This window comes from Ambystoma mexicanum, chromosome 3q (assembly GCF_040938575.1).
Source record: "Ambystoma mexicanum isolate Mex_15411 chromosome 3q, UKY_AmexF1_1, whole genome shotgun sequence".
In the NCBI taxonomy this organism is placed as follows: domain Eukaryota; kingdom Metazoa; phylum Chordata; class Amphibia; order Caudata; family Ambystomatidae; genus Ambystoma; species Ambystoma mexicanum.
In genome coordinates, this window is record NC_090926.1 from 1,026,467,124 (window position 1) to 1,026,539,212 (window position 72,089).

Here is a 72,089-nt window from a genome sequence, read left to right on the forward strand (position 1 = left end):
TTCAAGCACTCGGGTGTAAGGTTTTCTATACCCAGAAGCAAAAAGCCTTCTCCAAATACAAATACAAAGATTGATTCATCAACTCCAGCTCCGATGTTCCAGGAGAACTGTACGCCACTTTGGCCTTGAATGTGAGAATAGGCCTTGTTTTTGGCACATTATCCCTAGAGTTTCATCAGTCACCGTTTTAAGAGCTAATAGTAGGCTGCACACTAAAAGCTAAACTTAGATGTACTTCTTCCAGATGTGATATTGCTGTCTCCACCTTTAGCACTGCTACCACGCAACAAATGCATTCCTATAAATTCAATTGGAACTCTCTCAAGGCAGAAACTATTTTGTTCTAAAGAGCTGGTACTTATGCTTAGCAGGCCCAGCGTAAGAACAGTTGGCAATGCCTGTAGCTTCCTGTGGCCGCCATTGGTCCTTTATTTTGCTACATGTATAAAATGATGGCATTTATTTTTATCAGAAACCCATTTGGAGCCAAACCATTGTATTAAAGGTGCTAATTCAGCACCAGACAGGGGGTCGCACCTACAATTTGTGAGAGTAAAGAAGAGGAATGATGGGGGCAGCTACCTGGAAAATGTCACAGGTATTCTAAGCCACAGACACCCCGTGCAAAGGGCTTCATATGGAACGTTATGGGCTAATGATGCATTGGGTGTACACACAGTTCAAGATACTGTCCTAAAGGAGGGGAAGGATGCAGATAGTGCCATCATACACACTTGTAGTCAGAAATCCCTCATGCGGTCTGGACCTGGGAAACTTCGATCTGAACCACGTGACCAATACGACAGGGATATGCAAAGGGGGGTCGGGCTCAAGCTGCTCGCTGCGAGAAAGCCAACATTACTGAAACTGGGTGATGTAATTACAGGACGGACAGCCAACTAGCCGGCCTACATGGCAACGAGAAGGTTGCCATGTAGGCCGGCTTCTCCTCGGCTGGGGCCTCCTCTGGAACAGCTTCCCTGCCTCTCTCAGACTTGAGCATAACCACCTCCGGTTCTGGAAGCAACTCAAGACATTCCTTTTCACTTCCGCTTTCTCTCTTCCTCTCCGCTGCTGATGCACCTGACTGCTCTGCGCACTGGTCACCCTCTGAACTCGGGCCCAGGCTCCTGCATGCCCAGTTGCCCTTGCACTGCCTCTGGGCTACCCAGCTTTTAAGGGTCTGTATCTGCAACCTTAAAGTCTTTTCTCTGCACTTATGAGACACCCGATGGCTGCACTTGTGAGTTAACTGCACTTCCCCCTTCCTCCTCCCCCCTCGCACATCTCCCTTTCCCTCTTCCATGCACTTGTGCGATCTAATTGACACAAGGCCTAGTAAGATTGCTATTTTATCCTCTCTTGTTTCCTCCTCCTTGTCTTGTCGCATATAGTAACACTTGTGTACAGGCACGTTATAAATGCCACCTCATATCATATCATATATATCATATCAAATGACCTCCGATGCCCATCGTCAGGCGGGTGTGGGAACGGAACACTGGATGAAGTGGCGTTCTTGGGAGGACCAATCAGACAGTAAGTTCTTGAGCTTTGACGAGGTGGCTCGCCTCTAAAATTATCTACAGAGTTCGCAAAAAAATATTATCCTACAGGTATTGTGCTAATGTCCCCTTTCCCACCATCTGCAGGATGTCTCGTGTTCCGTTCTCATTGGTGCTGATCAATGGCAGTGTATTAAAGTTCCGGCTCTCAGCCAAATGTTACTTTAGTAATAACAAGTTGTTGCGGGGGTGGGAGGGGGTGTGAATAAATGTGGTACCACATGGGGAGGCATTGGACCTCATTACGAGGCTGGCGGTAGCTGCTGCCGGTATTTTATTTTTTCCGGCGCCCAGAAATGGGCAATTACCTGGTCATTACAGCCTTGCCGGACCCGGTATTTGCCCATTCCTGGGCGCTGGGAAAAATTCTTCCCCATTCCCATTTGAGCCCCATAGGGCTCCATGGAAATTGGGAAGCCGGATGCACCGGCAACGTTATGAACGGTGCTGCTGCATCCGACATGCTGTGCTCTCGGGTGCCGCTCTGCCCGCCAAGTCCGACCTGGTAGCCAGAAAGGCACCTGTGAGCACAACTAGTAGTTTGCCGGTCCGGAAACTACGGTACTGGCAACCTTACCGGTACCATAGTTCCCAGATCAGCAAACTTATAATGAAGCCCAGTGTAATGGGAAACTGTTAAACTGTTGGCTTCAATTACGCTTCACTTATCAATGTAAAATTCGAAGGGATGATGTCTACGAACCAATAGAATCCCTGGGAAACATAGAAAAAGTGAACTCTCTAACTTGCAATGTCCTACCATTGTATTTCTTGGTATAAAACTGCTGTTCGTTTTCCATTCAGATGTCAGCCTTTCGATCAGAGCCTATCCACTGTTCTTTTTGATTCGTGCTCATCCAGCTGTAATAAACAGCATTTCTTCTTGCCCGGTGTTTGCTCTACTTTTTGATTACGTGGTTCTTTCATTGTGCTCTAATTGGCAGACCCCTGATTACATTTTTGGAGGCTCCAGCGAGGTCTCTGTCTTCCGTGGACCTCTATCAGGTATCCAGGCCACACTCCCCGAGTGTGCGGGTGTGGCGACTGCTGACTTGTTCACTGCGCATCACCAAGGAGGCCCTGCAAACACTGAGTTCGCAAAAGTCGGCCAGGTCCCATACTCTATCCCGCACTCAGAAGGGTGAGCCTGTGGTGGAGGCTCAGTACGAAGCACCCTCGAGAGCATCCAGGATGCGAGATAACAGTGCAAGAAGACGCTGCACAATAGTGCATGCCTACGGAGATAAGGGGGCGGTGTGTGCTTTTTGTGGTGTATAGGACGCATCCTCGGAGAAGGGAATACAATCGCCCATAGTAATGTAGATATTAGAGCGTACCACCCGATAGGGAGTGGGCGCTGGTGTGGGCATGCCAGCGGTAGAGCAAGAGAGGTGCGTAGTGTGTGACGAACTCCGTTAGGCAGGACTGGTGTGTAGTGCAGATGATTGTATGGTTGTGTCATTGGGAGTATGAATTGTGTTAGCGTATTTTTGTTGTTTTAGAGAGGGATACGTGTGTGGTAGTAATTTTGTCTTGAGGGCTCATGGTGGACGAGTCAGCACCAAGAGTTATCTCGTGTAACAGCAGGAGTGTGCCAGTGATGCATGGTTAGACACTGGACACTCTTGCAATAAAATAGGGAACAGTGAGCCCATGTAGAGGGCTGTCAAGTACTAACATTGAGTGAGTGGTCAGGCCTCTGGAGAGGGACCATTGCAAACAAGTGGAGTGTCTGGTTGGGCCTGTGGAGAAGGCTAGAGTGAAGGTTGAGAGGTGTGCGGGGGCAAGGGGGAACAGGGCAGTAGGATGAAAAGAAAGTAAATAATGGCTTATGTGGACAGCCCCATAGACCACATGTGACGCAAATTGCCCCATTATCGCAATAAAATATTAAAATACAGTTTTCAGTGGGGTGTAAGACTGCAGGGCAAGGACATTTGACAGTAAGATAATAGATCATATGTTCTTGTACCTACTAACGAAATGTAAAGGTTCTAAGCTAAAAAGCAGACACAACATATTGAGTCTCTGGAAACTATACGAGGAGACTAAAGGGGAAAATTGAAGAAAAAAGGAGACAGTGGGAGGGGGCAGGCCGAGCTCACCACCCCCGCCCTTTTGGTTATATCCCACCTAGCGACCAGCCGTAGGATATACTAACTGTGAGAAACCTGAAGGTGTATCCCAATCTAGTCCCTGTGCATCTGTTGTCCAGGTGATCAGGACACAACCATCGCCATTGGATCCAGTTGCTGGGGTGGACCCGTGCGGAAGGATCACCTGGATGGGGGGGTCCCTCAGGTCGTGGAACGGGAACACTGACGGGTGAGACACGGTATTCCCCTTCTGTTAACCCTTTTTCTCTTTCCTACTAAATAGGACACTCAAACTCTCTACCCCCCCTGCTCCCTTTTCTTACATGAACACTTTCACACACCACGAAAGAAAACAGACTAACAACAGGCCCCGTTACCTGACATATCCCAATGCAACGGTCATGTAAAGTCAGGCAATAGACCAGAATCACTCAAACCTGACGGCCCTTTCCCTTCCCCACAAGCATAAAAGGTGGAGCACGAGAGCACAGAATGAGCAAGGCAGACCGTACAACGAGCGAGCTAACTCAGCATGGCAGTTCAAGAGGAGGAGAAAGATGGCTCGAATCGAGAGTAACCAAGGAGAGAAGTGACCTTGCTCTTTTCGACACAGGCCCGTGAAACCTTCTGAGAAGGAATTGTAAGACCACGAACAATAGCCAGCATGTTTTGCAGCAGATGTGAGTGGTATACTGGTGCCTCCTCTACTGACAACCAAGCTGTGGAGAGACGTGTAGCCCAATGGTACCGGCTTTGACTTCACAGACAAGAAAGCCAAGCAGTTCATCACAGCCGGTAAGTCAAGGGGAGAGCCTGAAACTGAACTGTGTTTAACGAAAGTAGCAAGCAGCTGATTAAAGCTAGTACAAAGAACTATTGATATGCAAGTGGAAAGCCAGCATAGCAGAGTCAAGCACCACGTGGGTGTTACCTCGAGAAACTCTAGGTGATTACCCTGCTGTTGAACTGCGGTAACCAGAAGGTCTTGGGAAAAAGACGAGAAGGGCGTCAAAATGGACATACAGGGGTCTCGTACAATCCTCTGTACAGTCGAAAGCCTAAGACCGACAGATTGTGAAGCAAAGGGAAGTGAATCGCGCATCGTAAAGTTGGTAAGGGTGAACCCGACCGAGGGATGCCCACTAGGGCTGAAGTCTGAAGTCCCGATTAAGTGTGTTGACAAGTGTGAACCCAGCAGAGGGATGTCCACAGTGAACCTTTTAATAAGACATTAAGATTTGTGAGTGTGTTACAGATGAAGATTGTGTTAAAATCCATAGTGAACCCAACGGAGGGAGGCTAACAATCGAGAAGGATCTGAGCCCGAAAGAAGGGGAACCATGGGGTGCAGAACTTTGACCCAAACGCAAATAGAGATAATTAGAGAAGAACTTTGGTAACGGTATTGACATTTTGTTGAATATTTTGGGAGCTACACAAACCCTTGGAAGCAGGAAGCTTGATTACCGAATGGCCTGGTTCTGTTTGAAAACTTCTGGTGGATCTGAGCCCGAACGAGGTCGATCCAAGGGTGAAAAGGCATCACCCGACAGGCAAGCTGAAAGGAACGTTTATTGTTATTTTGTTGAAGACATGAGGCCCTTGGAGGCAAGAGACTTAACCACCGAAGATCCTGATAAACTGAGAGAGGAACTGTTAGCTCGTGCTGGGAAAGCTCGAGCGTGGGTTGTGCTCCAAAGTCCTACCTTGTCCCATGCTCAAAACGTGGGGACGGGAGACCCGACTACCGCATCCTGACACATTATTTGTGAACACTTCTTTCTTTCTTTCCTGTAAACCATATCCCACACTCTTTGTTTGTATTTAGCATAAGTATTGGCAATAGGTTTTTCTTAGTATGGGCCCTTTTATTTGACAAGACGCCACTAGGACTGCCTTATTATTATTTGATGGTCGCAGCTTGCTCCCATCTTGAATCTAGGCTTAGATTAGGCATTTTTCCAACTGCATATACAGTTTAATAAACACCTTTGAACTGTGATCACTTGTGTCTGTCTTTACTGTTGCCACTATGAGTTCCTTTAATAACCGCGGCGGGAAACCTCAACAAAACAGGGGAAAGCAATGGGGGAAAAGGAGAAAGAAGCACAAAGAGGAGGTGCACACACAAAAAGATCTAGCAGACATAAAAAAGAATGCCCGCCAACAGGTAGACGTGTAATTTTGTCTAGCAGAATGGGTGATAAAGGAGGAGGTGTGGAGGAAGAGCAAGGGAGATGAGGGAGAGTGGCTATCGGGAAGAATAGAATTCAAATTGGATGCGGAGGACAAAGAGAAAGAAAAGAAAAAAATTATGAGGGGGATGAGGGAGACGCAGCCTCAGGCGAAGTATAATTAGGAAACAAATGGAGCGAGAAGGTATGAAAAGAGAGGAAACGACAAGACGGTGACAGGGTCCACCTCCTTGCGTAGGAGGATAGGGAAGGTAAAAATTGGGTTACACAAGCTGTCTGGGAGGGAGGGACGGGACCCAAGACACAGGTAATGCCATTAATACAGAAGGGACGAGGAGGAGCCCATTATGTCCCATGGCAAACAATGCATCAGGACAACCTAATATGTAGCTTGCCCTTCCTCGTAGCTGTGGCAGTAAATGGTTACAGGCCCTCGAGAAAAAGATAGCAGGGGTGACACTGGCCATAGGGGATAGGAAAAGTCTGCTTGCCGCAATTATAGGAGAACAGGCAGACACAATTTGGAATCAGGCTGGCTATAAAGGAGTGAAATTTAGCACCATTGCTCATGACAGAGCTCCATTTAACAATTTTCAAGTGCATGTCTGGTAGGTCCTAAGAAGCATGAATCCAGACAGCTATGACGAGGGGACATTAATGGCTTATAAAATGAAAGGTGATGATGACTCAGCTGAATGATAAAGCAAGTTCAGGATATATGGACGCGAAGGTCCTCGGACGAATGCACTCCATTGTTCTATCACATACTAGTAAAAGGACTGCCAACAGATGTACAGGCTTCCTTGGATATGATAGTGGGTATAGAAGCTAAGGGCTGGCCTGAAATGCAAGCAACAATAGTACATTACTGTAAGAGGAAGCGGAAAAGCGAGAGGCGGGCAGCCAAGCATGCTGCGAAGGCAGAAAACAAATGAGTGCAAACTAAAGTGGCCAAATACACCATGGAAGGAGAACAATTAGTGCCAGACGCCAGACAGCACCACAGGAAAGGTTTCCCGCAGGAAAAACCCCACAACAAGGAGGGTACATGCAGCCGCAGTATGGACCACAATGAAGAACACCACCACAGGAGAATTGCATGCATTGGGGATACTTTCTTATAGGTAGAGGGTTTCACACCTGCCTCCCTTCCTCCCAATGAATCTCTCTTGCCCAGTTCCAATGACCCTTCCGTATATGACAAATCCACCAGGAACCCAAACGCTGTTGCACTCGAAAACCACATTTCCCAGAATCCATGGCTCCTACCTGGATACTCCAAGCCATTCTTCTCCACATTCCCTCTGATTATGCTTTCCCGAAACCCTAGTATACTTGGACAAAACACTACTGGTCCCACAATTCCCCCTGTTCATTTGACGATCAGAATCTCGGTCATTCCCGTTCATTTCACAACCCCTACAAAGCTCGCCTTTCTAAGATAACCAATCACCCTTTCCTTATGACATCTTTTCCCCATCCTACACCGTAGGATACATAGAAAATCTACCTCCCCCTTTTCCGACACATTCACTTTCTTACCTCATGGCAGTCAAGGGACTAATAACAAAGTTGTTTACCTGACATGTCCCAACACAAGGATCAGGCAGTGTCAAGCATTTGACAATGACCACACATACCTGACAGCCCTTTACCTTCCACACAGGGATAAAAGGCGGAGCGCAAGAGCACACTACGAGCAAGGACAAACGCAAGAGGAAGCAGCTAATCCAGGACGGCAGATCAAACGGAGACGAAAGGCGGCAAGACCTGAAAGGACAAGGAGAGAGACGCCCTTGCCCTTTTCAACCCAGACCCACAAAGCCTCTGAAAGAGTAAACATAAGACTGGGATTTACAGCTGACGTGTGGAGTAGCAGATGTCAACGGTGCACGGGGGCCTCCCGCAGTGATAACCCAAGCAGGGAGGGCACGCTGGCTATCGTGACACCGTCCTTGACTCTAGCGGCAAGACATGCCCACGGGTTCCACACAGCCGGTGAGTCAGAAAAAACTGATAGCAAACCGAACTGTGTTGAGCCCAAGGTTAAAATCGGCAACATAATATGAACGCAAGGAACTGATGAACAAAGAACTTGTGTGTTTATGAACTTTAAAGAAAGCCCAGTTACGGTCCACGTACAGAGGGGTCCGGTGCTCATTCGAAAGACTCTGACCGGGACCTATTTTGAAATTGCAAGTACTGGAAGGCCGTCAGAGTGGGGGCCGAGAGGCGTCAGAGTGGTCCTTGACAAGGGTCACGTCAAATCCCTTGTACAATCGAAAGTCTCTAACCCATTGCTGAAAGAAAGCTAGGGGAAGGGAATCCCCGCTGTCTGAGAAGAGTGTGAGTAAAAGCATGAACTGTGTAAAAGATGGCTATATGAACCCGATAAATGGATGCCAAGGGGAAACCTAAGAAGTGTGAATCCTGCATTGTGTTAAAACTAAAGTGAACTGTGAAATTGGCAATTGTGAACCCAGCAGAGGGATGCCTGCGAATTGGGGGTGAAGCCTGACACACCGAGAACGTTGTGTTAATATTAAGTGTGAAAGGCTGAGTGAACCTGATGGAGGGAGGCCCAAGTTGCAGGAAGGATCCAAGCCTGGCGGAGGGAGATCCAAGGGGCGAAGAACAATCACCCAAGGTGCAAGATTACCTAAGAAACTTTTGTTTGTTGTTTTGGTGCAACAGTCATTCTAAGGCAAGAAACTTTGTAGAAAAGAGATTTGACCACTGAAGCTCCTGGTATCGTTGAATGGAACTGTAACGTCATGCTAGCGAGGCCCAGGAGTGTGCTGTGCTTAGAAGGACCGCCTTGTCCCGTGTCTAAAATGTGGGGAAGGGAGACCCAGCCATACCATCCTGACTTATCATTTTGTGAACACTTCTTTTGTTTCCGGTGAATATTATCCCACACTCTTTTTGTAAACGTAGTGGTAAGGATTGGCAATATTTTATTTTTAGTATAGGCCCTTTATATTTGACAAGACGCCACTAGGACTGCCTTAGTTTTTGATGGTCGTAGATTGCTCCCATCTTAGATTTAGGTTTAGATTAGGCGTTATCTCACCCATTATAAAGTTCAATAAACACCCTTGAACTGTGATCACTTGTCTGTTTCTACTGTTGCCACCATGAGTTCCTTATACCACTCAGTTCCATAGAGAGCTGGAAGTCATCTGCATAGTTAGCAAAGAAGACTCCCAGTTTCTCTATTTCATCACACCGTGGTTTGATGTTAATGTTGAGAGATGGTGATAGACATGGCCCCTGCAGAACTCCACAAAAGATATGCTCTAGGTCAGATGAGGCATCTCCCCAACAGATTCTGGAGTTACATCCACAGTTGAAAGCTTCCATCCAGGCTTTCTCTGAAAAAAGAACCAAAATCGGTCAACAGCCTTTTATGATGGAGGAAGTTGAAAGCTGCCGATAAGTATAAGAGATTCGGCAGTCCCGACCCACTCCTTTCTATGGCAGAGAGAATATGGGTTTGAAGATCGAGAAGGGCGCTCTGTCCCGTGAGTGCACCGAATGCCAGATTATGAAGGCCAGTGACCTCCACATGATGTTGTATCTGATTGGTGGCCATTTTGTCAATTATTTTAAGAAGGAAAGGGGTAAATGATATGATATGATAGGTTATTTATAATGCGCTTAATGCCCAGAGGTTTCTAAGCGTGGACCCGGGGATCGAACCTGTGTTGCTCCGAGACGTCTTGCTTTCAAGGCGAGCATGTTGCCACTGAGCTATCCTCCCGAGACATATTGGTTATTGGCCTAAGGTTATACTAGTCCTTGGGGTCCAACCTTTGTTTTTTCAGGAGTGGGTTAAATACCACGTCCTTGATGACCGCGGGGGAACAAGCCCTGCGCAAAAGAGACATTGATGAATCTTCTGAAGAAAGGCACAAATAATTCCCTGTTCTCAAGAATACGTTTAGAAGGAAGATGGTCTCCTGGACAACTTGGTGGGTGCATGACAATCAATAAGTCTGCTACCTCCTAGTCAGCTACAGCAACGAAGTTGAACATCGTTTAAGAGTCCTGACCTTGTTTCACCCTGACAATGCCAGAAGATTTGGTGCATTTTTTGGTCCAAGTCCTTGCAAATTCTGCCACGTGCTAATGTAATATATTCCGCAAAAACTTTCCGTAACCTGTTACAATCATCTCTGTCCTGGGGATGCACTGTATAGGAACTTCGATCATATGTATGAGGTAAAACAAGAGTTAAAACTGAATGGCTCTCCCCTGTTGTCCTGGTCACAAAAAGCAATGGTGGTACTTGTAGATTATCACACCAAGTGGATTGAGTGGAAGACTCTAAGAGAGGCTACCACAAATGAAATGGTCTCGTTTTTTGAAGAAGTGTTCCATAGAGAAGGCTTTCCCACAGAGATTATAACAGACAACGGGGTGCAGTTCTGTTCTCAGAAAATGAAAGAATTCTTGGTCCGTTATGGGATCAAACACTTGAGAACTGCCCTGCACCATCCCAGGGCGAATGGTTTGGTGGAGAGGGCTAATAAATTTATTAAAGGGGGTATTCAGCAGGCACTCAACTCGAGGTCTTGAATGTTCAGAGGTACTGAAAGAAATGGTTTGGAATTATTGAATCACTCCACATTCTGTTACTAAGGTGTCACCATTTGGCTCTTTAAAAGGTAGGCAGCCAGCTACCAGATTGTGTCCAGGATGGCTAGCGGCATCTGGGTGTGTGGATGTAGATAGACAGACAGTAATGTACCTGATTCATGATGCCCAGAATGTGTACAAACAAAGATTTGATTCTAATTTCAATGTTAATGATATGATGTTGTCTGTAGGGGACTCAGTACTAATTAAGAATCCACGTTTTGGTGCAAAGTGTACAGAAAGCAGATTTATAGGTCCCAAGAGAGTAAAAACTATAAGAGGTAGTGTGGTATTTCTCGAAGGGGGGGTGGTGTTGGTCGAAGTCTAGTCTAGTCTAGTCAAGTGTGCACCAAATGTGAATAGGGAAATCATAATGAGAGAAAATGCCAATGACGAAAATCAAGAGGAACAGGAGAGAGAAGGAGAAGCATCTCAATCACTTACAGGCAGTGGTGATCAAGAGGAGGGTGAATCCAATGGTGGAGAAAATTGTAAAAGAGCAAAGAGACTGCCTATTCGTTTTAAGGACTATTACCTTGAATAGCTTAGTCAACATTGGCGATGAGGACGAGCCGCACGTCTGCCCAGCTGTTCGGCTCCTGCTCTCTTCACCGCCCGCTGCAGGAACTGAAAGGAAGCCTCATCAGCTGATCCCGGCCAGAGCCTGCAGCACCCCACCACGCGTTACGAGCACCGCTCCTCCCTGCGTGGGAGTTCAGAGCGGCGTGCTGTCAGCTGTTCAAACCGGCCAGCCCTGCCGGCGCACCAGGCAGCAGACACTGCTCCCCACCTCCCAAGTCAGAGCCGGATGCCGTAGAGGGGGGAGGAGACCACGTCAGTGTGTATATGCACTGCATATACATTTTACAAGCAGGACACACTTGTTTTTTGAGAATTACAAAGGAAGCTTTTCAACGCGGCCAAAGGCAAGCCCCACCCGTTGCTATTGGAATATTGTAGCCAGTTTCAAAAGCTGCTATTGGTGGGCTAGCAACGCACAGCCTGCTCAACCAAGACGGAGCCATGACTTTCCTCACAGCAATTGTGATGTAACAGAGGAACTCTCACTAAACACTCTGTTCAGAATCTTCAGGGAGGGGTCCCCCTAGCTGATGCCTCATTTTGAGGTCATACTACCTTCTCATTGTTGTGTCAAGAGAATTTCAGGACTTTGTTATTTGAACATTATTAGGCTCTCCAGCACATCCTATTCTGCCATTGTACGGTGGAACACTGCAGTACCAAAGGCACTTTTCTGACATTGACATTATGGCAGCGACAATCCCTCCACCTGTACCATTCCTTTCTGAACCAGGCAGGCCCCCAGTCAGATGGGACAGATGGGCCAAAATGTTTGAAAACTACATTGTTGCCATTGGGGGCGATAGGTATAGTTCTGCCAGGAAAAAGGCACTTCTTTTACACAATTTGGGACCGGAAGGGCGCATTGTTTTCGACGGTCTCACACATGGGGTGGAGGAAGGATCTGGAGACACCGATGAGTACATGATAGCTTTAAAAAAGATTGAAGATAATTTTGAACCCAGGAAGAACGTGACATTTGAAAGACACACGTTCTTTCAACGGGCACAGGACAGTGCAGAGTCTGTGGAATCAATTGTGGCACCCTGAGGACATGCCTTATCAGGGACCAGCTAGTGCGTTGCACCAACAGTCCCAGGGTGCAGGAAAGGTTGCTTGCCAAGGACGTGTCAATGGAACAAGCGGTGGAGTTGACACGCAGTATTGAACAAACTTCTCAATACATGAAGACAATGAAGATCGACAAACAGTCATCGCACAGTGTTGCACAGGGTGTGTGTGCAGTCATGCCGAAGAGGAGGACGAATACCAGGAAGGAGTGGTGGAGTCAGAGGTGCTCTAGATGTGGAAATTCCAGGCACTCAGCAAATTTTCCCTCCTGCCCTGCAAGAGTCGCTGAGTGTTACAGATGTAAACGCAAAGGTCATTTTGCGAATATGTGTAAAGACTCCTCTGTGAACTCTGTTGAACAAAGAGACACAGAATACCAAGCCACCAGACAGCCTCTGCAAAGGATGCCAGATGAGCCACCTGTCCAGGAGAAGAATGTAAGGCATGTATTTCAAATTGATGCTGTGTCCGGTGATACCAAAGGACCAGTTGATCATTTCATGATGGGTGTCACATCAAGATGAAGGTAGATTCGTGTTCACCTTGGACTATAATATCAGAAGACACCTTAAGAAACATTCTAGGCAAGACTCCTGACCTTCTTGTTCCCGCTGGAGTACAACCCTGTGGTTATGGAGGTTCAGACATTGCTCTTACTGGTGAATTCCACGGACGGCACAGTAATTTACAAAGGAAGAGAGTGTTCTGCAAAAATATTGGTTGCGAAAAAGGGTGCATTGCTACTGGGTTGGGAGGAACAGAGAGTATTAGGTATCCGCATTCAAGCCAGTGCGTCAGAACCTGTGACTATTGCAGATATTGAAGACAGGTGGTCTAGGGACTGAGGTTTTCACTTCCAACCTAGGAAGGTTAAATAATTTTGAGCACAACATAAAGCTCAAGCCGAATACACAGCCGGTCGTGCACAAAGTGAGACCTGTTCCACTTAAACTTCGCCAACAGCTCCGTGAAGAACTTCAAAGTCTAATTCAAAAGGGAGTTATTGAGCACATTAAATGAACTGAAAGGCTCTCGCCTGTTGTCCTGGTCCCAAAAAGCTATTGTAGTTTGTGACTATTTATCGACCTCAGGGACCTCAACAAGAACATTTTCATTGAAAGGCACCATCTACCCATAATTTCTGAGACTCTTACTACACTCGGGCAACCTAGTTGGTTCTCAGTAATAGACCTCTCTCCAGCTTATCACCAAGTGCTGCTATCGGACAAGTGTCAACATGTAACTGCATTTGTCACACCGGAAGGCACCTTTATGTATTTGCGCATGCCTTTTGGATTGGCATCAGCTGCTTCGTTGTTTCAACGCGTCATGGAGGAAGTACTCAAAGATCTTAAAAATGTTACTGTATTTCAAGACAATATTTTGGTCTATGCAAGCTCAGAGTGTGAACACGATGTAGCATTGAGGAGTGTTTTGCAAAGGTTGAAATCATCAGGGCTTACTGTACAAAGAGAGAAGTGTCGCATTGGTCTTAGAGAAGTCGAATACCTGGGACACAGTGTGTCAGGTCATAGAATATCACCTAAAACTAATCTAGTGAAGAATATTTGTGGGGTACCTCCGCCTACCGATAAAGATCATCAGATCATTTATGGGTATGGCAGAGTTCTACCACAAGTTTGTAGAAAAATTTGCCACTATCTCAGCACCCCTAAGGAACTTATTGAAAAAGGGGGTATGTTTTAAATGGTCTCCTGAGTGTCAGGAAGCATTCTCTGCTATAAAGGAAGGGATCTCATAAGCACAGTCACTCGGTGGTTTTGCGGGCGGTAGGAAAACAGTGCTCACCGTAGATGCCAGTTTAATTGGGTTAGGAGTCTCACTGTATCAAGTGGACTCCGGGAAAGAATCTCATGTGATTGCTTTTGCTTCGAGGCCCCTAAGGGGAGCTGAACGTAATTACTCTGTAATAGAGAGGGAAGCATTAGCGGTATACTGGGCCATTGCACACTTTAAATGTTTTCTTTGGGCGTAAGAATTTCTGATAAAGTCAGATCATAAACCGCTGGTTCAACTTTTGAGTAGCTGTGACTGGGCGAAAGGCTCGCCCAGGATTGCTAGATGGATGGTGGGATTGCAAGGTTATCATTTTAGAATTATTCACATCCCAGGTAAAGAAAATGTGGTGGCAGATTGCCTGTCTAGAATGCCGATTGAACATACGAGGGCACATCAGAAGTAGTCATGGAAGAAGATATGACTATTTCAGATATGTCAGCAGTTGCAGTGGAAAAGGAGGAATGGCTCGAAGCAGATGCATGTGACATCTCTCTCACCAGGGTGAAGGAGTGGACAATTAATGGCTGGCCTAGTAGGGATGCACTGGATAGGAACTTCGATCATATGTATGAGGTAAAACAAGAGTTAAAACTGAATGGCTCTCCCCTGTTGTCCTGGTCACAAAAAGCAATGGTGGTACTTGTAGATTATCACACCAAGTGGGTTGAGTGGAAGGCTCTAAGAGAGGCTACCACAAATGAAATGGTCTCGTTTTTTGAAGAAGTGTTTAATAGAGAAGGCTTTCCCACAGAGATTATAACAGACAATGGGGTGCAGTTCTGTTCTCAGAAAATGAAAGAATTCTTGGTCCGTTATGGGATCAAACACTTGAGAACTGCCCTGCACCATCCCAGGGCGAATGGTTTGGTGGAGAGGGCTAATAGATTTATTAAAGGGGGTATTCAGCTGGCACTCAACTCCAGGTCTTGAATGGTCAGAGGGACTGAAAGAAATGGTTTGGAATTATCGAATCACTCCACATTCTGTTACTAAGGTGTCACCATTTGGCTCTTTAAAAGGTAGGCATCCAGCTACCAGATTGTGTCCAGGATGGCTAGAGGCATCTGGATGTGTGGATGTAGATAGACAGACAGTAATGTACCTGATTCATGATGCCCAGAATGTGTACAAACAAAGATTTGATTCTAATTTCAATGTTAAAGATATGATGTTGTCTGTAGGGGACTCAGTACTAATTAAGAATCCACGTTTTGGTGCAAAGTGTACAGAAAGCAGATTTATAGGTCCCAAGAGAGTAGAAACTATATGAAGTAGTGTGGTCATTCTCGAAGGGGGAGGGGGTGTTGGTCGAAGTCTAGTCTAGTCAAGTGTGCACCAAATGTGAATAGGGAAATCATAATGAGAGACAATGCCAATGGCGAAAATCAAGAGGAACAGGAGAGAGAAGGAGAAGCATCTCAATCACTTAAAGGCAGTGGTGATCAAGAGGAGGGCGAATACAATGGTGGAGAAAATTGTAAAAGAGCAAAGAGACTGCCTGATCGTTTTAAGGACTATTACCTTGAATAGCTTAGTTAAACTCTTGCCCATGTGAAAGGATGGAGGTGTGTTAGGTTTGTTTGTTTTTTTATTAAGTTTACTTGTTTTCAATGCCTTCATCTTAAAGTAGTGCCAGGTTCCATTGATGCATACACATTCTGAGAATTCCTGGTTTGCAGGATTCTCTCGGAATGTGTACATACTGCGATGTTTGAATATTCGGACAATTTACTTCAGCATCCAAAGCTGGAGGTGCATCTGCTGCCTGCGGTGTATTTCTATTAAATATATACTTGTTAAATCATTTATGGCGTCGGTCATCACTGTGTTAGGTTTGTTTGTTTTGTTACTAAGTTTACTTGTTTTCAATGCCTTCAGCTTAAAGTAGTGCCAGGTTCCATTGATGCATACACATTCTGAGAATTCCTGGTTTGCAGGATTCTCTCAGAATGTGTACGTACTGCGATGTTTGAATATTCGGGCAGTTTACTTCAGCATCCAAAGCTGGAGGTACGTCTGTTGCCTGTGGTGTATTTCTATTAAATAAATACTTCTGTTAAATCATTTACGGCACGGTTGTCACTCAACATTGGCGACGAGGATGAGCCGCGTGTCTGCCCAGCTGTTCGGCGCCCGCTCTCTTCACCGCCTGCTGCAGGGACTGAGGGGAAGCCTCATCAGCTGATCCCGGCCAGAGCCTGCAGCACCCCACCGCGCGATACGAGCACCGCTCCTCCCTGCGTGGGAGTTCAGAGCGGCGCGCTGTCAGCTGTTCAAGCCGGCCAGCCCGGCCGGCGCACCAGGCAGCAGACGCTGCTCCCCACCTCCCAGGTCAGAGCCGGGTGCCGTGGAGGAGGATGGAGGCCACGGCAGGCGTGTGTGCACTGCATGTACATTTTACAAGCGGGACACACGTGTTTTGTGAGAATTGCAAAGGAAGCTTTTCAACGTTGCCAAGGGCAAGCCCCACCCGTTGCTATTGGAACATTGTAGCCAGTTTCAAAAGCTGATATTGGTGGCCTAGCAACGCACACAGCCTGCTCAGCCAAGACGGAGCCATGACTTTCCTCACAGCCGTTGTGATGTAACAGAGAAACTCTCACTAAACCCTCCATTCAGAATCTTCAGGGAGGGGTGCCCCTAGCTGATGCCTCATTGTGAGATCATAATACCTTCTCATTGTTGTGTCAAGAGAATTTCAGGACTTTGTTATTTGAACATTATTAGGCTCTCCAGCTCATCCTATTCTGCCATTGTTTGGTGGAACACTGCAGGACCAAAGCACTTTTCTGACATTGACATCATGGCAGCGGCAATCCCTCCACCTGCACCATTCCTTTCTGAACCAGGCAGGCCCCCAGTCAGATGGGACAGATGGGTCAAAATGTTCAAAAACTACATTGTTGCCATTGGGGGCGACAGGTATAGTTCTGCCAGGAAAAAGGCACTTCTTTTACACAAATTGGGACCGGAAGGGCGCATTGTTTTCGACGGTCTCACACATGGGGTGGAGGAAGGATCGGAGACGCCGATGAGTACATGATGAGTACATGATAGCTTTAAAAAAGATTGAAGATCATTTTGAACCCAGGAAGAACGTGACATTTGAAAGACACAAGTTCTTTCAACGGGCACAGGACAGCGCAGTCTCTTTGGAATTATATGTGGCATCCCTGAGGACATTGAGCCACACGTGTGACTTTGAAGACCTCACTGACTCCTTTATCAGGGACCAGTTAGTGCGTTTCACCAACAGTCCCAGGGTGCAGGAAAAGTTGCTCGCTAAGGACGTGTCATTGGAGCAAGCGGTGGTGTTGACACGCAGTATTGAACAAACTTCTCAATACATGAAGGCAATGAAGATCGACAAACAGTCATCGCACAGTGTTGCACAGGGTGTGTATGCAGTCATGCCGAAGAGGAGGGCGCATACCAGGAAGGAGGTGCTCTAGATGTGGGAATTCCAGGCACTCAGAACATTTTCCCTCCTGCCCTGCAAGAGTCGCGGAGTGTTACAGATGTAAACGCAAAGGTCATTTTGCGAATATGTGTAAAGACTCCTCAGTGAACTCTGTTGAACAAAGAGACACACAATACCAAGCTTCCACACAGCCTCTGCAAAGGATGCCAGATGAGCCACCTGTCCAGGAGAAGAATGTAAGGCATGTATTTCAAATTTTTGCTGTGTCCGGTGATACCAAAGGACCAGTTGATCATTTCATGATTGATGGGTGTCACATCAAGATGAAGGTAGATTCATGTTCACCTTGGACTATAATATCAGAAGACACCTTCAGAAACGTTCTAGGCAAGACTCCTGATCTTCTTGTTCCCGCTGGAGTACAACCCTGTGGTTATGGAGATTCGGACATTGCTCTTACTGGCGAATTCCACGGCACAGTAACTTACAAAGGAAGAGAGTGTTCTGCAAAAATATTGGTTGCGATAAAGGGTGCATCGCTACTGGGTTGGGAGGAACAGAGAGTATTAGGTGTCCGCATTCAAGCCAGTGTGTCAGAACCTGTGACTATTGCAGATATTGAAGACAGGTGGTCTAGGGAATTTCCTGAGGTTTTCACTTCCAACCTAAGAAGGTTAAATGATTTTGAGCACAACATAAAGCTCAAGCTGAATGCACAGCCAGTCGTGCACAAAGTGAGACCTGTTCCACTTAAACTTCGCCAACAGCTCCGTGAAGAACTTCAAAGTCTAATTCAAAAGGGAGTTATTGAGTGCATTGAAGGAACTGAATGGCTCTCCCCTGTTGTCCTGGTCACAAAAAGCAATGGTAGTTTGAGACTAAATGTCAACCTCAGGGACCTCAACAAGAACATTTTCATTGAAAGGCACCCTCTACATATAATTTCTGAGACTCTTGCTACACTCGGGGAACCTAGTTGGTTCTCAGTAATAGACCTGTCTGCAGCTTATCACTTAATAACAAAACAAACAAACCTAACACACCTTCCTCCTTTCACATGGGCAAGAGTTTAACTAAGCTATTCAAGGTAATAGTCCTTAAAACGATCAGGCAGTCTCTTTGCTCTTTTACAATTTTCTCCACCATTGGATTCACCATCTTCTTGATCACCACTGCCTGTAAGTGATTGAGATGCTTCTCCTTCTCTCTCCTGTTCCTCTTGATTTTCGTCATTGACATTGTCTCTCATTATGATTTCCCTATTCACATTTGGTGCACACTTGACTAGATTAGACATCGACCAACACTCCCCCCATCCCCCTTCGAGAATGACCACACTACCTCTTATAGCTTCTACTCTCTTGGGACCTATAAATCTGCTTTCTGTACACTTTGCACCAAAAAGTGGTGATCAAGAGGAGGGTGAATCCAATGGTGGAGAAGATTTTAAAAGAGCAAAGAGACTGCCTGGTCGTTTTAAGAACTATTGCCTTGAATAGCTTAGTTAAACTCTTGTCCATGTGAAAGGAGGGAGGTGTGTTAGGTTTCTTTGTTTTGTTATTAAGTTTACTTGTTTTCAATGCCTTCATGTATTGAGAAGTTTGTTCAATACTGCGTGTCAACGCCACCGCTTGCTCCAATGATATGTCCTTGGCGAGCAACTTTTCCTGCACCCTGGAACTGTTGGTGCAACGCACTAGCTGGTCCCTGATAAGGGAGTCTGTGTTATGTTTTAACCTATCCTGGGTCTGTGGCCATTCCCTATGTATGTGTGAGGTTGAGTCTAGAATGTTTTGTGTGGTGCATTCCATGTAGAATGTTATGGTATGAGTGCCAAGGTTCTCCCTCTGTCAGTTGGAAAATGAACTGGGCAGAGGGGGACCGGTGGATGCTTCCCTCCCTCATGTACTTATCCTGCCTGTAACTCATTACCTGTGACTTATATACTATGAACCCACTAAAGCCTCCTAACTAAACCTGGTCTCCTGGCTCATCATCTCAACTCCTCAACATGCGTTATAACAGTCACTGCCGGCGCAGTGTTTCCGTGCTAGTGACTTCTGACGTTTAAGGGTCAGCCAGCCGGAGATGAAGGTGGCCAATGCAACAGTAATGCGGACTGAGACCGCCGCCCAGAGTGGGTGGGCCACTGAAGCGGTGGATGAGCATAATAACTTCCTGGAAGTTGGTACCTGCACAAGGCAAGGTTCCCCACCCTTGCCCCATGGTGTGTTCCGGTTGAGCTGGGAGGGGTGTTTAGGATCGCCCAAACAAAACAAGGCATGCAGAGTGAATTCCCTGTTAAGGGCGGCTCAGCAGGGACAAAGAAGACCGGACCTGGGCCAGAAGGGAAGCAAGCAGAGAAAGGACGCACCAGGCTTCCTATTCAGAACGCAATCACAAGCAAAATGGTGACATTGCGTTTATAAAGAAGACTGCTTCCTACGTATGCATCAGGACATTTGGGGTGCGTGCGGCCATTGCCCCGCTCGTCACGGTACCAGTAACAATGGTTATTTTCTTTGCAGACGGGATAGATGATGCCTGCGAGTTTATTCCTTCAGGGTGGCGTTGGGAGTCCAGTAACGAGCCCAGCAGTGTCAGGGAGTGAGTAGCAGAGGAGATCGCTGTATCAGAAATCCTCGGACGTGGAAACAGTTTGATTTTCAACTATCGAGGAGTTTTATGGACCCGGTCAGGTTGGCTGGGGTTAGCTGATAGTTAGTGGGTAAATGTTGTTGGGCCTGTTTCTTTTTGGTTTGTGTAGCTTGTTTTTTGTGTTGTGGCCCGGGTGTAGTGGGTTAGGTTGTTTCCCAGGGTGATACGTGTTAAGTGTGTTGAGGCTGTTGTTTGTTCTCCCGTTTCACATATTTTTGTCATGGAACACCATTATTTCCCCATGGTACATTCATTGGTTTAGGAAGAAAGTGCTCAGTTTTTGGATTTCCTAATGTAACATCCTTCCAAGTGAAATTACCAAGTTATAGTGCATATTGGTGTTACCAGGTGGTTTAGAGGAACGATTTGGGACAATTTCGTTTTTCACAGGTCCAAGAGAAACCTTTCGATGGAATTTGGAACAATTTCGTTTTCCACAGGTGCAAGAAAGGCTATTTCGTTTTACAAGGGTTTAGGAGGACCAATTTGGGACAATTTTGCGTTTCAGAGTTGCAAGCAAGTAAACCTTTGTTGCAGAAGTGCAACCGAAGTACGTTTTGTATGTCTTTGCAGACATCTAGTTTGAGTTTTAGTTCAACGGGTTGGACAGCGCAACGTGCAGTGCCGAATTTGAAATTGAAATCTTTTGTTTTGTTGGACTTGAGGGTGGAGTTAGAGTTTTCGGTTTGGGTTGACTATGTACAAACGGTCAGTTTCTCAATTTTGCACAAGAGCAATTGTGGAGTATGCATTTCATGATGGCGTGTTTAGAACATGCGTGTGAATGTTAATGTGTTCTGATGTGTGGTATGTGGTTATGGGTGTACTGAATAGTATTTTATGACTAATGTATCGTTTGTGCAGAGTTTGGTGAGTTTAGGCGCAACTCTTTTTCACAACCAATTGTGGCTTTCGTGTGGTTGAGTTGCGTATGCGTTTCTAGATGCAAGGAGAGCTATATTTGGTGCGGATTGGTGCAGTGTTAAGGAGCTGCTGCATTCTGCAGATCAAGGAGGGGTTGTTCTGATAAGATTAGTGAAGGGGGTATAGAATATGATCCCATTTTTTTTTTCTCCTGATTAAGGGGGGTTTATGGTAGGTTAGTGAACAGGATTTAGAATATGACTCCATTTGGTTCTCCTGATTAAGGAGGGTTTATGGGATTTTTCATATTGTTTTTGACATGGGTGTTGGGATATGACCCCATTTTGTATTTCCTGATAAAAGACGGTGTATGGTTGGGGATGGTCAGCCATTTTTTATTTGCCTAACTTTACATCATTGGGGTTTTCCTATGTGCTTCTTTCTGGGAGTGCGAATTTCGTGGTTGTGTGTTGCAAGGGAATTTTGCGTATTGGAGTGTGTAAGGTGTTAGGTATAGGGAGTTTGGGTTCATTTTAGAACATTAAAGGTGTTGGATGGGTTGAGGTGATCTCTCGCAGGTGTGTGTGTGCTGTGTAGTTCGCTGTTAGAATTCCCCTACTGTAATTAGCTGGCAGGTTTCCTGAATTGTAATTATCCTGTTTCATATGTTAATTATTTTTCTAGTTGTTTTCCTTAACTACTATTCTACTAGAGGGAGAATATCCAATTCCAGCATCGTGCTGAAGAAGCACGGCATTGATTGGTTATGAAGATTATGTTAGATGATTGGAGGATAAGGGTGCTTTGGAACTGTAAACAGGTTCTAAACTGCCTTTCATTGTCATACCTTAAACAGGAAGGTCCTGTATTTAAAGTCTCCTTAGTTTAAGGCCCTATTGAAATTCCTTTGGATTTTTGGTCAGGCAATTCAAGGTGCAGGTTTGGTGTAAGAACTTCGTGGGACAAGACAAGCTGACAATTTGGTGGGAGCGCTGCGCTCTAGTTACCTTTTTAGAAGAGACATTTTTTGGTAGTTTTCTTATTTGCAAGACAAGAGAAGGAATTGTTCAGTGAAGTAACGCTTTTTCATATTTAGGTAGTTTAGGTAGTCAGATAGTGATTCTAATCTGGAAGAGACTTTCACTTCAGTTATTGTGTGGCTCCAAGAAACAGAGACATTTTGTTCTGTTAATTCCATCATCTGTAAAGAAGCAGTAAATTAATCTGTGAGCACTTTCGTTTTCCTGGGCAAGTGCATCGGATTTCTTCTAGTAAAGACTAGAATGCAAGCAGATGAGGTGTAATTGAAAGGCTCATGCGCAGCAGCAAGCGAGATTAATCAATTGTGCTCGCGTGCGCATGGCAAGTGATCAGAATTCATTTTGAGCATGCGCGCGGCTGTAGCGTTAATTTCATAATCCACCTGTGCGCATGCTATTCAATGAAGAGTCTCCACAAAACTCATGCACGGTGGTAAGCGTAGTTTGTTTAACGCTGCCCGCATGCACATTAAAAGAGTACGTTTGCTATGAGTCTTGCGCGACGGCAAGAAGTTTATCTAGGTTGGCTTTTCCCGCCCACATTACTTGGAGCTAGTGTTTCTTATCTGAAGGAGAGGAAGCAAGCAACTGACGAATTAAACTTGGGAAGGAATCAACTATTTAAATAAGCTCTTGGTAATAAAACTTACCGTTCTCCTAAACAAACTAACTATTTTTAAAAGTAAGTAGTTAAAATGTTGTTGGCACTAGTTCCATTTCAATTTAAAGAATAAATAGTCTGAGAGAGTAACTAGAGTCATTTTTATTCTGCCATTGAGAGAGAGCTGGAAATTCTTTTTTGAACAAACAAGACTTGCTTTTAGAAGTGTAAAAAGCCACAGGTGTTAGCAGTGAATTTATTTCTTTGAGAAGTGGACATTTTGGTGAAAGTCAGTTGGACAGTAAAGATTGTTTCCTAACTTCCTGGATTAAAGACACTCATTCTATTAGTGGATAAAGCTTGCATGTCGAGGGTTCAAATTCCAGAAATCTACTCTTGAATTTCATGAACTCCATTCTTTCCGATGACAAATTGCAGTATCCTACAGTGTTCTCAGTTACCAAGAAGTTTCTTTGAGTAAGAAGTAGAAACTTCAAAACCAGGCCTTCCAGCTCTCCAGGGAGGCAAAACAGGTATTAAACTTTTTAAGGAGAGATGAATAGGGCTGATTCATGTAGAAAGGAAATAATATTTCTCATTGTTTATCCTCTGCAGGTACTCGGGTACTTGAGGAATGTGACCTGTGTCATTTTTTATTTTCTCCACTTCCCCTTTCCCTTGGGGGTGTTCAGACTTCTGATTTTACCTTCAGTAATTGACTACACATCCCGGGGGTACTGTGGGGCTCAGCAGCTCCCGCGGACAAGGATTCAGGACTGCACATTCGCTTGCATTTAAGCCGTCTGTGCTCAGGTGTGGCAGGTCTGAGGTCTTAAGGGGCAGCTCAGGGTGCAACGAGTTTGCGCATTGGTGGTAAGGTTGGTTAATCGGTTTATTTGTTCTTTTACAAGTATGTTGTGCTTGAGTGTGGCAGGTCTGAGGTTATGAGGGGCAGCTCAGGACAGATGGACGTGGTGTTTGTCATTTTTGTCTTCAAGGGTTTTCCTGATGGTTGTGGGTCAATGTGGGGAGCATTGGTGTCCTTGTTCCACGTCAGTGGGCTCTTTCTTTCCTCATTAGTGCTGTAGGAGTGGAGTGAGGTTGAAAGTTGATGCTATTTTAGGATTTATGTGAGTACATGTGGTGTGTGTTGCAGTATAATTTTTTAAAGGGAGGGAGAAATGTAGTAATGTGTCTGAGTCTACCTCTCATCCGAAGTCAGAACCCTGTTGTCATTTCCAGGTACCAGGTGATTATCCTCACAGGCCTAAAGCTGTGAGCAAGGGGAAGGAAAATACATCTGCTCATACACCAAGTGCCCCACAGTCCCGCCTACGACATGCTGTGTTCCAGTGTCATTTTGAAGGTGGCTATGGACTCAGCCTCAGCCATATCCTTGCCTCAAGAGGTTGAATATCCTCGAATGTTCTCTGGGATGCTTGTCCTCCATTATGCTGCTGCCAACAATCAACACAGAGTGTTGGCACTATGTGCATTGCCTTCATTTTGTGGGGTGGAGACTTTAATTGTGTTAGGGATGCAGAACTTGATAGATCCTCTCCCCCCAAGTGGCGGCCCTTCCCGGCTACTGTTGCTCTGAATACAACACTGACAGACCTCGACCTGGTGGACGTCTGGTGGGCATTATACCTGGTAGCTAGAGGTTATTCCCTTTACTTGTCACCTCGTTAACTACAAAACCACATCGATTACTTTTTTGTTGGGTTGAGTCACTAGATAGAATACCTGAGCCGCACAATGTCGGACCACTCCCCACTGATGTTAGAGTGGAGTCTTGCAGCCCCTAGAACACCTATCCCAATGTGGCACATGCCTTTGGGGGCTTTGACGGACATGGCTTTTAAGAAGTCATTATTAGACTCCCTGACCAATGTCTTCTAACACAATGTTGGGAGTGTGGATAGCTGGGGCACCATCTGGGAATCGATGAAAGGTTGTAATCGGGGGCGAGGTCATAACAAGCATACGCTGAGAGCTGCAACAGGTCTTAGATTCCACAGCAGAGGAAATTAGAGCTTTGGAAGCTCAACACCCAGGTCAGTGATGATCAGTTGAGGGGAAACTGGCTGAGGCTCTCTCCAGGTGTCAGGCAGCATGGGGGAGACTGTCTAAATGTCATTATGCCGTTCGGGTGGCATGTGTCCACGCAGACTGGGATAAACCTGGGAGGCTATTAGCATGGCTCTGCAAACAGGAACACCCTAGGCCCTTGACTACACTAGCATGTGTCCAACAGTCGATCAATGACATATTCACGTCCTACTACACTCAACTGTACAGTCAAAATACCTTCTGGAAAGGCCATCTGCATTATCGTGACTCTCCCCTGGTCTATGCTCTATGGTGAAGTCTAGTCCTTGCAGGCTAATGGACCACCTGAGCAGTTTCGGGTTCTCACCCTTCGTCTACATAAGCCACTTCAGGGGCTTATGATCTGTTTGGACCTTGAAGGTAGACCCCGTAAGGTAGGGCCTAAAACGCCTAAGGCTCCAAACTATACTGAAACATTCCTTTTCAACAGTAGCCCACCTTGAGTTGTCTACTGATGAATATGATCGGATGTTCCCTCCCTTTGTCATCTAACTGGAACAAGACAGCTCCAATTCTGGTGTCGCAGGCATCCGTCTGGACGATAAAGGGTTTGATGTAGTCAGTCGCAAACAACACAGGTGCCCTACACAGACTTTCTTTCAAGCCATCAAAGGTCCTCTGACAGTCTTCAGTCCAATTAACCTTCCTAGGGCTGTTTGGGTGAAGTCAGAGCTGTCAGTGGTCCCGCTATGGTTCCACAGTCCGCCATGAAATTGCGATAATACCCAGTGAGGCCCAAAAAGGCTCTCACCTGGGTTTGAGTAGTGGGAGTCTTCCAGTCATGTACATCCTGTACTTTACTGGGGAGAGGTTGGATTTGACCCACTCCTACCTCATGACCAAGATATGTCACTTTCCCCATAGATATCTGGCACTTGATGGCCTTGATAGTGAAGTTAGCCCTTTTTAAGGCCTGCAACACCTTATCCAGATGTGTCAAATGCTCTTCCCAGGTGGAACTGTAGATGGCAATGTCGTTTAAGTAGGCCACACAAAAGGCCTCCAGCCCACTGAACGCATGATTGACCAATCTCTGGTAGGTGTCAGGGGCATTCTTCAACCCAAAAGGCATGACAATAAACTGGTAGAGTCCCTCAGGTGTTGAGAACGCCGTCTTTTCCTTGGCATGGTCCGTCAGAGCTATTTGCCAATAGCCTGGGGTAAGGTCAAAGGTGCTCACAAATTTGGCAGCACCTATGGTGTCCACGAGCTCATCAGCCCTGGGCAATGGATGCGCGACAGTTTTTGTGTTGGCATTGACCCCTCAGTCGTCCACACATAACCTCCAATCCTTGATATATGCCTGGGAACTTGCCTTGAGGACAAGGACCACGGGACTGGACCAGGGACTGGACCAGGGACTGGTTGAGGGTTCAATGATACCCAGATCCAACATCTTGGTGACCTCAGCCTGGATGTGGTTCTTGACTGTATCTGACATACCGTAGCACTTTATTTTGACAGGCACACTGTGACCAGTGTCAATTTCGTGCCTACACCACGGTGTAAGGCCTGGTGTCAGTGAAAACAGAGAGGCATACTGCCGGAGCAAAGCCCTGAAGGCCTGGCACACTGACCAGTGTCAATTTCGTGCCTACACCACGGTGTAAGGCCTGGTGTCAGTGAAAACAGAGAGGCATACTGCCGGAGCAAAGCCCTGAAGGCCTTCTGCTGCTCTGTCGTAAGATCGAGAGAGAGAGAGAGAGAGAGAGAGATGTTCTCCCTCCACTGAGCCATCCTGGGGGTTGCTATGCAGCAAATCAGGAAGGGGCTCACTCTCCTCTTCTTGCTCTAAAGCTAGCAAGAGACATGAGACTTCTGCTCGCCTTTGGAAAGGCTTGATCCTGTTAACATGGAATACCTAAGGGGCTACCCCAGGGACTACCATGTCAAACAGATAAATGACTTTGCCTATCTTGGAGATGATGCTGAAGGGTCCAGTCCACTTGTCTGCCAAAGCTCGAGGCTTGGTAGGCTCCATCACAAGGATTTCCTGTCCCGGAGTCCAATCCACTAGCAAGGCTTTATGGTCATGCCAGTACTTCTTCAATTCCTGGCTGGCCTTGAGATTCGCTGTTGCCTGACCCCTCATCTGTGTCATCCTCCGTCTGAGGCCAACACATTGTCCCCAAATTGCTTGGCGGGACCTGGAGGCATGGCTTCCCAACCTTCACTGATCAAGGGGCCCCCTCACGGGATGTCCAAAGAGAATCTCAAAGGGACTGAAACTAACACCCTCTTGAGGTACCTTTCTTTGTTATTGTTATTGTTATTTTGCACTTATATAGCGCCTTATATACCATTGGTATGGTCTGAAGGCGCTGGTAGGTTGAACGCCCTTGGGAACCGAAGTTCAGATCAGTAGAGAGAGTAGGGAGAGTCAAAAGGTGCGTGTGTGCACCGGATATGTGTGTAGCTCGTGCGGTACACATGTAATAGCTGATTCTTATTGGTAGGTGTGGTGGTTGAGAGATCAGGAGAATGTGTTCGTTCTGGCAGGATTTATCCGGAACGGATGTGGCTGCGTTAGGCCTGAGGAAAACGCCTGGGTGGGGGTGTGAGACCAGCAGTGTTTACATAGAATGATGTGGAGTAAGCGGTGGATGTTCGTATGGGAACAGTTATACCGAATGGTGTCATAGTATCTCTGTGTTCTAGTTGAGTGGTGATGTAAAGGAGAGAGTAAGCGTGGGGTGTGGTAAGAATGGTTATATGCTCTTTCAATGTGCAAACTTCTAAAATCACTTTCCCAGAGAGGCTACCGGGAGAACTTCTAAGTACAATTTTCCATACAGAGGCTATTGGGAACGTTTCTAAATTCAGTTTATCAGCGAGGCTATTAGGCACACTTCTAAGTGTAACATTCGCGGAGGCTATTGGGTACACTTCTAAATGCCGCTTTCACAGAGGATATTGGGCCCATATCTAAATTCATTTTTCCACAGAGAGGCTACTGGGCGCACTATTAACTTCATTTTCCTGCGAGGCCATTGGGGATACTTCTGAATTCGGTTTTCCAGCGAGGCTATTAGGAACATTTCTAAATTCAGTTTACCCGGGAGGCTATTGGGCACACCTCTAAATGTAACGCTCATTGCGGCTAATGGGTACACCTCTAAATTTCACAGAGGGGTTGTTGGGAACACTACTAAATTCACAGCGAGGTTATTGGGCACACTTCTAATGGAACTTTCCAGAGTGTCTACTGGGTACATTTCTAAATGCGGCTTTCCAGAGTGTCTGTTGGGCACACTACTGAATGCAAATTTTCACAGAGTGGCTATTGGGCTCACTTCTAAATGCATCTTTCACAGAGGATCTTGGGCACACATCTAAATTCAATTTACCAGAAAGGCTATAGGGCACATTTCTAAGCTTGACGGAGAGGCTGTAAGGCACACTTTCTAAATGCAACTTTCACATGCTAACTTTCACAATTCCATCTAAGAGTGGACATGCTAACTTTCGCAATTCCGTCTAGGAGTGGACATGCTAACTTTCACAGTTCTAGAGTGGACATGCTAACTTTCACAAATTCCGTCTAGGAGTGGACATGCTAACTTTCACAGTTCTAGGGTGGACATGCTAACTTTCACAGTTCTAGAGTGGACATGCTAACTTTCGCAAATTCCGTCTAGGAGTGGACATACTAATTTTCACAGTTCTAGAGTGGACATGCTAACTTTCACAATTCCGTCTAGGAGTGGCCATGCTAACTTTCGCAAATTCCGTCTAGGAGTGGACATGCTAACTTTCATCGTTCTAGGGTGGACATGCTAACTTTCACAGTTCTAGAGTGGACATGCTAACTTTCGCAATTCCGTCTAGGAGTGGACATGCTAACTTTCGCAATTCCGTCTAGGAGTGGGCATGCTAACTTTCCCAATTCCGTCTAGGAGTGGGCATGCTAACTTTCACAGTTCTAGGAGTGGACATGCTAACTTTCACAATTCCGTCTAGGAGTGGACATGCTAACTTTCACAGTTCTAGAGTGGACATGCTAACTTTCACAAATTCCGTCTAGGAGTGGACATGCTAACTTTCACAGTTCTAGAGTGGATATGCTAACTTTCACAGTTCCGTCTAGGAGTGGACATGCTAACTTTCGCAATTCCGTCTAGGAGTGGACATGCTAACTTTCACAGTTCTAGAGTGGACATGCTAACTTTCACAATTCCGTCTAGGAGTGGACATGCTAATTTTCACAATTCCGTCTAGGAGTGGACATGCTAACTTTCACAGTTCTAGGGTGGACATGCTAACTTTCACAGTTCTAGAGTGGACATGCTAACTTTCGCAAATTCCATCTAGGAGTGGACATGCTAACTTTCACAGTTCTATAGTGGACATGCTAACTTTCGCAAATTCCGTCTAGGAGTGGACATGCTAACTTTCGCAAATTCCGTCTAGGAGTGGACATGCTAACTTTCACAGTTCTAGGGTGGACATGCTAACTTTCACAGTTCTAGAGTGGACATGCTAACTTTCGCAAATTCCGTCTAGGAGTGGACATGCTAATTTTCACAGTTCTAGAGTGGACATGCTAACTTTCACAATTCCGTCTAGGAGTGGACATGCTAACTTTCGCAAATTCCGTCTAGGAGTGGACATGCTAACTTTCACAGTTCTAGGGTGGACATGCTAACTTTCACAGTTCTAGAGTGGACATGCTAACTTTCGCAAATTCCATCTAGGAGTGGACATGCTAACTTTCACAATTCCGTCTAGGAGTGGACATGCTAACTTTCACTGTTCTAGGGTGGACATGCTAACTTTCGCAAATTCCGTCTAGGAGTGGACATGCTAACTTTCACAGTTCAAGAGTGGACATGCTAACTTTCACAATTCCGTCTAGGAGTGGACATGCTAACTTTCACAATTCCGTCTAGGAGTGGACATGCTAACTTTCACAGTTCTAGGGTGGACATGCTAACTTTCACAGTTCTAGAGTGGACATGCTAACTTTCGCAAATTCCGTCTAGGAGTGGACATGCTAACTTTCACAGTTCTAGAGTGGACATGCTAACTTTCACAATTCCGTCTAGGAGTGGACATGCTAACTTTCACAATTCCGTCTAGGAGTGGACATGCTAACTTTCACAGTTCTAGGGTGGACATGCTAACTTTCACAGTTCTAGAGTGGACATGCTAACTTTCGCAAATTCCGTCTAGCAGTGGACATGCTAACTTTCACAATTCCGTCTAGGAGTGGACATGCTAACTTCCACAGTTCTAGGGTGGACATGCTAACTTTCACAGTTCAAGAGTGGACATGCTAACTTTCGCAAATTCCGTCTAGGAGTGGACATGCTAACTTTCACAGTTCTAGAGTGGACATGCTAACTTTCACAATTCCGTCTAGGAGTGGACATGCTAACTTTCACAATTCCGTCTAGGAGTGGGCATGCTAACTTTCACAAATCCGTCTAGGAGTGGACATGCTAACTTTCACAATTCCGTCTAGGAGTGGACATGCTAACTTTCACAGTTCTAGAGTGGACATGCTAACTTTCACAATTCCGTCTAGTAAGATAGAGTGGCATGGGCTTTCTGGAGTGGAGTGATTGCTCTACTCCCCTACCCGTACCACACTCACGGCTTTGGTGGTGTCTGTTGGCTTCCTTGGCGTCCCCTGCGGACACCTGCTGACACTTCTTGGAGCCGCCTCTGTTGGAGCCGCCCTTGGCCATGGGGCCCTTAGCCGCTGGGGCTGCCGGGCGGAGGGCTGCCTTGGGAGGACCAGTGATGGAGGGCTCACGGCCCAATCAGAGCGGGGATGGGCGGGATGGGAGCGGGACCCAGGAAGAGGGTGCGGGGTGGGAGAGGGATGCGGCCGGGGTCTGGGGGCCTAGTTGCCACCCATAGAGGTGTGCAGGGCCCGGATGGCCTTTCTCACCTCGCGTCGGCTGCCTGCAGTGAATGCAGGGGCCGGCGCGAGGAGGGTTGCTAGACCCTTTCAGCCAGGGCTCACGGCCCAATCAGAGCGGGGATGGGCGGGACGGGAAGCGGGAGTGGAGCGGGACCCAGGAAGAGGGTGCGGGGTGGGAGAGGGATGCGCCGGGGGTCTGGGGGCCTAGTTGCCACCCATAGAGGTGTGCAGGGCCCGGATGGCCTTTCTCACCTCGCGTCGGCTGCCTGCAGTGAATGCAGGGGCCGGCGCGAGGAGGGTCGCTAGACCCTTTCAGCCAGGGCTCACGGCCCAATCAGAGCGGGGATGGGGGGGATGGGAGGCGGGAGGGGAGCGGGACCCAGGAAGAGGGTGCGGGGTGGGAGAGGGATGCGCCGGGGGTCTGGGGGCCTAGTTGCCACCCATAGAGGTCTGTAAGCGAACAGCAGGCATGGTAGGAGGAGATCCCATTTCCTCCTTAGGGGCTCTTCCAAAGCGCCTAGCATGCCCTTGAGAGTTTTATTAAACCTCTCAACAAGACCATTGGTCTGGGGATGGTAAGATGTGGAGAACTTGTAGGTTACCCCACACTCTTTCCACATGGTTTTCATGTAACTAGACATGAAGTTGGATCCTCTGTCAGAGACAACCTCCTTAGGGAATCCAACACGGGTGAAAATGCCCAGGAGAGCCCTGGCAACCACCTTGGCAGTAACAGTCCGAAGGGCTATAGCCTCAGGGTACCTGGTGGCATGATCAACCAAGACCAGGATGAACCGATGTCCACCTGAAGTGGGAGGGTCAAGGGTACTGTCAATGCCCACCCTCTCAAACGGTGTGCCAACCACTGGCAACGGCTGCAGTGGGGCAATGGCACTGCCTCCAGTCTTGCCAGAAAACTGACAAGTTGGGCAGGTCCTGCAGTGGGACTCCACTTCTACTCTCATCTGAGGCCAGTAGAAATGGGCAGAGAGCCTCTGCTTAGTCTTCTTGGTACCAAGATGACCTGCTAAGGGCACCTCATGCGCCAACTGCAGCAGGAAGAGCCTGTAAACCAGGGGTACCACCAACCTCTTGAGGGCACCAGGTTCAGGCTTAATGGGCTCACTAACAAGGAGCTCACCCTCCCAATAGATACGGAATGTCCTAGGCACTTCTCCTTGTGTCTGGGACAGGGCCTGTTTCCTCAGACCCCCGAGAGAGTGGCACTCTCTCTGTCCCTTACAGAAGTCTGCCCAGGAGGGTCCCCCTTCAGCCAACAGGCATTGAAGGCCGGGGCGGTCCTCCCGGTTGAGAACCTCTCCTGCAGGAGGGTCTTCTGCCTCCTCTCCCTCAGGAGTTGAGTTTGGATTTTCCACTGGACCCAACCCGCCCGGAGCATGGATCCCAATGGGTGCTGTAGGAACAGCAGGAAGAGAACGAGCCCCCTTCACAGAGGTGGCCTTCTTGTTCTTTCGTCTTCTTGCCTTAGGCCTCGCCTTTGGCGCAGGTACCCGGCTCACAGCCAGACCCTGTGTCACCTGTGACCTAGTGACTGCAGCAGCAGTCACGGGTAGACCATCCGAGATCAACCCCAACTCAACTAGATCATTTCCTAACAGCATGTTAGCAGGGACATTGTCCTGAACCAGGACAGGAAGCAGCGTACTGACACAGCACTGGTGAACAGGCTTCAGAAAGAATGCTCAAAAAACAGGTGGGACAATTCCACAAAAGTTTTCACCTTGTATCCATCAATCCACCCCATCATGTTCATGTAAGCAGCACTCACCCAGTCAACCCAAGACACATTCTCTCTTTTCTTAAAATCCCTGAACCTTTTAGGGTATTGGGTAGGTGTCTTGCCAAACTTGGAAATCAAAGCAGACTTCATGCACTCATACTGACCCCTTTCTTCCACACTCAGTTTCAGAATACAGTCATATCCAGTTTGAGGCACTCTACTTAACAAACCCTTAGCCCAATCTCTCTTATCAACATCATGAATTGCACAAGCCATTTCAAACGCTTCAATCCATTGGAGGATATCTGAATCCTCCACAAACACACCAACCAAATATTTCATAAACCTGGTGGCTGGGGACCTGACACACTCAATGGGTTTAGCTGAAGTCTCTACTCTAGCTTACTCTAGCTGGATTCTTTGACATTCAGTGTCCTTGTCTTTGAGTTCAAGATCCCTATTCTTCAGTTCCACTTGCTGTGCCAGCTCCTCTTTCTTAAGCTCAGCTTCTATTTCCAACTTGCAGTATTCAAAGGCCAATTTCATCCTTAATAACTCAAGTTGCATGGAATTTCTGGGGTTCGCAATAGAGGCAGCAGGAATGGTGGTATTCCCAGAAATAGATTCAGCAACAACCCCCAGGGCAGAGTCCTTATTGGTTGCGTCCCCCCTTCAAGAGTTTCACCATCAGTCTGGTAGTCCACCAGGGCAGCTATCAGCTCAGCCCTAGACTTATCCACAAAATCTAACTCCCTGGCTTCACAAGCAGTCTGGAAAGCATCTAAGCTGATCCTAGTCAATTTACCATTTGCAATAGACTCTATTGCTTGTAATGCAGTTATCTTGTACTGAACTAAACCTCAATTTAACAAAGTGCAGATATTTTGTAAGTGGCATGGTTATACCCTGATTCTTAAAACCATAAGCATCCCACCGCTGCCACCATTGTAAAGACTTGAGGGGGATGTCTGTACTCCTGCTCTCTATATGGCAGAGGAGAGGCACAGAGGACCCCAGCCAAGATTCTCTATAGGTTAGCGCCGGTCGAGCAATCAAGGCCTAGCTTCTCAGCAGGTGATGCAGGCTGGTTCTTAAGTACAGTGTAGTCCCCAGACCCCCACAAAGGAATGTCCACCCACTGTATTAGTTAAAACACAGTCTTTATATCATTAAGTTTCAAGGTCATTCACAATAACTCACTTTGTGCTTAGTTGATCTACAATAGCAAAAATATTCAGTTCTAAGTGGGACCACAATTATTATTAGATTTCATTAAAGTGCATCAACTGTACTCTGATTAAATGTATCACAAATCACTTAATAAAGGTAACCAACAATAGATATAGGAGGAAAGCGGTTGGTTAGAACAATTGGCAGAATACTGGCCCCTACCACTAGACGCAGTTCTGTGTGGAGATCCCCCCACCTGGGCAACCTGTAAAATAAAGATATATCACAAGCCCAGTCCATTTATTGTTCCATAAATCTTATTTTCTTCTATAATGTTTCTGCCACCCCAATGTACCTGGAATAGCAGAGTTTGCCGACGAGTCGTCAACGGATCCTTCTTGAGCAGCTCCCTTTAAAGCAGTAGCCACGGATCATCGAGATCCCTCGAAGAAAGTGAACTCTGCGTCTAGGCGGCAGCTAGTCTACGGCGATTCGAAGACATCCTGCAAGGAAGAGGCGTGCGGGGCACCTCGATGTCGATAGTTCAGGACCGCAAAGAGATTGTGAAAAACTGTGGCCCAGCAAGGGCGTCGAGTCGTCTGGCGTCTCTATGGTCTTTGGGTGGTGCGAAACCCACCGGTGGATGCTCCTTGGCGAGTCAACAGCCTGGCCTCTCCGGTGGGATAAGGCGGGCGGCGGTGCAGACGAGTGCGTCCGTGAATCAAAAGTCTTAGGCAAAGGAGCGTGCGGCTCCGGTCGTCGATGGCATGGCGTTAGGTGGTCCCCTCTCCTGGGCAACTCAGCTTCGACGGGCCTCCAGTGGTTATGCAACCTGTGAACCCTGGTTGACGATGGTGGACGGAGTGTCGGTGCTGATCTTCGTTCTCCTCGGCGGTCCCAGTCTCCAGTTGGCAGCCTGTCGATGGTCTGACTTCAAGAGTGCTTCGGCGAAGGTTAGCGATGCTCGATGGTCCCTCGTAGCACAGGAAGAGGGCGCCTAACCAGGTCCTCTCTTGGATCAGTCTCGACGGCTTTCGGATTTTGGCGAAGAGAGACAGCAGTCAACCTTCTTCTTCAGGCTCGGCTTCGAGATTAAGTGTCAGTTTCAACTTCAGCTTTCAAACAATTTCTAGCAGTGAGATGCCCCCAGATATACTAGTTGATCTCTCATTCACTCTGCTGGGTCACACTCAGGCAACCAATCACTCAGAAGGGCATTCAGCAGTCAGTCAGCCAATCAGGCATACAGTGCATTCAGGCCATTCTCCTCCCTTTCAGACACTCACAACAAGGAATGTGTATTGGGACAAGTACCCAGCCATTCAACACTACACACTGCATTCATAACAGTTTCAGGCAGGGCTGTCTGTCGTTGTGTCAAACACCAGAAACTAGACATCCACAACAAGAAGTGCATATTGGTCACACACTCCATTCACCCAGGTCCCACCCACAGGGTGTACCCACAACATACAGTTGCTGGGAAGGCTCCAGCCAGTCTGGCCTGGACTTCACAACAACTCCATATATGGAACTTCCACCCAACAGCCAGTCAGGGGGAAGGGACAGAGTCAGGGCTTCCCAGGACTTTGGGAAAACAAGGTAACGGGCAATAGAAAGCAAGAGACTGTCTTGTTTCCTATCAGGAATCAACTAATTCCAATGGCAGGGCTTGGGTATCCCAAAATGGAGGATACTCAGAACACCTGTCAAATTCAGCATGGAGCTGCCACCAGCCATACCCTGCTCTGTGGGCCACACACAGGTACCCAAAAACAATCACCAAGGGCACAGGGTTGTACCCCCACCCATGGGTGCCATAAGGGTATCTCATGGGTCTGTACACCAAACCAAAAACAGGAAGAGCTGCACTGCCAGGAGTCACACATGGACTTCTGGGCAGAAAACAATACAGAACACAAATGAAAAAAGACTACAGGACAAGGACAGGGAGGCCCTGTCCCTCCAATGCATTTCCAGCATCACAGTGCTGAACAGATTTGGTGAGCTATCCGGGATCTCCTTTAGTAAACGTAAGTCCTGCCTGTTCCCTTTGGCTGGTCTCCATGGGGTAGATGTGGCCGCCTTACCCGATCTGGGACCCTCATGGGAGCCTTACTCCTTTAAATATCTGTGGATTCACATTACGCATACGCCAAAGGACACACACAACCATAACATGCTTCGGGTGGTGGATGGCGTCAAGAAATCCATGTTTCTCTGGTCCTGGCCACCGCTGTCACTAATGGGAAGAATTGCCATAGTCAAAATGATTGTCCTCCCCAGGTTTTTATACAGTTTCACAAATGTGCACTATTACATTGGGGTTGCTTTCTTACGCTTCCTTGATTCACTAATCAGAAACTTCCTCTGGGGCGCAGGGCGCTACAGGTTGCCCCTTAATGTGTTATGCTTCCTTATAAGGATGGTGGGGGCGCAACTGCCAAAGCTTGAGCTTTATTATCTAGCTGCCCAGCTAAGTTTTGTTTCGAAATGGTGAGCAGATGTCCCCACACCCGAATCAATGCTGCTCCAGCCTGGCTTAAAGAAGCTTTATGGATCCTGGAGTGCTGCATGAACACCCTCCCAATGCTGGTTAGACCGGGTAGGAAGATTTGGGCTAGAGCGATGAAGGTACTCAAGGTGTGTCTACCCTACTCGCCCAATGTACCAATAGTGGCTGATGTGTGCACCAACAGGGACGACCTGGGTGTTCTAAGGCGCTGGAAGGAATGGGTTGTATATATGTGGGTGGACATGTATGAAAATGGGCAGTTTAAAGACATGGACAGCCTAGCACAACAGTCAGGTCTACCCAACGGACAGTGTTTGAGACACATGAAAGTGATGGGGGTGGTGAGATATAGATGGAGTGAGTGGCCCGCTGAGCCTGAGGAGACGGTGCTTCTGGCATTGATGCAGACACTAGAGGACGGCTGGAGACCTGTGTCCAGGTTATAAAGCTGCCTACTGGGTGGCACTAGTCCTAGGAACCAGGGCCTGAAACTGAGATAGGAGGAAGACATGGGCTCTGTAATCACTGGTATAGAGTGTGAAAGGGTGCTTGGGTTCCCTAGAAATGTGTCCAGAATGCATGGCCCAGATTGTTACAAATCAACGTGCTTCAACGCACACACATGACCTCTAGTAATGTAGCTAAATTCAGTAAAGATACGTAGTCGACTTGTCCCTGCTGCCATCAGGACAACACAGACCTAATTCATGTGTTTTGGAATTGGGTTAAAGTTCACCCTTCCTGGTCCCAAATTGAACAGCCTGCAAGGTGGCTGGTCTTAGTAGATACTCTTGGAGTGCTTAATTGGTGCATACTCCAGACAAGGTAAAGACAAACATGTTATCAGATTCATGGACGTAGCATGGATAATTGCGAAACGACAAATTACCATGTCCTGGAAGTTTCCAAAGGGCCCCCAATATAAACTATGGCTGCTGGATTTCGAAACTTTGAGTGAGGCGGAAACAAGAGCATGGGCTATGTCACTACAGTCTCATGATGAGGTGCTTGCTGAAACCTTTGTGGCCTGGGAGGCACTGGTCATCACCATGTTCCACCTGTCTGATGATAAACCCCCATGATAGACTTGCCCTAACCACCTTTTGTAGTGAATGTAGCCCCCCTCTCTGGGACATTGTGCACACCAACAGTTCACCCTCTCGGCGAGTGGTCCTATGTCACCCGCAGTGTTGTACCATCCTCTACCTAGGAGAGCTGCCTCATTTGTTACCAGATGTAAGAGCCTGGTTCACGTATGGAATGTTTGTTGGAAGTTTGGTTTATACGAATAATGTTTTGTTCTATATCCTTCCATAGGGCTGGACAATGCTGTAACTGTTGATGTACACTACTGTAATGTATGCCTGTGCTCCTACATTGTGACCCGTGGCTGGCTCTATAATTTAATAAACACATTTAAAAATAAAATTAGTGTCTATGAGCTAACCATGCTCCAATGTAAATTCATGAAACAAACGAAAATAGTATTTATCAAAATATTTGACAGTTTATAGCGGCATTGCCACTTTGATTTTTACATTCTGGTTAAAACTGGGATAGATCATTTCCCCTATTTTATATTGATTTCGATGGAATGAGCCACAACATAAATAGATTTTGTCTATCCGCAGCTGTCACTAGATATTCAAGACTTGTCAAAACAATCTTTGTTTCTGTTCAGAGCGGATAGAAATTGCAGCACAGCCCTTTAGGCAGCAAATGCTGTTTATTTTGCTTTTCTGCCCGTTTTTGATCGTGTTTTGGAAGCAGACAGCTGCGCCTTCCCCCGCCTGTCGCTCATGACAGAACGGTGAGGCCATCTGATATGAGTATTATTGATATTAACCATTTAAGTAGAGCAAACTACACAAATGAATGACTCCTGGTGTGTCAATTATACGTGGTGATATGCCCCTCAACCTAATTCAAACACAGAACACGTGTTCAGCTGTAGATTCATTCACCACTAGGATTGAATCGAGTATCCACCATAGACGCAGGCATAGCACAGCGCAAGAAGTGCTGTGGCTATGCGAAAACACAGCTGACCTGCAGTGACACGGTCTGCATGCAGAAAACAACATGCACATACAACACACCCCATCACCCTCACTCGGAACACCTGGCATACACAGAAAAGACACTACCGAAGATGAACACCACTTTAAACAGAGCAGAGATCATCTGCCTCACTGGTGTAAAAAGTCGGAATTGCCCCCAAAAGATTCTTTGCTGCCCCGTGGATGCAGCAGGAGTCCACTCCATTGCCCTAGTACTGGTAGCTGCAGGACTGCCAACGGCGAAGGCGGCTCAGCCAATTCAGGGACAGTCCAGTAGAGGAGGATGGCACCAGGTGTCATCATATCCAGGCGCTCAGCCACGGACATGTAAGAACAACTACCACCCACAGGCTTGACATGATGACAATACATACTGAAGTGGTTGGCATCCAGGATGACCCAAGGCCCAATAGTGCCATGCATACTGCCATTACTCCTCTGCTTAAATGGATGGCTATGCTGCATTATGTGCTGGACCGTCTCATTCCAGAGCAATGGTTCCTTGGCGCATGATATAGCACAGGCAACCTTCTCAGAAACACTGAAGGGTGGTGGAATGCATGCTTCTCAATGGACCAGCACACTATTAATTTTCTGTTTCATCATGGTCTTCCCCAGTTTTTTTTAAATGAACCCTTGTAACCCTCCTCCCGCTAAAGGCCAAGGAACGGGTCTACTGTACTGGATGGATCCACACAACTGGAACATCGCGATTTTGTTTGATGCCCGGAGAACCTGTGCATCACACGTGGCTGTGCCCGGTTCCCTAGCCTCAACCACAACGTTGTTGCCTTAAGGAGGAGCTGTCTCCCTTGATTAATCAAGATCAGAGTAGCACGCAGTGCCCAAGTTCTGAGAATGTAAGCTGCACACCACGTGCCCTCAAACACATGCCTTGTCCATACCTGAGCATTTCAGTCATCCCAGAACAATGCATAGCTCTCAGATAAACATGAGCACCAGAGTGTTTACTGAGGTGCCGCATTCTTGAAAGGCGAATCTTGGCATGGCTTAGAAACCTGCTGTCATATTGGCAACCCCTACTATCCAGTGAAGCAGAAGGTGGCTGAATTCCTACCAAGCGAACACAGAGGACATGACACTGGGGAGCACAGGTGTGACTAGAATACAAAGCAAATGTTGCTTGTATGCACATAGAGTGCATGCCCACATTAATTCATTCATTTTGTCATTTGTATAGCACCTTTTACAATAAGTATGGTCCCACCACGCTTGTTGGTTGAACGCCATCGAAGGGTCCGGCCTCCAAATTTAGGAGAATTGGAAGGTGCCATTATGTGTGTGTGCATTTCAGCCATTAAAGTTATGAGAAAAAGTAGTAGAGTGGTGTGCAGGGCACTATATCCCTGGGTGTCCCTGAGGGGTCTGATCAGGGGCTATAGAGAGGAGTGAGCAGGGCACGTTATCCCTGAGAGTCCAGAGAGAAAGAAAGACAGCGGAAGGGTAGGGGTAGTAGCCGAGTGGGAGTAGTAGAGAGAGAGAGAGCGATAGAGGGATAGCGACTGTGAGTGGGAGTGCAGGAGTAGCTTTTGGTTTAATGTAAAACAGAGGTGAAGAGTAGGGCGAGAGGAAGGAGGGAAAAGAATAACAGAGGTAGAGGGATAGTTGGAGGTACAAGCAGTAGTAAGAATAGTAGTAGGAAAGGAAGTAAGATCAAGGGTGGAGGTGGAAAGGCAGAGTGAGAGGTTGGAGGGACAGTGACGTGGTGGGAAGAGCACAATTTAAGCTTAAACGAAGGGCCAGGTACGAGACGGTATAAAACGAGTGAACGGGATGCAGGCCGAAAGAAGTTACCATTCCTTTAAGATTACTAAGTGGGGACAGAAGAGGAGAAAGTTAGAAGATCCCTAAGGAGTCAGCTAACCAATATTTTAGGGAAAACCGCATTAGCCTGGAAAGCAAAAGACAGATGGGGGTTACCGTTCCTTGTCCTACGAACATCCCGATAGGGACGTCTGGGTTAGGGAGTGTTGCGGTTTATTATGCGGTCACTCTCAACTCAGGAAGTTCCTTTCCTCCCAAGCAAGGTGGCACACAATAAAGCAGTTATTTTACTTTCAATTTGGTGAGGCCTCCAACCTGTCTCGTACTCAACCCCAACAAATACCCTGTGTCACCAACGGACTAAGAACCAAACCGGTGTGTAGTAAAAATATACATGTATTCATTTAATATTTGACACAATGCTAACATCAGCAACCAATGCTGTGGCAACACCCAAGATCACACAATAGCTTGGTTATATAAAACAAAACAGGTGACATTTTGAAACATGCAATAATAGCTTACACACATTTAATTTCACTTTAACCAACAGAAAACATTCCCAATCTAATACAGGGTCCACAGGAATGACTTACTTTGAAACAAAACTTTTCTCCCAGCAACCCCACCCTACAGTCCTCATTTTAATATGTCCCCTTTGATTAAAAGGCAAGGTGCAAGGGGCGAGGACACAATGGAAAAATCGTTTTTCTGCTGATTTAAAAAGGCGCTGTTTGGGAAAGGAATGCAATGGGAAAAATAATTTTGGGCTTATTATTTAAAAGGCAAGGTTGGGAAAAAGAAACTCAAATGATAATCGTTTTTCAATACACTTGAAAATAAAAGGCAGGACTTGTTAGTTCGAGGTCAGAGAAAAATGAAAACAAAAAAATATTTCGTTTTACACCACACATGCAGATGGGATACAATACTTCTAGTTTAAAAGGAATGGGGAATTTAGTTTTACACCCTACCCACTGACTTGAAATGTGGTTTTTTATGGATTACTTCTTCTTGGGATTATGGACACTCCACCTTTTTGTATAGAAGTCAAGGATTTCATAGACCGTCAACCAGGTCTTTATTGGTTATACCAGCTCTAACACACTGGGCACGGGATATTGTTATTTTCAAATTCTAGCAACCCCTATCCCGTGATGTTCTATGTGGAATTAATTGATTTACTTTAATCAAATGTGCTAAGGATCTACACAGTTTCCTCCCTCCCCACACTTTAATGGAAAGGTTTAAGGATTACTGTTCCCAACACAATGCAATTTCAACAGAGGGGTGGTTTTCTAATGGGGAAATAAGTTTGATTAAGATTTAATAAATTGTGCGAAGGGCCTATCCAGTTTCACCCCCCCCCCTCTACCCACTAATGGAAAGGGATAAAGGCAGGTGGCTCCCCACAGAATTAATAGCTTTGGGATATCTACTTACATGGGAGGCTTTGGTCAGGGAAAACAGCAGCGCTCCTCTGAGGACAGCAAAGGTCTGGTCAAGGAATTTCAGTTAGGAATTTTCTCCTGCACCAACTTCTTCTGCTCCTCTGGTTTGGGATCTAGCTAGCTTCTCTATGTCCTAGCCACTATCACCAATGCAAGGATTGAGGCCTCGCTGCTAGTTCCTTGCAAGAGTCTACCAGCAGCTCTCTTCACAAAAAGCCCAATTCTGATGCAAACTTGTCCTTTTCTATTGCTAGTGACACAGCAACCTTGTCATGATTCCCGCGGCCAGGATTCGCTATCTTCTTCCCTTCACCCCCCCACCATACCCTCTGCCTGCTGATAGGACCAGGAGTTGAGAGATATGCATGATGTAGGTGGAGGGAGGGGAATAGATAGGACCAGGAGTTGAGAGATATGCATGAAGTAGGTGGAGGGAGGGGAATAGATGCATCATTTCAAATTGACAAGGATTCCTGCATCTTTTGTTCTGAAAACTCTCATACTGTAATAACTCCCTGGGTCTTTAAATTAACCCCATGATGATGCATATGTATAAGTTCTATATTTTACGTCGAATCAGGCCATACTAATTTTACCTCGGCACGCCCTTCCTGAGCGGAGTTACTGTTTTTCTTGATTTCCTCACAGACCTTACTAGTGAAAAATATGACACTTCAATGTAAAAAAAACATTAATTTTGTCCTTCACCCTCGCCTCAGAACCATGGGAAGGCCTGAATCAAATGTTTCTTAATAACTTGTGTTATGTTTATCACACAAAAAATGTTTTAGCATGGTTTAAAGAAGATTTCTGTCACCTTTAATGAAAGTCTGAAACGAGCTCTGTGGCATATACGCTGGCCTCTTCATGCAACAAATTGTATTCTTCTATTAATTAAACCCATGCCTCACAAGCCTCACTCACTTTCCTAGCACCCACCTTTTTCTTAGGTTTCGATTCCCAAATACACTTACAGGGTATCTGGCTTTGAGCCCATGTTGATTTTAGCTCTCCTCAAGAGCTTCAAAGGACTCTTCTTCAGGCTTAATGCACATTTTATGAGAAGGTCTGCCCCTAGGTCACTTCTGCAGGACCTATTATCTGCAACTAATTGACAACCAGACATCTTTCTCCTAGAGAGCCCAAGCCAACAGGTCATGTGTCACAGTTTCATTTCACAGTGGAAATGCCCCGCTTGCATGTATGCTTCTCAAAGTACAGCTTTAGATCAACCAAAGGTTTTTCCTTTTGACATTTTGCATGGCATTGTGTTTAACTATTTGTATAGTAAATGTCATTTAAACCTGTTGTTCATAACATATAGTTTTTGCTTCCACAATATTAACCCCGAGAAACATTTCAGAATTTCACCAAAAAGGCCAGTAACCAGAGAGCACCAGTGTTCACTTCTACCACAAGTAGGCCTCTCCTTTTCAATTATGTCATTTTAATGTCAAAATGTATGTGTTTTTGTTCTTTACAGCTGCACAGTGCTTGGCTTCACTTCAGATTTCTGGATCACAGTATTGTGCTGCAGCTTCACTTCAGATTTCTGGATCACAGTATTGTGCTGCATTGAAGATAATGTACACGCTGCTATCATTCTCTTTAAGTAGAAAGTGTAGCTTTCCATGCACTAAGGAAAACAGCATGTTCAGCCACATATGTCTTTTGCCATGCATTGGGCACATCCAGCACTTTGAAGTTTTCCTTCACTCGAGCGCCTGTCATTCTGGTAAATTTGAAAGAGGCCCATTTCTGTTCATGTCACTTGTCCTTAAGTCAGAAAAATATTTTAGACTGGTCTGCATTTTCCAATGGATAGCACCAGTCAGCTTCACTCTTAAATATGGGCCTGGCCTCTTTATTTCTGGTGTTCAGGGGCTATATTTTACCCCACAGGAGGTGGGGACAAGGCCGGGGTAGACTAGGGAGAGAGGGCAGGCCCTCGTGCCAAAATGTCATGCCCAATTAGACCCAGACACCATTGACACAAGAGATACGACTAACCCATCTACAAGGAATATTAATAAACACACTTGTACTCGATATATCAGATGTGGGGTGCATTTAAAGGCCCCAAACAGAAGTCCCTTTCACCTGAACAGCAGCATTTAAACACTGCAACCAAAAACAGGCTTGCTTTACTTTTATTTCACATGAGTGGCAAGAATTTCTACATTGCAACAAAAACAGCCTGGCTTTTGCTTTCACTTTCACATGAACAGCAGCATCTAAACATTGTAACCAAAAACTGCCCTGCTTTGCTTTTATTTCACATGAGTGGTAAGAATTTAAACACTGCAACCAAAAACGGCCATGCTTTGCTTTCCCTGTCACATGAATGGCAAGAAGTTATAAACTGCAGCCAAAAATGGCCCTGCTTTGCTTTCCCTGTCACATGAGTGGCAAGAATTTAAACACTGCAACAAAAACGGCCTGTTTATTTCTCTTGGTTCATGTCAGATTAAAGAACCACGTGGAGAGGGCTCTACCCATCATCATCTAAAGAATCCTGTGACCTCTAAGATAGGATTTTAAACATTAAAAGCAAAAAGCCCTGCACATGTGTTGCAAATAAAAGCGGCTTCAAAAATCCACAATGGAAAAAGATACCACTGATCACAGAACAATGACAGGGAAACATGATGTGGGGGGGTGACCAAAGCAAATATAAATTAGTTTTCATCCACACAACTCCTGTAACCTGTGAAGAGACACTACTTCAGGAAAAAATGCTTTTGGCTGAGCCAGGAACTTCACCATGACAAGCCCCACATCCAGCTTGATTTCACACCTATTCTCTAACAATCCTGTAATAAAATGTGATGCTTCGGGAGGTGTCATAATTCCATGTTCTGCAAACATGAAGGCAGGAATGCAGGGATTTCAAAGAAGGCAATCCTTGGCTAAAGCATGACGAAAAGGTGTGAGTTCTGGTTGCAGCCACTTCAAAGAGCAAACTGTCAATTTCAAAGAGATTCATAAAAACCCTCTGGTCACAGGCTGACCCCGAGGGAAAATATGGCTGTGGGGGATGTAGAGGCCAGCCCATTTGCTGACAGACACACTCATCATTCATATTAAAAGACTATTTTGTTTTAGGCATTTTGCGCAGCCATCAGACTGAGGATGGATCTCAATTTTGATGCCATTGTTCATGTAATTTCCAGGCAGTTTTAAAGATATAAATTGCATTTACCTAGGATTTTGGGGACGGTAATGAGCAGTTAGATTAGGTTTCTGATCTGAACATGTGACAATTATGAGATTTGATGGAATGCTGGACATTGACATTCGGAGTATGCTTGATGATTTACATATCCATAACTGTTGTACATTTTATGAAAAAGACAAAAATGTGCCACAGGGCCATGCTACATCGTACAGAGTTGGCGATCGGCATACCTAATGACCAGCTAAAACCGAATATATGTTTCACATGGCAGTGGCTAATATATTTATGAAGTTATACTTAGTTTTTGCAAAAAAGTTGTAATGAGAATAAAGAATGGTAATAAATGCAAATAGACAGATGGTGCTCTCGTCCCCTGAACGAATCCTGACAGGGGGCGGAGAGAGGGATGGTAACTGTCCTATCTGAGAGGCATGGATAACTACAGGGTACTCCCCCTAGATTGTACAATTAGTGATGTCATTTCTGCTATATAAGGGGGACTGAATGGGGGCAGAGAGAAGGCTGCTAAACCTTAGAATCCTAGAGAGTGCAGTGACCAGATCACTTGCCCTATCTGTCCAGCTCCTGAGATACATCTGTCTTTCCTGAATCCTAAACCAAGGCTTGCTTTGTAAGTAGCATATAACCCCAGACCTAAAATGCATAAGCCCTTCATTTTTCTAGTAGTACATCCATTATTTACCATTGAAAATCCCAATTGTCCGTGTAGTCCAGTCATCTCCCCATAGAAGAATCTCTCATTTGCCTGTGTATGTTAGCATATCTCCTTTGAAAAACCTCTCAGTTGTCTGTGTAAATCTTTAGTATTTTTCAAGTAAATCAATGAATTCCCCCATTGAAATTCACGGTTCAAGATTGTTGCAATTCCAAATCAACCATCTGGTTCCTAGTGTTTTTATTTAATTGTTATAGTCAGTAAAGTTGTGCCTCAAAATAATTATTCTCTTTATAACTGTAAACCAAATTTGACAGTGTATTGAGTGCATTACCAAACGAATTCCTATCTGCATCTGTTCTATTAAACCTAAACCACTGTTCCCATTGTGAGCAATCCCTTTTGCCTAGAAGTCCACCTGTTATGAGCCTCTGTCCTTTCACTGAAAACCCATTTTTCCTATTGTGAACTAAACCTCTTCTCTGAGCTGCCTGTCATTGTAAGCTCAGTATAAATGAATTTCCATTTGCCACCGCATTTTCCCTTTGCATTTGCTTTTTCTAAAACCCGATTTTCCTACTTCATTTCTATTTTGCCCTGGTGTACTGATTAGTATTCTCTAACACTTTGCCTGTCTTCTAGGTGTAAGCAATACGAATTTTCTTCTATTCTGTCCCCTATTAGTTGTGAGAAATAATCAAAATCCAATTCTTCCATTTTGCTCCAAAACGGGTTTTCCCTTTCTTTGCTGGCTTCCCATCTTGTCGTGGTGGGCTTTACCCCAAAACCGATTTCCCCTCTATATTCCTACTCCTTGCCACTGCCTTCCATTCAAAGGAATCTAGTCCAAATTGATGTTACGGTGTGTGTGTTGCAGGGGGGAGTGCTGAACTATAGGTGCCATCACTTTGTGTGGAATTGTTATTTTCCTGTTTTCTCATTGTAACAAAAGCGAGTGTAACAGTGCTTTTCCACCTGGTCGCTCTAGATAGAATATTGCATTTGTGTTGCCACAACATTGGTGGCTGTGAAATTGTTTGATCTTCCTTTTTTTATTAAATAATAAATATCTCATTGATACGCACTAGCCTGGTTCCTAGTCCATTGTGACACAGGGTGTTTGTGGAGGTTGGGTGAGAGACGGGTTGGCGGCCTACTCAAAAGAATCCATAGTAGATTCAAAATAAAAAGCGTTTTATTGTGAGCCACACTCATTGTAGGGGAAGGAGTTCCCTGGCGAGCGTGTGCCATGTAATAAACCGTGACACAGAGTCAACGTGGTTCTCTGTGACGGGCCACCCCGTCACAATTACTATTTGGGAAATTGCCTGTAGTACCACAAATAGACATGGCAGGGTTGTAGGCCTAGATGTCTGCCAGTATTGCCAGAACATGCTCTAAGCTCTAACCTATAATTCTTCAAAAATGGTCTTGGAATCCCAATGTGTACATTAATCCAACACATACTTGTCTGTGCCTTATCACTCTAGAACATGGTTACTCAATATGTGGCACTGCAGAGGTTTAGGACGACATCTCTCATGATTTGTCACCATTGCCGGCTAGGGATCATGGGAGTTGAGGTCCAAAACACTGGGAGGCTACATAATGAGTAGCAATGCTCTAGAAGACAGTCCATACAAAATGGACTAAGACACATTCACAGTAATGCAAGACATTCCCCCCTGCATGACTCCCTCCATGTGTCTGCAACCTTTTTCCCCGCTTTCCCTCCCTCATATTTTACCCTTGCTCTCAGTCCGCAGAGTAAGATTTGAATTCCCCAGGCAGAAGCACAATATGCCACAGACAAGGATCTGCGCTCTGAAACTGCAAGGTGGTGGTTAGGCATAGTGCAAAAACATAGTTACATAACATACTGATGCTATGTTTGTTTTTACAACCAGCACTATCTGGTACAGGTAAGTTGTTTAGGTAGCATGAAAGTGTATGTGTACACACAAGATTATCAACCACAGGGAGACCAAATGCTGAGTCTGCCTTGCCAGCATTTGCAGTGATCAGATCTCTGGAATAAGTGCTTAGCACACTGAGCGATCTTCTAAACCATTGCAGCACTTAAATATATCAATATGCACTTTAACTTTCTTTTTTACGTGCATTTAAAGGTGAAAATGCTACACGACTTGAACTATAATGAATGCACAAACTTGATGTACTACAGTGAACACAGTGTGCATTACAGCATTCATTAATCTGATTGCGGAATGTGCCTGTACACAATAGCTAGGCAACAGGCTCAGAACCTCAGCAGCACAATGTACAATGGCAGGGCAGGCATTCTTAGTTTCAGAAAAGGTGTGCAGTGACTTCTTTGCCTCAGTCAGTCAAGCAGGTGGGGTGGGGGTGGCCCTCCCATGGTGGTGGCACAGGCCCATTTTGCCCACCTATGAAGGTATTGCGCCTTGAAACACTTGTCTATAGGTGCGTTATAAATGCATATCATGGCCCTCATTCCGAGTTTGGAGGCAGCCATGGCGCTATTAGTCATGCGCATCAGCCTGTAAGTTAGCAACATAAGTAACACCCCAGTCTAAGAAGACCTTATAGCCTAGTTTGTATTATCGATTTGCCTGTCTTGCACATGTGCAACTCAGTAACCACTGTACTTTTGTATTGTTTGTATTCTCTGCCTGTCTCGCACATGTGCAACTATGTAACCACTGTACTTTTGTATTGTCCGTTTTTGTAAGAACAGCGCCTAAATGCCTCTGGGTTGGGTGTGATATACACATTGCAAAATAAATAAATAAAATACATCTCTGAAATGTTGATTGTTTTTGGTATGGGTGTAGAAAGGGCACTGGAACCCAGGCAGTCATGAGTTCCTTTGCCTTTTCCCTCCTCCACCAGGAAATAAGCGGTAATGCCGGCCTCTGTGTGCGTGCCTGTTTCCAGCATTACAATGATTTCTTATGGACCCCGCCTGCTTTTTACTGGTCTAATATCAAAGGAGAATCCATGGCGGTTCAGTCCTCCACCTGTTCTAGAATTAGATCTGGGAGAGCAGTGATGCATGGCCTCGAGCTAAGAGGCGGAGCAGACATTGCCCTCTGTGACCCCGCGCCATGCAGGAAGTCAGAACAGCTCATTATGTAATTAACAGGGCGAAAGCTTCTCTCCACCTGTTACAAATCATGAACCTCTTACAGTGAACAAGATGACCTTATGAGCTGCGAGGAGTGCTAGTGAAAAATAGATTCTACCATTTTAGAGCCCAAGAAGACTTGTTTTCAGACACTTCCCTATCTTCAGAGTAGTGCAGGTGATGTCACTGGTGTTGTCATGCTAGCAATCCGGAAATAGCCATTAAAAGGGCCCACCGGGTAATTACCTGAACAACCACAGGAGCTTGCATCGTCATGACTACTACTGAATGTAAGCTTGTGGAGCCACATTGGTCCAGCTCTTTCCACAAGGTGCTGCTTTGCACACGGTGCTGTGAATAGAAGTTAAGAACTTTGCACTGCTCTGAACCAGCATTTCTAACTGTATATAATTAGTTGTGGCTATAATGTGTCAAATAAGTGTCAGCTATAAATTAAAACTATTGCACTGGAGTACAGATAGGAGGGAGATGGGATGTGGGGGAGGTACACAGCTTGTGTATGTTGATATGGCAATTACCAATCCACTGAATGCCCATGACCATGCTAATCCCTATGGCCATTCCCACCCAATACCCCCCTTCCATTCCCTTCAAACACATTCTCTGTGGATCTCTCTGAGCAATCTCTATCAAGCAGCTTTGTGCTGTTAAGACCTGCCAGTGTTTTCAGCAGTCTTCTGAGTGCTAATGTCTTAAATGCAGCTGTACATGTGCTCCTGGTGTGATTAAATATTTCTTAACTAAGTGTGTCTTCAGCCCCTTGAGTTACAAATGATATGTGAGTCCTCAAATCTGTTCCTTGCACTGAAGTCCGGTTATAAATAATATTGGGAAAACCATCCATAGAGAGAGAGAGCGAGAGGACGAGAGAGCGAGAGAGAGAGAACACTCCAGAGGGGTAGAAATGCAAGATCTTTTTGAGAGTAGAGTGTTCAGGCCACGGATGGTGGCTGATAATGCAGTCCCACAAGGGACCCCACATGTGATTTGGAAGGGTGTGAACACAAAGTAACCCAGTTTCTCCTGGTGGGTATAATACAAGAAAGAGAGATGGCAACCCATTTTAAGACTGCCTTCAACACCCAGGGAGGCCATCAGATGGTGAAAGAAGAGTCATTTGGTCAAATGTATGATGGCACAGGTGTGTGCCGGTTCTCTGGCCTGGTGCAACCTCTCTCTGATAGCCATAGATGTGGTTCTGTGGTATCTGCAAGTAGATCCAGTGTGCACGTGCTCTATTGGAAAGATGCCGATGTATGTAGCACATTGCCATCTGATAATTCATCACACTTGGTCACTTTAAGCTTGGACCGCTTTACCTCCACACATCTTTACTTCTCCTATTCTGACTTCAATTCGAGCCAGTAAGGGTGCAAGTGCCAAGGTGTAAGCTACACTAACAAAATGATGATGTTATCTTACAAATCCTTGTGTTACTATGCCAACTCACCATTGTAGTGGCACAAGGCAATGAGGGTTGTCTGAAAAATGGTGTCTTGTGCCTCAACCAGGGAAATCCAGACCGTAGTCTGAGGACAGAAGGAAAACTGAACGGGTGAGGCGGTGTGGGAAGGAGGGTATAGAAGGAGGAGGGATGGTGTTTGTGATCACTTGGGTGGATCAGTTCCCACCCAAGTGGATGGGTGCATGCCGATCCACCCAACGTATAGCTTGGATCAGGATTGCAGAAATCAGGAGGGTAAATTCTGGGGTGTCTGAATTAGAAATGAATCTCAAGTGAGGGCAGTTTCGGAGACATAAACGGGTATTACTAAACGTAGTTTGTAGATGTCTGATGGGCTGGAGGTGTGCTCAAGCAGACCCTTGAATTCTTTCGGCTTTATTAGCTTGGAAGTTTCTTTAATTTCTCCCACAAAAAAACCCTTCAGAATGGGAATCCTGGGATTCTCTAGGACAGATAAATGCATGTATGTTGTTATCTAATATTTCACCACACCACATCTTTGTCACTATAGGTTTTGTGTTCTTGGACTCGACCTGACATTTTCTTTTCCAGACCTTACCTATAAAAGGGCTGATTTACTGCTCTGAATGCCACTCCACAGTGGGGAGAGGAGCCCGCGTGGCGGAAGTATAGTAACAGTTATGATCAGGGGTCAAGTCCTAAAAATTAAAGTGGGGGGACTCAACAACAAACGCAATGGGATGTGACGTATCGAGAAATTAGCATATCAAGGTGAAATATGCATATTCCATTCAATTGGCTTTGCATAACCACCCAAATTTCACAGGACGAATGGGATTTCCCTTTCATAAAAGCAGCACACACACAAAACCAAGAGAGGATATTTTCTTCTAATTGTGTTTTTGAAACCGGTAAAAGGTGTGCATGGTTTAAACTCCAAGAACCAATACAAATGTTTTCCCTGGAACTTGCAGTGCCGAAAAGGGACATTTCACCTTTACTTCTTTGTTATTTATCATCGGGTTATATAGTGCAGTGGTGAAGTATCTGGCCTGCAAACCTGACACTGTTGCTGGATCCCAGAGGTCGGCTTTAATTCATGAATTCAAAGAGGGCGTTCAATGTTTCTCATTTTAGCTGGGGGCTCGACTTGAGCCCTGGATGATGTGGGCAATAGGACATGGTACAGGCATTCAGAGAGTCCCCTAAAGACATGGCTCCTCACGATGTAAAATATTTAGGTCACCAAGGCTGCCTGGGGCCATCCTATTGGAAGCATTGTGCTTTTTGGAAATTACCTATCATGACAAGATAGCTCAATGGCCTGTGACCAGCTGTGCATGGAGTAACTTTGCTGGAAATGTTGTAGAGGACATGACACCTAAAGGAAAGGGGCCACTGCCAAATGAAGGGGACAAAATGGTGTGGCACGAAAGTTGACGGGGGGGGAGAAACATCCTTGCCCCCACCCCCTAAAATGACACTATAGCCCTGTGGAGAGATGTTCTCACAGTCTGCCGGGCACAGATGAGTCTCGCGGTGGGGCCATCGCAGTCTTTCCTCCTCCAAACTTCAATTTGAAACATGTATACCATTGCGCATACTATAGCAGCACTGGGCCTTACAGTACGGTGATGTGCACGTGGTAGAGAATAACTCGAGCAACACTTATCCGAAATCTTTGGTCTAGAAATGGTCCCCTATCTCCTACTGTCTCTCGCAACCCTCATCCTCAGAACGAGGTGTGTGGTGAAAGTTATATACCTCGTTCATACTGCCTCGGCTTGCTCAGGGACACCCCATACTTCTCATACGAGAGGCCACCTGAAGACCCTGGTAAAGAAGTGTCGTATCACTAGAAGTCCTGTCAACAGGTATTCTTAAGTATTTGCATCTCCGATGGTTGCCTCTTGGGCTTTTTCCTTTCCAGACATTCTTACTACACACCAGTGAAAGAAGTGTATCAAAAAAGTAGTGTAACACCGCTCCTGGCCGTTCCCGCTCACTTCGACCACTGCACCATTAATTGTAGTGAGAAATCGCTTTTTCTTGTGTAAAAAGTCGATATTCAAATTTGAAGTTATTATTTTTTTTAATCTTGCGTTTACTGTTTCCTCACATGGCGCTCACACCCCACCTAAGTGGTGCAGGCTTGTGTAACACCTGGCTAGGTCTTACCTGGGTGCCATGGGACCCCTCCCTAGCGCTGGGCCTGCCCATTCCCTCAGCCACCTTAGACCCTGTGAAATCTGCAGGAAGTATTTCTTCATTCTTCCTAATGGCGCCCCTGGGACAAACCGTCTCTTGCAGCGCCAGCACGTGGGGGATGGAGGGGGCTTTCTGGACCTGTGCGTGTTGATAACAGTCAACAGTCAACTGAAGCAGGAGAGCTTGTTTTACTCAAATAACTCGGATACCGGCAATCAACACTTTTAAAAAGTCAAAGCTGAACGCACACGCCTGTATTGACACCGCACTTTCCCTAAAGCCTTAGAACGCTGCGACGACTTCCTCCCTACCCCCACCGCCTTCATATAGCCAGGGCTTAGAGACCCTGTCCCTGACAAACTAGCATGCTTTGCATAGCAGCCTAAAACGCAGCCCTGGCTACTAAATGTAGGCAGAGCGCAGTTACAGTGACAGAGCACAGTGAACTCCACGTTCACCTTATTCCAATAGCCAAGGACTGCCAGCCTGTCCTTCTTGACATGCCACACTGAGGCCGGTCAAGTTGAAATTATCAGGAATGCCACCCCACTTGGAGTTCTGTGCTTTTATGCCCTTGCATTGCAATGCCACCAAGAGTTCTGTGCTTCTTTAGCCTTGCATTGCAATGTCACAAAGAGTTCTGTGCTTCTTTATCTTCGTTGATGTCCTCAGTGTTAGCCTTAACAGTGCACTGTGGTGGCGCGAGTTATGGTTGCTTAGCTTACCATAATTGGTTAATTTCTGAGGTTTTTCGGTTTTACCAAAATGTCCCTTTAACACTTTAAACGTTGAACAACGTTTTTTCACTGAATTTCATAGGTTTTCATTAGTGCAACTTAACCATAATGTCCCTTTAAAAAAGTTTTTTCTTTGAATTTCATAGGTTTCTATGAGTGAAAATGTTTCATGATGTTACATCACTGTATATAAGTTATTAATAATTCCTCTTAACATATATGAAAGAACTGTAAACCTCCTTTAACAAACATATTTCTTGCAACACATACGGATGTGTGTCATTATCAGCAGCGCATGCTGGGGATGCAAGCCATGTTTGAATTGCTTAGGGCATGAGGCTCGGCCATGATCCGAGCCCCACCAAACCACCCCCATTATCCACTGCACCTTTCCTGCATCTTAGTTCAGTGTCCACTCTACCCTCATAATGTGACTAATGGCCAGTGCTCATGGCTTGCAGCCATGGCCAGTTTCCATAATCCATGGGACATGGGCTTCGGCCATGCTGCATTCCCCAATAGGCAAATCAGAGTAGACATGTGTCCTAGCCGAGGGCCAGGCCCACTGCTCAGGCAGCAAAGTTATATCACTATTTTGTGTACTTACTTTTTGACACTTTCAAAAAAGTAAACCACAGGACAGATATCCAAAAGCATGCTTTCAGGTCCTTGCTGACGCTCCTCACGCAGGCTTGTTGTAATCCAGCGCAGCACTTCAGGCTGTAGCCACAAGCAGAATATTTTTTCAATTCAAACACAGGGTTTCAGCCATGCCGCATGCCCCAATAAGCAAATCAGAGTGCACATCTGTCCTTTCTCGGGGCCAGGCCCATTGCCCAGGCACCAAAGTTATATCACAATTATTTGTACCTACATTTTGACACTTAAGAAAAAATAAAGCACAGGACAGATTTGAAAACCATGCTTTGAGGTCCTTGCTGATGCTCCTCGCAAATGTTTGCTGCAATCCTGTCCAGCACTTTGGGATATAGCCACGAGCAGAATTTTTGTTTTCCCATTCAAACCTATCCCAATTTAAAAAAACATTACCACGTAGCCGGTCCCTGGTGGCCATGACCCCTGCTCCATTGCCATGCCCCATTGCTGGTCCCTCGTGGTCATGGCCATTGGCATAGCTCTCAACCATTTGTTTTGCAAAGGCGGGTGAAATCACCCGATTTTGTTTCTGGCGGGTGAGACACCCATTGGAATGAATGGGCGTGCCGGAGGCCTGGCGGGTGAGTCAGCCCTTTTACAAGGCGGGTGACACCCGCCAAAAGCGGGTGAGTTGAGAGCTATGCATTGGCCAGATTTTCCGAGTGGGCCACATCTCAGTCACCAAAGGTATATCGCAGGTCCTTGGCAATGCTCCTTGCATGAATTTGCTGCACATCCATGCATGTTTTATTTTTTGGAAACTGTCCAAATGAAGGTACATAAACTAGTCATATAATTTAGCTCCCTCTTGAAAAAATCCATTCAGACGTTGCACAAACATTCAAGGTCGGGTCTATAATCTTTCTGAAAACCTTTGTGCTCATCTGTCTAATTTTGCCCCCTCTTCACAAAATCCCACCAAACTTTGCAAAAACATTAAAATGTGGGTCTAAAATCATTTTGCATACCTTTGTGCAGGTTTGTCAAATGGCACCAAATTTATAAGCCTTTCAAATACTTTGGGTCCACCCTCTAGTTTTGCTCCATCTTGGCAAAATAGTACCAAACTTTGCATTCAGGTTCAGGTCTAGAATGATATTGCCAAATGTCATGCAGTTTCATTGAGTGGCGGCCAAGTTATAAGCCATCCAAAAACTACTTTTCACCAACCCTGTAATTTAGAAATAGGAATCGATGTCCCTGAACATCCGGACTGTTTGCGGACTTCGGAGAGGAAAAGAACGCCAGGTTTGGGGCTTTTTATGGCCATATCCAGTCCCATCCTCATAGCCTGGGATGCGTATGCTTAGTTTTAAGTGTGATTTTGTGTGGGTACTCAGTCGGGCTCATGCATGCATGCCATGTGCTTGGAGATTATGGTTAAGAGTGTTTGTCAAGGATTGTTTTAATGCTATGGTGGTTTGGAGGAATGTGTTGGTTAGGAATGGAGGTGGAAAGGTTAGTTGAGGTTAAATAGGCTTCAGGCAAGGCGATGCTATAGGGTTAGGCCACTGGTGCCTTCCATGTATGTGTTCCACCAGTGGATAATACATGCCACTAAGTAATGCCACATTTATACTTTGTTTGTAATTGAACATCAGCAAAGAAGTGCAAAGAGAACAGCAGGCTTACCGGTACTTATCAGCATGGCAATGCTATGGTTAGAATGTGGGTGATTGTGTTGTGGTGTGTGGTTGACTATTTTAGTTGCTAGTGCATGGTCCATATCCGGCCAGGTTTCTCCTCATCCCATGCTTTGCTAAATTCAAATATATTTGTGTCAGTCTGCAGTTGCTGGGAAGGATAGATAATAGCCTACAAATTGTGGACCCGTAAGTGCGCGCGCACTGGCACAGCCTGACCTAGCATGACATAGCGCACAGCCTGACCTGACCTAACATGACATAGCCTAATCTTGCATAATCAGTAGCTGAATGGCCTACAGAGAGGTCTGCAGATTTCCTGGTGGTTGGCCTCCTTTGTCTGGGTACTATGCATTTTTCACATTGGCACAAGACGCATGTGTGATGATGTGCAAAATATAAACAGATCTCTGTATACCCTAAAGTAGCCAGAATACACAGAATACTGCTTGTGTTGTGGAAATGAGCAGCCAGAAGGAAGTGGCTGGCAGCCATGTGTGGGGGGTACTATTAGGAACTACCTAGATGGGCACAGTGCCGGATTAGACCCTGTGGAGGCCCCTAGGCAGTAGAAATGTTAGCCTCCTTCACCTCCCTCACAAAGTATCTCCTAATACGTTTTTAATTTTCTGCACCGCTTTACCTTGATCCGTTATGGGGGGGGCCTTAAAGGAGTGGGGCCCATAGGCAGGTGCCTACTTGGCCTAATGGGTAATCTGGCACTGCACGGGCAGCCTTGCAAGCAAGGGAGTTATCTTGCGATGGGCACTGACTTCCGATCTGTATTTCAGCTGCCTGCTAGAGAGCGATTCTTAAGCGTCAAGCTAATGGAGTGGCCGCGGCAGAATGCTGCGATTGAAATTATCTAGAGGTCTCAGAGGATGCAGGAACTGCAATAATACCATTGCATTGAACTAGAGGATTGTTGGTTTTTGAATGCTTCTAGTTCATTTTGTGTACAAATACATGCAAGACCTGTCCTTTAAAGAGTACATTAATATGTTACATAGGTATTTCCTATTGATGCCAATTGATGCTATTAAGTACATGAATAAGGCAGCTTTTAGCAGGGCCACCTTAAGCACTTTGGGGCCCTGGGCACGGACTTCTTTGGGGCCCCCTCCACCAAACCAAACCAAAGGAATTAAGTGATCAAGAATATCTGAGATGCTCCCCTCCCTGTCGCAATCACAACCCATAAGTTGATATGCTGCCTCACAGCATTAAAAATAAGGATGTTTGCTCCCTTTAAGTCTCCTTACCCTCTTCAGTCTTGCCCTAATCAGACTGATAATGTTGGCCTTCAAATTCTACTTGTTTATCAGTCTAGGAAGAGGTTACTTCTGTTCTAGCATAGATACAGGAGACTTTATATCAATAGATTCCGGGGAGGTATGCAGCCGATAGTATTAATGCAGGACTGTAAGTAAAAGGTACATGTAATCCAGAATAAACAGAGATCTCGCATTTGCTGCCTCACAGAATGCAAACGTGCTGAAGAATGGATAGAGGAGACCAATTGGTAGGAAGGAGAAAGCTACAGGTACCATAGCATGGATAGTGGATGTAGATTAGAAGCTACCCGGAAGGTGTCTGTATCCTGACAGACTGAGATTATAAGTGGGACATAGTTTTCAAATAGTGTTGCCATTAGAGATCAAAGGAACAAGTTCCTCTGGTGTGCAATATATCAATGCTCACTATTATAGTGGAGGCAGCACTATAGCCAGTGAAACCATGAGTGAGGCTGTTTTGAAGATCATACCCTGAGAAGGAAATCTTCTGTCTACCACCCCTTCCACTCAAATAGCCTACATAAGCAGAAAGATCAAGTAATGGGCTAAAAGATGCCACCACCAGCATGCAGGGAGGCAAACTTCACAGAAGACAGTACACTAATGTACAAGATATAAGATGATTGATAGGATCACTGCATTGTCTGCTGGCAAAGCCAGGATACAAGCATGAATGCTTTGGTTTCAAATTCTGATACTTATTCATCTCTTGGACTAACAGTTTATGCTCATCGTTGGAGGCGATTTCCTAGGTTTTACAACACCCCATCAGAGCACACCAATTTCTAGACCTTCACCATAAGGATGACATGTTCGTTTTTATAGCAACCCCTTCTGGTGCAGGTATATTGCTGATAATATCACCTGTTGTGCTGCAAGACCAAGTACATATGCCGGCAGGTTTATAAACTTCAGACATAGGAAAGGCTCAGCAAGCCTTGCAGGAATGTGCTGTTCTAATCTTGCATAGTAACACATATCACTGCAATGAGTGCTTAACACACTGAACTAACTTCTGAACCATTGTGGCACTCAATTTACCAGTATGCATTTCAAATGTGGCTATTGCACATGATCAACATAATTCCCACAGAAAGGAAAGAATGATACAGGAGTTGTGCTGCAAGGAACACACAAACTATATATACCACAGTGAACAAGAAAGCATTACATGATGAATTGATTGAGGTAAAATGTACTTTCCAAAACAGACAGACAATAGGTTTAGAGCCTCATCACCATGCAGTACAATATCCGTGTGTGTGTTATTTAAGTCTGGTGAACAAAGGAATCTTACTTCTTTAGATCAGGCAGCCTTGCGGGCCCCCCCAAGGTGGGGGCCCTGGGCAAGTGCCCCTTTTGCCCTCCCATAAAAACGTCCATGGCTTTTAGACAGCAGAAGTGCCGTCCACAAGAAAGTATCTTTAAAACGGTTCTATATTCTTACATTGCCCGATTTTTCCTGATTCGTTTTTTCCCCGACTGTTTTTTGTTTAAAAAAACTCGTCAAATTATATTTTTTTTATTTTTGGGGGATCCTCCCCCCAGGCTAGTGTGGCCCAGTTTTTTGGTCAAAGTAGACCATTTTTTTGGCCCATGTGGGCGAATTTGATGAGTTAATTCACTCTGTGGCTAGTAGTTTTGACCAGTGTTAATGAATAAATAATCTTTACAATGCATCAAATCCCATTTGATCAAAAACCTCCCCCTTGGGTACTATTCAAACAGTGTCACAAAAGGAATGAATAGCCATTTGCAACTGTGGGACACTTTTTAATTGGTGACCGAGACAATTGTATGCCCCAGTCCGACCCTGCCTCCCACCCCTATTATTTACTACCTATTCCCCACGCCCTACCCTTTACATCCACGTCCCCCAACCCCTTCCCCGCCCATATTTTTCAATTAATTTTATTGGCAATAAACTGTCGGAATAAAACAAATCGGAAAATAAACGTGTCGATGTAACAAAGTTGCACCGATAAAACAAAGTTGTTTAATTAGTCAAACTTATACGAACATACGAGCCCACGCCCATTTGACTGGAAAGGCCAGAAAGCTACGAGATTACACATGCATGCATTACATGTGGACAGTGCTGGTTCCTGCCTGTGGGGACAGTGCAGTGCAGTGCTGTGCTGTCTCGCATTAGCTCAGCCTCTGCTCTTGGGGACACACCATGCTAGTGTGTCAGGGAAGAATACATATCTTGGGGGATTGGTAGCTGCTGAAAGCGAGGAGTCCTTTTTCTAGATGTACTGTGTGGGTGAACATTGCACAGGAACCTGCATATAAGTACACGATGAAACACTAAAGACCGAGCTATCTCTCGGCCTTTACGACCCAGAGAACAAACACTACACACATGAGCTTAGATTTGTAAAAAGTAGAACTTTATGCTTCTGCTTGGTGCTGTAGGCCTTTTGGGAATAGGGGTCAATCGGGTACTTTGGTTTAGAGTTGCCCCGGTACAAAACAGGGCCTGTTTAAAACTGGCAGATGCCTGGTTATGGGCCCCTATAACCCCACTAAGGAGCTCTAGTTTTGAACCCATGGAATAATCATTGTATTTGCTCCAAATGGCCAGAATGTAGGTGGGACAGGACCAACATGCAAGCACACAGACATATGTGATAGGAACTCCTAAGACAGCAACAGCAAAACAAAAGCCGTGGCTCTGTTTATCTTCCGTATAGATGCAGGCCCTGAAACCTGTGACTCTGTTAGGCAGAAACCTGTGCAGTTCCCTTAGGGAACACTGCAAAAGATTTAAGACTACAGGTGTTGGCAGTAAACCCACTTGGTAGCAGTCTGCACCACCCAGATTTACCTGGTAGCTGTGGCTGAGCAGTCAGACCCCCCTCAAGAAGAGTTAGACAGTATGCAAAGTATACACAATAGGTACTCAGATACAATAATACAAGCAAACACTGACCAGAGCTTGGGTATCAAAGTATATAATTATTTATTTAAAAACACACGGTTTGAAACACTCCAGCACTCTTTGTTGTAAAATATTCTAAACACAGTTACTATTGTAATATGTACACCCCTTTTTCCTTATCAGATAAGTCACAGTAAAACACCACGTATTTTCATACAGAGGTGAGCGCTTAACTAGATTGCACTCCAATAAGTTTGTGAGAAAGGGAGGGAAAAAGACAGAATATGGAAAGGTACACCACTCTAAGGTTCAGGAACACTGTTAGCAAGGCAGAAGAGCAAAAGTCACTGGTGAGCCAAAGTCCAAAGGCTGGGCCCACTCTTAGAGAGAGCAGAGCACAAATGCGCCCAAGATCACACAGTTACTCTAGGCTTAGAAAGTCTTGCAGAGAGTTCAAAAAGAGTTTAGAGAGGCTTATGAAAGTTTAGCCAGGGTGTCCCAGGCAAACCCAGGTTCGAAAGCCGGGGACTAAATCTACCCCGTCCAGTCGGTAGCAAGGGAAGCCAGGCGGGAAACGGTACCTTAAGTGGGAAGGATCCTCCAGCGGTGGCAGTTGTTCCTGGTAGTGGGTGCAAGTTGCGTCGTCGTCCAGGGGAATAGAAGATCTCGACTTGTAGGAAAGATACAGGTCGTTGCACTACCAGGGAAGAAACCAGCCGCAGAGTTTTTCTGGTTAAAGGTGGTACCTTTGTTTCGCGGTCGTGGTAAAATGTGGTATCCCGGTTGCCGGAGTGTTTGGCACAGGCAAGGCGGCCACGAGGTACGTTGGGAAGGCGAAAAGGCGGTGAAACTGGTTATCCCCACCAGTCAAAGGAAGAAGACTCTCCGGCGGGAGATCTCCTCTGTCGTTGGGAAAAGTGGTGAGGCGGTCCAGCAGGGCTCCACTGGTGGTGGTGTCATGGCAGGTCAGATCAGCTTCTCCCTCATCAGATTCTTAGGTCCTGTGGCGACTTCTGAAGTTCCAGTCCCCAAAACCCTGCTTTTATGCAGAAAACCCCCATTCACTCAGCCTAGCTGTCACTCAAACATGCTAAGTGGTGAGCCGGCCGGCTCACCACTTGGGCCAATCAGGACGGAGTGCGACTTGAGTTGCCTAGGCAACTCAGTCCAGGGTGCCTAAATCCCCCTCCACCCCTCCTAAGTACCCCAGACAGAGTGGCACCACTTTGGAGGGCTGCTGTGGAGAAGCCCGCCAAAAAGTGGAACAAAGGGCTCGACTTGGGTTGGAGTCACAGAAGAGAACACAAACACCATTTTAGAATCAAGTTTTGGCAAAAAATACCAACCGGAGAATTAATATTAATTAAATAAACCGGCGGTATGTTCTAGGCTACCGTAAATAATTAAATGAAGGTAGTAGCCTAAAACAATGGGAAATCCCCTAGGAAAATATTTGCGGTTGAATATAAAAAATAGTATCCACTGCCACCAGTCAAAACTCAATCAGGGGGGACGGAGACGTGCCCACTCGACTAACAGACCCTGGGGCAATTGAATTGCCCCAGCCAGTACGTCCACAATATGATGGTTTGTACTGGTTCTGTTCAGAATTTAAGACTAGTAAAGTCAATGGTGACTTTACATGCCCTGGGAGACAGTAGTCAGTCCCAGGGTATGGAGTCTATACTGGGGGGTCACTATGACACCCCTGTGTCACTGCACTGAGGGTGCTGTGTAACACACATCACAAAAACACATGAAGCCCTATGGAGTAAAAGACCCCATAGCCCATTAAACACATCTAGATTCAAAGAAACACACTCAAATCATGCCCAAGAGTGAGGGTAAAAGAGTCTCACTCTTGGCAGGAGAAAAGAATAAACCCCAAAAATCCAGCAAAGCTGCTGGGGGACTCACTAGGTTAGGAAATTCAGCCTAAACAGAGAATTCTCCCTAACAGACTCTGCTCCTGCAGTGGCAGAAATGTGCAGCATAAAAACACCGAAAACATCTGACTCCCACAGGAAAAGGGGTCCACTGAAGGACCTTTGCTGCTTTACAGTCACAAGTGTTCACAAGTCTAGCAGATTAAACAGACACTTCTTGCTCTGCAACACGCATTGTGTAACCGACAGTCACTGTTCACTTTCGCTCATGGAATGACTGTCACAATTATGCCAGTTTCTCAAACTGATGTGTGTGTAGGGTTGCCCAGAGCAATTGACAGAAGTTAAGATTAATTCTAAACCTTTCAGCCATCCCCACTTTTGTTTTGCTTTAGTCATCCCAAGTGCGTCAAGTATACCCAGATGTGGGTTCTGAGTCTACTGGGCCTAGAGACCCAAGCTACACCTCACTGATGGTGTCCAATGAAGCCGAAACATGCCTGGGGTTGCAGTTCAAGCTGGGCTGCCCCATTTGCGGATGGTGCAAGCCTGATTTGTATATGCCATTTCTGTAATGGCTTGGCAGGCTGAAGTACATGGTCCGGACGGGTTGCCCAGAGCAATTTCCAGAGGTTGGATTCATTCTAAACCTTCCAGCTACCCCCACTTTCTTTTTGCTTTAGTCACCCCAAGTGGGGTGGGTATGCCTACATGTGGGTCCTGAACTTGCTGAGCTTAGAGACCCAAGCTGCACCTCACTTATGATACCCAATGAGGCCGAAATATGTCTGTGGGTGCTAGTGGTCTCGTACAAAATGGCTGTGACCAAACAGTTTGGGCTGGATTGCCCCTTTTAGTTTGGGACTAAGCCTGATTTGCATATGGTCCCCCTTTCTGTAATGGCTTGGCAGGCTGAAGAATGTTGATCTGGAGGGATGCCCAGAGCAATTTCTGTAGGTTAAGATTAGGAGTGTACTGAAATTCGGCTTCGAGTAAGAGTAATGGGCCGAATTCCAGCTGAAAATTAGATATTCGGCTTTGGTTGAATACTTAATTATCACTCAAAGTCTAATAGTTATTCCTACAAAATACATTAAGTACTGCTTTGACTTTGTGCCTGGAATCATTCAGACATGTCATGGTTATCCTTTAAAGGATCATTAAACAAATGCTGCTGTCACTTGTTTTGATTGAGTACAAACAGAGCAGAGGTGTGGAAGTGCAAACGAAGTCCCTGACCTTCATTTGCTGGAAAGACTTCTGGTGGTTTGCTGGGGAGGGGTGAGCTGAAGCAGAACTCTCAATATTTTTAATATATCTCTGGTCTCCCCTGTATTTTGCATTTGGAAACCATTGAGCTGGAACAATGGTTTATGAAGTCGCAATTGAAAATGGTATTTTCTTTAGGCGCTTATTGATTTGCTTATGACCTGTATGAGCGATCTGAAAGTTACAGGATCCAATCCCACCAATTCCCAATCAAAATAATATAATTAACTTTATTAATATAGCTGGTGCAAAGATCACAGTAAGTTCCAAACCCTGAGTAAAATAGCTCAGGAGGTAGTGTGACTGTAGCAAAGAACTGTATTGAGCATGCACACCAAGGTTATAAAGCAAGTAAAATGGCTCAGTGGGAAGTGTGCCTGGGGCAGAGTTGCTTGTAATATCAAAACATAGGTTACAATTCCTCATGTTGCCAAAATGAGTCCCTTTGAAATGATTAAAAGTGATAGAATGTACTAAAGAATGTGGTTATATTTTGTTCAACCAAAATGCCCCAGTCTGTGCCAACAGAAATATTCCTCCCAACATTAGAGAGTTAAAAAAGAGGGATATTTGTGTAATAAATACAAGGAGATACAAGTTTACAATTTTGAAACATAGGACCAAATGGATGTACAAGTGAAACAAATAAGTAAAGTAAACATGCACATGCCAATTAAATATTTGAAAATCACAGGGTCAGCCGAGATCAAAGGGGACTCTGCATTCCCTATAGACAGTTAAGTTGGTGGCTATTATCATGCCCCAAAACACCACAACTACACTGCACCCGAGAAATAAAGAAAAACACTATTAATGAAAAGACATTGTTCAAATGCCTCGTCCCCACTCAGTACCACAGGTAGAAACATGGCTTTAGCATCCTAAAGGTTTGTATTCAGTAGCACTTCAGCAGTCAGCAGGGTGCTAATTGTTGAAATCACTTATTTTGTGTTTCAGTGCCTTGCTGGAGCCTGAAGGCTAAAGATGGGTAGACGCAAAAGGAACATTTGAAAGCAGTAGACACTTCCCAGTCCCCCCACCCCCTGCAGTATAGTATACATGCATACTATACATTTTGGCTATTGTTAGTTGTTTGGCCCTCCCGAACAAGCAACACCCATGAATGCAGAAAAATACAAACGTTGCTATTATTGAACATTTTATTTTCTAACAATGTATTCCTTTCATGGTTAACACAAACATCTTCCGTAGACAACAAAGAAAACAAATGCAATAAAGAAAGGACATACTTAAGCATGTTTTTAATTTACAAAATGTTTTCTTGTTTACATAACTTTCATATTACAAAGACAACTATTCGGCTCCGATCGAATACTTGTCCAACTATTTGATAATAGGCCAAATACTTAAATCTGCTATTCGGTACACCCCTAGTTAAGATTAATTATAAACCTTCCCGCCATCACATGTTGTTTTGCTATTGTTCAACCCCATCATATTCGTTCTCTCTTGCCAGCTATTGCAACCTTTTGCATAGCTTACCACAGGTAAGTCTTAATTCACTTTAAAGGTTAGGACTATGAGATACTTAGAATGTGCCCCCCACTACCATTAACAATCAATTCTTGTGAACACTCTTTCTCCATAACATAATAATCAATAAATACACTTAAGCACATCTGCATGTTCTCTTTCCATGAACACTTAGAGGGTGCATCTGTATAGCCTTAGGTGATGCATAAGCAAACCAAGATTGATGTTGCCTGCTTTTCTGATCCTCATGTCTCTCTCCAGTTACGCCAGCCTTTTTTAGCAAATTATTTTTTTACAAAGCTTCCAATATGTTTTTCCTCAATCTTTAGTAGATGTTATATGCTATTGTTTTGTTATGTTGTACTACTTTATTGTACAATTCTTTTAATATCCATTTGTTTTGTAAAACCATACAAAATACAAAAAAGAAAAACTTGGGCTGCCCCAGCATTGTGTACACATAGTTGTAGTTGCAGTTGTACAAAACCATATACATTCTGAGTCAACTCTGAAGGCTGATCTGAGCTATAAATCGGACAAAATCTTCGTCACCAGGCCGTTAACATATGAAAAATAGATAACTACTGAAGAATTAGCACAACTTGTCTGTTCCGCCTTTGGAAGATGAGCTCTAATGTATTTACTCTCATTTAGCCACTGTTTTGTGATTAACCTGGTTTCTCTAATCACCGGTTTACTTCTTCCAGTAATAAACAATCTTTTATACATTAAAAACCCATAAGAGTATCAGGTAATTCATAGATTTCAGCGCAGAGGCAGCGCACGGGAGCAGCGCAGAGAGGGATCGTGCGCCAGCCGTGTGCGCTAAACAGCATTCTGGCGCACCGCGTATTCATGGAATTCCCAAGCCATAATGAGCGCTGGCGCAGAGAACATCCCGCAGCGCCAGTTACGCCCCCAAGAACGCCTCTTGCGCAAGGAAAAGCCATTGAAATCCCCAATGCAGCGCAAAGGGCTGCGTTAACCCTGGACTAGCTTAGAGGTCCGCAACACTGCAATCACGCGAGCGGGGAACGTGTATTTCTGGGGTGCGCTGGAATTATCCCACGCGACAGGGCTCATGCGAGCGGGGTACGTGTATTTCTGGGGGTGTGTGGGAAGTGTCACACGCGATAGTCCTTGGCCGAGCGGGGTATGTGTATTATAAGGGGTGCGTGGGGAGAATCACACGCGAAAGGCCCTGTGTGAGCGGGGTACCTATATTTCTGGGGTGCACGGGAAGTTTCACACGCGATAGGCCCTGTGCGAGCGGGGTACGTGCATTTGGGGGGTGCGTGTGGACAATCACACGCGATAGGCTTTGTGCGAGCGGGGTATGTGTATTTGGGGGGTGTGCGTGGAGAATCACACACGATAGGCCTTGCGCGAGCGGGGTATGTGTATTTGGGGGGGCGCGTGGAGAATCACACATGACAGGCCTTGTGCGAGCAGGGTACGTGTATTTCGGGAGTGTGCGTGGAGCATCACATGCGATAGGGCTTAGGGAGCGGGGTTCGTGTATTCTGAGGGGTGCGCGTGTAGAATCACACGCGATAGGCCTTGTATAAGCGGGGTACGTGTATTTGGGGGGGAGTGCGTGGAGAATCACATGCGATAGGCATTGTGCGAGCGGGGTACGTGTATTTGGGGGTGTGGGTGGAGAATCACACGCGATAGGCCTTGTGCGAGTGGAGTACGTGTATTTGGGGGGTGCGCGTGGAGAATCACACGCGATAGGCCTTGTGCGAGCGGGGTACGTGTATTTCGGGGGTGCGCGTGGACAATCACACGTGATAGGGCTTGGGGAGCGGGGTACGTGTATTCTGAGGGGTGCGCATGGAGAATCACACGCGATAGGCCTTGTGCAAGCAGGTTATCTGTATTTGGGTGGTGCATGTGGTGAATCACACATGAAAGGCCTTGTGCGAGCGGGGTACGTGTATTTCGGGGGTGCACGTGGAGAATCACAGGCGATAGGGCTTGGGGAGCGGGGTACGTGTATTTCGGGGGTGTGGGTGGAGAATGACACGCGATACGGCTTTGGGAGCGGGGTACATCTATTTGGGGGGTGCGCATGGAGAATCACACGCAAAAGGCCTTGTGCAAGCGGGGTACGTGTATATCGGGGGTGCACGTGGAGAATCACACGCGAGCTGGGTACATATATTTGGGGGGTGTGTGTGGAGAATCACACGCAATAGGCCTTGTGCGAGCGGAGTACGTGTATTTGGGGGGTGCGTGTGGAGAATCACACGCGATAGGCCTTGTGCTAGCGGGGTACGTATATTTGGGCGGTACGCGTGGAGAATCACATGCGAAAGGTCTTGTGTTCGAGCGGGGTATGTGTATTTCGGGGGTGCGCATGGCAAATCACATGCAATAGGGCTTGGGGAGCGGGGTACGTGTAGTTCGGGGTGCGCGTGGAGAATCACACGCAATAGGGCTTGGGGAGCGGGGTACGTGTATTTGGGGGGTGCGCGTGGAGAATCACACGGAATAGGCCTTGTGCGAGCAGGGTACGTGTATTTGGGGGGTGCGCGTGGAGAATCACACGCAATAGGGCTTGGGGAGCGGGGTACGTGTATTCTGAGGGGTGCGCAGGGAGAATCACACGCGAAAGGCCTTGTGCGAGCGGGGTACGTGTATTTGGGGGGGTGCGCGGGAAGTTTCACACGCGATAGGCCTTGTGCGAGCGGGGTACGTGTACTTCAGGGGTGCGCGTGGAGATTCACACACGATAGGGCTTGGGGAGCGGGGTACGTGTATTCTGAGGGGTGCGCGGGGAGAATCACACGCGAAAGGCCTTGTGCGAGCGGGGTACGTGTATTTGGGGGGGTGCGCGGGAAGTTTCACACGCGATAGGCCTTGTGCGAGCGGGGTACGTGTACTTCAGGGTTGCGCGTGGAGATTCACACGCGATAGGGCTTGGGGAGCAGGGTACGTGTATTCTGAGAGGTGTGCGTGGAGAATCACACGCGATAGGCCTTGTGCGAGCGGGGAATGTGTATTTGAGGGTGTGTGTTGAGAATCACACGCGATAGGGCTTGGGGAGCAGGGTACGTATATTTCGCGGGTGCGCATGGAGAATCACACGCGCTAGGGCTTGGGGAGCGGGGTATGTGCATTTGTTGGTTGCGCATAGAGAATCACACGCGATAGGCCTTGTGCGAGTGGAGTACATGTATTTGGGGGGTGCGCGTGGAGAATCACACGCGATAGGCCTTGTGCGAGCGGGGTACGTGTATTTCGGGGGTGCGCATGGAGAATCACACGTGATAGGGCTTGGGGAGCGGGGTACGTGTATTCTGAGGGGTGCGCATGGAGAATCACACGCGATAGGCCTTGTGCAAGCAGGTTACCTGTATTTGGGTGGTGCATGTGGTGAATCACACATGAAAGGCCTTGTGCGAGCGGGGTACGTGTATTTCGGGGGTGCACGTGGAGAATCACAGGCGATAGGGCTTGGGGAGCGGGGTACGTGTATTTCGGGGGTGTGGGTGGAGAATGACACGCGATACGGCTTGGGGAGCGGGGTACATCTATTTGGGGGGTGCGCATGGAGAATCACACGCAAAAGGCCTTGTGCGAGCGGGGTACGTGTATATCGGGGGTGCACGTGGAGAATCACACGCGATAGGGCTTGGGGAGCGGGGTACGTGTACTCTGAGGGGTGCGCGTGGAGAATCACATGCGATAGGCCTTGTGCGAGCTGGGTACATATATTTGGGGGGTGTGTGTGGAGAATCACACGCAATAGGCCTTGTGCGAGCGGAGTACGTGTATTTGGGGGGTGCGTGTGGAGAATCACACGCGATAGGCCTTGTGCTAGCGGGGTACGTATATTTGGGCGGTACGCGTGGAGAATCACATGCGAAAGGCCTTGTGTTCGAGCGGGGTATGTGTATTTCGGGGGTGCGCATGGCAAATCACATGCAATAGGGCTTGGGGAGCGGGGTACGTGTAGTTCGGGGTGCGCGTGGAGAATCACACGCAATAGGGCTTGGGGAGCGGGGTACGTGTATTTGGGGGGTGCGCGTGGAGAATCACACGGAATAGGCCTTGTGCGAGCAGGGTACGTGTATTTGGGGGGTGCGCGTGGAGAATCACACGCAATAGGGCTTGGGGAGCGGGGTACGTGTATTCTGAGGGGTGCGCAGGGAGAATCACACGCGAAAGGCCTTGTGCGAGCGGGGTACGTGTATTTGGGGGGGTGCGCGGGAAGTTTCACACGCGATAGGCCTTGTGCGAGCGGGGTACGTGTACTTCAGGGGTGCGCGTGGAGATTCACACACGATAGGGCTTGGGGAGCGGGGTACGTGTATTCTGAGGGGTGCGCGGGGAGAATCACACGCGAAAGGCCTTGTGCGAGCGGGGTACGTGTATTTGGGGGGGTGCGCGGGAAGTTTCACACGCGATAGGCCTTGTGCGAGCGGGGTACGTGTACTTCAGGGGTGCGCGTGGAGATTCACACGCGATAGGGCTTGGGGAGCGGGGTACGTGTATTCTGAGAGGTGTGCGTGGAGAATCACACGCGATAGGCCTTGTGCGAGCGGGGAATGTGTATTTGAGGGTGTGTGTTGAGAATCACACGCGATAGGGCTTGGGGAGCAGGGTACGTATATTTCGCGGGTGCGCATGGAGAATCACACGCGCTAGGGCTTGGGGAGCGGGGTATGTGCATTTGTTGGTTGCGCATAGAGAATCACACGCGATAGGCCTTGTGTGAGCGGGGTATGTGTATTTCGGGGGTGCGCATGGAGATTCACATGCGATAGGGCTTGGCGAGCGCGGTACATGTATTGTGAGGGGTGCGCGGGGAGAATCACACGCGAAAGGCGTTGTGCGAGCAGATTACGTTTATTTCTGGGGTGCGCGGGTAGTTTCACACGCGATAGGCCCTGTGCGAGCGGGGTACGTGCATTTGTGGAGTGCATGTGGAGAATCACACGCGATAGGCCTTGTGCGAGCGGGGTACGTGTATTTGGGGGGTGTGCGTGGAGAATCACATGCGGTAGGCCTTGTGCGACCGGGGTACGTGTATTTGGGGGGTGCGCACGGAGAATCACACGTGATAGGCCTTGTGCGAGCAGGGTACGTGTATTTTCGGGGTGAGTGTGGAGAATCACACGCGAAAGGGCTTGGGGAGCAGGGTACGTGTATTCTGAGGGGTGCGCATGGAGAATCACACGCGATAGGCCTTGTGCGAGCAGGGTACGTATACTTGGGGAGTGCGCGTGGAGAATCACACGCGATAGTCCCTGTGCGAGCGGGGTACGTGTATTTGGGGGTGCACGTGGAGAATCACACGCGATAGGCCTTGTGCGAGCGGGGTACGTGTATTTGGGGGGTGCGTGTGGAGAATCACACGAGAAAGGGCCTTGTGCAAGAGGGGTAGGTGTATTTGGGCGGTGTGCGTGGAGAATCACATGCGAAAGGCCTTTTGCGAGTGGGGTACGTGTATTTCGGGGGTGCGCGTGGAGAATCACACGCGATAGGGCTTAGGGAGCGGGGTACGTGTATTCTGAGGGGTGCGCGTGGAGAATCACACGTGATAGGCCTTGTGTGAGTGGGGTACATATATTTGGGGGGTGTGCGTGGAGAATCACACACGATAGGCCTTGTGTGAGCGGGGTACGTGTATTTGGGCGGTGCGCGTGGAGAATCACACGCGAAAGCCTTGTGCGAGCGGTGTATGTGTATTTCAGGGGTGCGCATGGAGAATCACACGCGATAGGGCTTGGGGAGCGGGGTACGTGTATTTCGGTGGTGCGCATGGAGAATCACACGCGATAGGGCTTGGGGAGCGGGTTACGTGTATTTCGGGGGTGCACGTGAAGATTCACGCGCGATTGGGCTTAGGGAGCGGGGTACGTGTATTCTGAGGGGTGCGCGGGGAGAATCGCACGCGAAATGCCTTGTGCGTGCGGGGTATGTGTATTTCTGGGGTATGCGGGAAGTTTCACACGCGATAGGCCCTGTGCGAGCGGGGTACGTGCATTTGTGGGGTGCGTGTGGAGGATCACACGCGATAGGCCTTGTGCAAGTGGGGTATGTGTATTTGGGGGGTGCGAGGTGAGTTTCACACATGAATTGGCAGTGTGGGTCTTTCCAGATGTGCCCCCTCCCCAGCCCCTGCAGGCAGCCCACACCACAGGGGACTACCCTGCACTCCTGGTCATGTCCCGTAGGCAGCCCATCCACCCTGGGCATGCTCCCCAGCCAGCCCACATGTCACCATGCACTAGTGAGCACCGACTCATGTTCCCCTGCACCCCCACCCATCCAGCATTGATGGGCACCTGCCAACAGGCTCCGACTCATGTCCCCCTGCACCCCCACCCATCCAGCATTGACGGGCACCTGCCAGCAGGCCCTACTCATGTCCCCCTGCACCCCCACCCATCCAGCATTGACGGGCACCTGCCAGCAGGCCCCGACTCATGAACGCCCGCACCGCCACCCATCCAGCATTGACGGGCACCTGCCAGCAGGCCCCGACTCATGTACCCCTGCACCCCCACCCATCCAGCATTGACGGGCACCTGCCAGCAGGCCCCGACTCATGTCCCTCCCAACATGTCATAAAGATACACATTCATTGGCCTCATGTCCACCAAAATCCCCCTGCATGCCTCCCCCAGTCTTTAGACCCAATCAAGTTTCCCATCCACCCCACACTGAAAGGTCTATTTCATGACACAAACCAAAAGTCAACTATATACATCAACACATGTCCGTCACACACACACACACTGGGTGCCAGTGATTGTGTAAACCCACATTGTGACATGCAGTAAACCAATGAGCGAATACCACACATGGAAGTAATAAATCAAAATGTATTTTGCACAAAATGAAGCTAATGCAATGAAACTATGAAAATGATTTTAAACAAGAAAAGAGATGCATGTCCAAAAATGAAAAAAAGAAATGAAGTCTCAATCCAAAGTAATCCAAAAGAAAGTTAGTCCAAACTCTCCGTCCACCAAAGCAAATCCAAAGGAAACGTAAATTGTAAAATCCATTCATCCATGGAAATTTAAAATAAATTATGTTTCAGAAAACCACAGTTCAACTATGTACAACGATTGAAACCAGGGTCCATGATCCCAACAAATGAAATTAAACCTATAAAAAAAACCTAATGAAGAACTATATACAAAAACATGGGGAATTGTCCAAGCGTCCCAAAAGAAATCAAAACAGAAAGGAAACCTAACACTAACTAAGTATATACAATGGCGGCGGGCAAGTCCTACAGCTCACTCTGTGATGTCGTGGGCAAGGGCATCATCGAACTCCATGTCAATCTTCTTGAGGCGGGCCTCTGCCCTGGCCCCCGAGTCATGGCCTGTTCCAACTCCCTGCAAGTTGCCTCGAGGCACTCAGCCCGCCTCAATGCCCGGCGCACCACCTCTCCGCATCTATCTGCTGGCCCAACCGCAGCCACACGGAAGACACTCCCATTCCAGGGTCCTCCTGCCCTCTGGCCGATGCCTGCATTCTGATGTTGATGGCCCCGAGCCATCATCGCTCCCACCTTGAGCCTGCTGCTGCTGCTGTCCATGTGCCCTGTCCGATTATGCCTGCACATCCACCATCTGCTGGTCTCCAGTTGGTGGGGTGTCCACCCCTGCTGGACCTCCGACTCACGACTGTGGCAGGGATGGGATCGCCACCAAGCTGGCTGTGTTGGTCGGGCCAGGTCCACAGGGGGCCCTGGTGGAATCTGGGCCGGAAGACGGCAGGGAGAATGACTGGCGCATAGTCTCCACAGAGGAGGAGAGGTCCGCCAGAGTGCGCGACACATGTAGGAACCCTCTGACCATGGCCCCTCCTAACTGTGCCATGTTGGCACGCAGCTCTTCGTAATGGTGTGCGTGGTCCCCCCAGGAAGCAGGTCATCACGAATGGCACGCGTGCGCAATGTGACACCAATCAGGACGGAGCCCATACGGTCATGGGACTCCTCGTCTGCAGGTAGTGGAGTGCCAGATGACGTGGGACTCCCCCCTACCTGCGGACGGGCTTGGGACGGGGCATCCCTGCTGGTGCATGGTGGTGCAGTCACAGGGTCAGGGACAGCGACAGGCACAGGCCCCTGCTGCGGCGTCCTGTGCTGCCTCCTGTCCCTGGCCCTGGACTGCACCACTTGCACCAGTTTTACTACCACCACCAGGCCACATGTGCGGCTCAGTAGCGGGCTCCTCCTCCTCTGTAGAGACCACCAACCTGGATGTCTCTGCACCGTCTTCCACCATTGCAAGCCCCTGTGGGGGCTCACCCGGCCCTTCCGCTACAGCCGTAGTGACAGACGCGGCACCAGTCCCCTCGCTCCCGGATGATGGCAATTCCTGGGAGGGTGGCTG